General features: G+C 38.7%; 7 protein-coding genes across 7 annotated transcripts; 6 read left to right on the forward strand and 1 right to left on the reverse strand.

Moving 5' to 3' along the window:
* Nucleotides 1-870: 870 nt before the first annotated feature.
* On the forward strand, nt 871-2430 carry LOC110053602 (microfibril-associated glycoprotein 4-like). The gene is made up of 3 exons (XM_020759854.2): nt 871-1200; nt 1498-1875; nt 2069-2430. Exons 1-3 carry the CDS (start codon nt 942-944, stop codon nt 2326-2328), a joined length of 897 nt encoding a protein of 298 aa, XP_020615513.2. The 5' UTR covers nt 871-941; the 3' UTR covers nt 2329-2430.
* Nucleotides 2431-6353: 3923 nt separating this feature from the next.
* On the forward strand, nt 6354-21061 carry LOC110053592 (uncharacterized). The gene is made up of 16 exons (XM_020759843.2): nt 6354-6533; nt 8213-8325; nt 9018-9149; nt 10068-10307; nt 11103-11215; nt 11899-12129; nt 12352-12464; nt 12827-13434; nt 13856-14530; nt 15225-15582; nt 16004-16144; nt 16691-16807; nt 17120-17236; nt 17970-18086; nt 19338-19630; nt 20642-21061. Exons 1-15 carry the CDS (start codon nt 6449-6451, stop codon nt 19628-19630), a joined length of 3453 nt encoding a protein of 1150 aa, XP_020615502.1. The 5' UTR covers nt 6354-6448; the 3' UTR covers nt 20642-21061.
* A 3255-nt stretch (nt 21062-24316) lies between these two features.
* Nucleotides 24317-34975, forward strand: LOC110053564 (rhamnose-binding lectin-like). Its single transcript, XM_089271999.1, has 5 exons — nt 24317-24575; nt 24944-24983; nt 31018-31304; nt 31999-32277; nt 34856-34975. The coding sequence occupies exons 1-4, from the start codon at nt 24525-24527 to the stop codon at nt 32275-32277; spliced, it is 657 nt and encodes a 218-aa protein (XP_089128125.1). The 5' UTR covers nt 24317-24524; the 3' UTR covers nt 34856-34975.
* Nucleotides 34976-40003: 5028 nt separating this feature from the next.
* Nucleotides 40004-44342, forward strand: LOC149118736 (ryncolin-1-like). The gene is made up of 3 exons (XM_089272088.1): nt 40004-42764; nt 43110-43484; nt 43969-44342. The coding sequence occupies exons 1-3, from the start codon at nt 42506-42508 to the stop codon at nt 44232-44234; spliced, it is 900 nt and encodes a 299-aa protein (XP_089128214.1). The 5' UTR covers nt 40004-42505; the 3' UTR covers nt 44235-44342.
* A 4174-nt stretch (nt 44343-48516) lies between these two features.
* LOC110053549 (fibrinogen C domain-containing protein 1-like) lies at nt 48517-50224 on the forward strand. The gene is made up of 3 exons (XM_020759796.2): nt 48517-48871; nt 49217-49594; nt 49853-50224. The coding sequence occupies exons 1-3, from the start codon at nt 48607-48609 to the stop codon at nt 50116-50118; spliced, it is 909 nt and encodes a 302-aa protein (XP_020615455.2). The 5' UTR covers nt 48517-48606; the 3' UTR covers nt 50119-50224.
* Nucleotides 50225-56194: 5970 nt separating this feature from the next.
* LOC110053562 (uncharacterized) lies at nt 56195-57634 on the reverse strand. Its single transcript, XM_020759807.2, has one exon. It carries the CDS (start codon nt 57632-57634, stop codon nt 57281-57283), a length of 354 nt encoding a protein of 117 aa, XP_020615466.1. The 3' UTR covers nt 56195-57280.
* A 119-nt stretch (nt 57635-57753) lies between these two features.
* On the forward strand, nt 57754-67161 carry LOC110053548 (TBC1 domain family member 15-like). Its single transcript, XM_020759793.2, has 11 exons — nt 57754-57891; nt 58602-58854; nt 59877-59952; nt 60433-60703; nt 61054-61157; nt 62436-62503; nt 62932-63078; nt 63633-63723; nt 64254-64402; nt 65109-65250; nt 66142-67161. Exons 2-11 carry the CDS (start codon nt 58638-58640, stop codon nt 66260-66262), a joined length of 1386 nt encoding a protein of 461 aa, XP_020615452.2. The 5' UTR covers nt 57754-57891; nt 58602-58637; the 3' UTR covers nt 66263-67161.
* Nucleotides 67162-70075: the final 2914 nt, after the last annotated feature.

The following is a 70075-nucleotide window of genomic DNA, read 5'->3' on the forward strand; positions in this document are numbered from 1 at the left end:
TATGGCACTAGAATGAATTGCAAATTTGTTTTCTTACTTTATCCGGTTGCGTTATCAAATTTAAATGTTTAAGAACACAATGTCTTGGCTTCGGATACTAACAAGGGCGTGGCATCTCAACATAATTTTTAGTTATTTTAAAAAGTTTTTTTTTTTTTTTTTGCTGTGACACCCTGGTAGTTTGAAAAGAGCTTTTGAGCAAGAACTGCTGCTAAATCTTGCTGGTGCGTTGAAAAAACTTTTCACCGTTTTTTAGTATAGTTTAAGTCTAGAAACTTTATTGTTCAAAATGGGATGATGAATTTGATTTCGTGTACTTCAGTAATTTCCTTGCGATTTGGCGTAAATACATAAATAATAATAATGAAAAAATATTGCAAGTTATTAGCCGGAAAAGGGACTAGACGCAATTACGTTGAAGCGATATCAATTTAAACAGACTTAAGGTTTTTTCGTCAGACAGCAGAGTTGCCGACAAACAGATTGGTAGAAACCATGAGTGATGACTGACCAACTCACCTTTTATGTTTGAGAACTTGCTAGGGTGAGTCTTCTAACCTGAATAACTTTATATATAGAAAAAGGATACGAAAACAATAGGTTAAAATTTTACATAGGGCAAAAGTAATCAAGTATTTTTCGTCAAAATATCTAAGAAACAATTTTGATGTGTAAAAATGCTAAGCATTTAGATAGACGTATACGGGTCGTTTTTTCTTCGGTTTTTGGCAAACAGCGTGTTGTAATATTGACATTAAGAATGTCAACGCCCAAACAAAATATATTAAAAATAATCACTTTGACACGTTAAAAACTGTCTTAATTGTATGTCATCTCTGGGAAGCAGCTCATAAAAACCCCAAATCGGAACAAATCTTTCACAGGCAGCAGTTACGTTTCCAGATTGTGACAAGCAAAAGGCTGAACATTAGCCTTTTACTATGAATCGTGGTGCGTTAGGTTTCTGCTTGGGATCGTTGTTCCTGGTGTTGTTTTTGGCGTGCAAAACCTCAGCTAAGCACGGAGCGAGCACCAATGGAACTGGCTCGGGTCTCGTAGAGACAAAGAAATGTAACAACGTGTACTTCTATGAAGCCCCCAACAAGAAGATTGAAAATCTCCTGCAAGAAATAATTGGACGCCTCGTTAAACTACAAGATGATATGAACATGCTGAAAGGGAATAAGTCTGTTCAAAACCGTAAGTCGTGGACTGTATCATTCGTTGGCAATTTGAGTTTTCATTTTGTTTGGTTTTTTGAAGAGTTCAGGTTACGAATTAGTCAGTCTGTAAACTAGCCATGTAATTAGAGTTTTTTCAATCTCGTCTCAAAAAATACAATTGCACTCTTTTCAGCACATTCGATATTTTATACGGTAGCTTAAAAATTTCAAACAAAGTAAGGGAGGATGAGGGGAGCTCTTTTGTACGGTAAAAAGAAATCACTATGACGACAAATCGTTGAAGTGACAAGAAATGCTGTATTTTATTTCACAGCAAAGAAGAACTGTGCTGAGCTGTACAAATCTGGTGAAAAACTCAGTGGTGTTTATACAATCGACCCTGATGGTTCAGGTACCTTTGATGTGTTCTGTGACCAAACAACAGCCGGTGGGGGGTGGACAGTGTTCCAGAAGAGATTGGACGGCTCCGTTAATTTCTACCGCGGCTGGGCCGACTACAAGAATGGCTTCGGTAACCTGAATGGCGAGTTTTGGCTGGGACTGGACAAGATAAACCGCTTGACGAGAACAAAGAACGGACTTCGAGTAGATCTGGAAGACACGACAGGCAAAACTGCTTACGCCGAGTACGACATGTTTGCAGTTACGAGCGAGAGGGCTAAGTACCAGCTCAGCATCGGAACTTACTCAGGTCCAAATTTTAATACCTTTTTTATCAGTGTCTATATGATTATTTCTTCCTAAGAAAATTTTTTCTTTGATTATTTGCTTTTTCTCTTGTTTTTAATAACTTGGACTGCGGTCAAAAGTAATGACGTGAAAAAGCTTTTCCATTGTCCTCGATCTCATATGAAACATAATCCTATTCTCGCGTTCTGGTACAGGGACAGCAGGGGATTCACTTTCTGGTCATGGTGGTCAACCCTTCACCACCAAAGATCAGGATAATGACAGCTGGAGCAGTAACTGTGCTGTGGCCAACAAAGGAGCCTGGTGGTACGGTGCCTGTCATGCTTCCAACCTAAACGGTCTGTATCATCATGGCGCGCACTCATCAAGTGCTGATGGCGTCAACTGGTATCACTGGAAAGGACATAACTACTCCGCCAAGAGGGCTGAGATGAAAATCAGACCAGTGAATTAGTATCGGAGCTTTCTTTATCGTTTCCCCCCTTTGAACGATAATCAATATTTTGGAGACAGAAAAAAAGATGACTGGATGATTAAAAATAACAGAGAAAAAGCACATTCTGTCGTTATTTTTGTTAATTCAATTCTGATGCATCAAATCTGCGATTTTGACCACCAAAGTCTTCTCCCAACCCCACCCTAACGTATGAGCCGGCATTTTTCGACTTTCTTTAGGTAGGAGAAAGGCAACGGAATCAGCAAAGTCCTACAAGCTCTCCAGCGGTTATTTAACCGGTAGCATCTTCTGATTGGCTCATTACGGGTTCACTTCCGCACAAACAGCCCGATGTAAGTCATAACAGGTGTGGGCCGGTTTGAAGAATTTCTGTCAAGTTCACATACTGAAACGAACAGGGGAAAAGGTGAAGGGAAAGTTTGAGGGGAGCGGTAGCAGGATGGAAATCTTGGGGCAGAATATGGTAAAATACTTCAAAAACGCTCTGTCCAACGTTTCTATAGGGAAACAATTGTAACCATCTGAGTATAATTTTCATTTCGAGGACGCCTATGCGAGTTTTAAATCGTCCCCTTTTCTCAACAAATGTTGCGAATTGAACGCAATCAATCTCGTGGCTTGTGCTTGGAAGAATTCACAAGGGAAACGTATAGTATCGATCAGAAAACTAAATAACCCTGGATAGGAAGAAACGGCTAATACAAAATATAACCGGAAGACAAACTATATTGGATGATTTCTCTCAGTTATGAAAATTTCAGTCAAATTTGGTCAGTTGGAGAAACTCCAACATAAGGTTGTTAAGGAATTTGGCAATTCTAAAAATAGACAGTTTCGTCGAGATTTATTTCTTTGCGGTCACTCCGTAAATGTACTGTAACTTTTATATGCCATCGAAGAAAGGAAGACACCAAAATGATTCATTTAAGCGTTTGTTTCCTGATCTCGAAAAACAAATTTCCCGAAACATAAAAATCGCGTTGAGTTGCAAGTTAAAAAAAAAGAATTTTTACCCTCCAGTTTAGACTTCATTTTCCGGAAAACCTAATGAAATTTTGAATAGCCAGATCTATAAGCTTTAATTTGATGAACGGTTTATCTGTGATGTAATCGCGAGGCGCTACATCCGTTGGAATATCGGAGACACCCCATAAGGTACACGGTAATCTTAAAAAGTACTGCTTTATGAGTCTAGAGGATGTTTGGTCTAAACAAAAAGAAATTCACTACAAGCTGCTACATTTTACAGCTAAACCAATAATGAAATCAATTAGTCAATCAGTCAATCAGATAGTAAGTCAATCAATCAGACAATCAGTCAGACAGACACTCAGTCAGTCATTCGGACAGTCAGACAGTCAAGGCAGACTGTTGTAGTTAGTTAGGCGTGGAGTAGCCCATTTTGTAATGCAGGGCCGCATATTTGAGATGATTTCTCAAAAATGCGTAGCACATCCTTACTGCGCAAGATTTTCGGGTCGTTAGCGCGCACTCACGAGCGCGTGCACATACACAACATCAAGAGATTTCCTTCAAGCTAAACTTCAAGCTGAACGCAAGGGGATGAGCATCGCTCTGGCCCGCGTTCTAAGAAAAATAACTCTTCTGCAAAAAATAAACGTCTGCAAAAAATAAACGTCTATGGCAAGCTGGGCCTACGTGGATGAGAGAAAAAACATATGATTGGTGAGTCATTGCGGAGATTTTCTTGGGGGAGGGGAGGCATCTTTCTGGAATAGTGAAAATTACACCGGCCAAGTGAATTTTGAGAGTCACCCGATTGAATGGCGAGTATTGTCAGAATTTAGTTTCCAACACTGCATGTAGTCACGAAAGCTTTTGATTTATTATTCCAAATAAATATGTTCAATATTACGTTCAAACGAGAAAGCAGACTACACTGCACACTTGTCTGAATCACTACCATTCTATGTTAATGTATGAATGTCATTTTCGCAAAGGATACCAGAGGCCCGTTTGTCGAAAGCCCCGGAAGCCTTTCGGGCCCGCCAAGCCTTTATTTAATTAATCTGTATCTAAAAACAGAGTGGTGTAAACGCCTGAAAGTTTTTGTATGGAGAGAACCTCTCTCACTGTTAAGAATGTGTGAATGAAAAAGCTCTGTAATCATAAGGTCTGAGATTTTTCCACGGCTTTCGAGTGCGAAAACTTTTCGGAACCTTCGAGCAGTGGGCCTCGGGGACGCTTACTGAAAAAAAAGCGCTAAATCAAATTTAGAAAGCCCAAACTTTGACATTTCACCAGCGGTAATATATAGTTACATTAATTAATACATATTTTCAAGTATCATCTACCTTATCTTGATTTTATGTAGAATTAGGGAAGGCCATATTGTAAACTACTGGGCAACCAGTAAATTATGTTACCCTCGTTAAATAAAGTCTTTTTGTTTTTTGGTTTTGTTTGCTCAGAGAATGATATGACTGGCGGCACTATAGTACTAGGCCTTGATTCTCAAAGTAATTCTTTCGTTTCATATTAATGCAAATAAATAAAGCCGGGAAAAATATGTAAAGTTTCGAAGTTCTGTCCACGTGTTTCTCCCTTTATTAGTGGAGGAAGTCGGTCGAAAATGAAACCCACTTTAGGTGAAATTACACGTAAAGTCATGTTCCATTTATATAAGCTCGTCTTCAGTATACTGGAATGCATGCATACGTTTGATGTCACTATAAATATTGTTTATCTAGTCGGAAATATAAAGTAAAACAACGGAATACAGTTGAATGTAGCCTTTCGACCACCCGTTAATACGATCACCTCGAGCTCAAAATAAGGCTACATTTTTGACCCGAAGACAAAATTATGACTCCCTTCATCTTCTTCGATCAGACAAACCCCTCAACTTCAGTAGGCCCACCTTTTTAAAATCAAAAAGGGTCCTAAATGCACTAAAGGCTAAAAAAACATCCTAATTGTGCATTTTTCCATGAGACTTGAAAATCAGTCAATCGTGGACAAAAGTCCTAGCTTTGGGACACTCACATGAAGTAACGAATTATCTGTGTTTTACTACTGAAGTTTGACAATTGCGCTGCTTTAATTACTTTTAAAAACGCGTAACTGTTCCCCCTCCCCACCCAATACAGTGTTGAAATCAGAAGAAATTGCAGGTACTAGTTTTCAACATTGTATCTAGGGTGGGGAGAGAGGTAAGGCAAGTAATTTTGTACGCGTCTGGTGTGTGTGCAAATTACAAACTTTTCATGGAAAACGACAGTTGTTTCATTTAGAGAATTTTAATGAATTTACTGTTCCGCATTCTCAGACAAGGCGTGTCGTAGAACTAATATCCGAAGACCCCAAGAGCGCACAAGCTTTTGATGTATAGAGCCATTCATTTAATCCTAAACGTTTCCCAGGGCTACCTGAGTTCAAAGGCGGCGCATAGGAAAGACTGAAAGACGACATGGTTCGTGCTCGAGCCCAGGGCTAAAAAAAATTTATCAAAATCAGCCTCCTATTATGTTTGCACCTGACTAAGTCATGATAGTCAGAGTCGCGCATTGAGGCGTGGCCAGTTGTTCTATATGTTTGATAAAACACGACTGTAGTCTTTCATATTTTTGCGTTTGTTGTGAACGAATATTTCACGCCAGCGTGCCAAAAACAATAAAAAGAAAAAGTTAGAGACATAACACGCGAAGTAATCGAAAGCTTAAACGAAGACAAGGAATTAGGGACCCCAGTTTGACGCCGTTAAGCACCAAAATCAAATTACCCTAGAGCAGTAGGGAGCCTTATTTTGTAAAAATACGGGGTGTTTCATCGAGCTCGCCTTTCCGCACAAAAATGAATCACCCTTGAGAGCTTTATTTTGTAAAATCAAACTGAACTGGTCACAGAACCCTGGTTGCATACGTGCGTGCTTTGTCTTTACTGTCCGAGAACCTTTAAGCCCATTTTGGAAGTTGATTTAAGGCTTAAAGAATTGTTTACCTTTTCTTTAACCCGACCAAGACATTATGATGGAAATTATACGGTTCCTTTAAATAGATCGTGATCCTACTGTTTGGTGAGTAATTCTACACCGCAAACTTAAAGCACGCCCTGGTGTTTCGCCGAACATAATCGCGTCAGCAGCGAAACTGACAAGATGAAATACACCCTTCTCGCCCTGCTGACTGTCTTTGCTGTGGATTGTGCGGTGGTCAAGATCCCTTCCAAGCGCAATGAGCAAAGTAAGTAGCTTTGATTAGCGATACAATGATATGGAACGAACTCTTGAACTTCAGTCGAAACTAAATCTTAATTAGCACGCGAAATCTTTTTCCTAGTGAATGCTTCAACAGCCTGATCAAAATTGTACTGATGATCTTAGTAAGTCATGATGTTAATTCCCCCTTACTGATAGCTAGAAACTTTTAACGAACGCCTCCAGGTTAGATTTTTTTCCATCTGTTAAATTGCCAATCGATATCAGTACAACATTAGAATTAAATCTTCGATACTGAAACACTGTGCAACAGAGTGCATGGGAGTGTTCTCTTCTCCTTGACTTAAAATCCCTATGTTATTGGCTCTCCTCATATCAGAAAAGAATGACACAAACATCTGCCTTCATCTCCTAAATATACCGCAAGTGTCCACTCAACCAAAAGAACCACAAAAATTTTGATATTCTCTTTCCCAAGCGTGAAGACTACCCGAAACTTTTCACTTTCCTTCGAAAGCTAGCGACGACAGAATTCATGGGTGTTTCCCTAACGTAGTGACATCAGAAAGAAGTACAAATTTTCGAAACTACAGTAGTGATTCAGTGCGCTGGACTGTAAGTTAAAGAAACAAAGAATGATGAAAAAGCAATTTAACGATTTGCAAGAATTCACTCAATTTTTACATCTGAGACAAGTACATAGCCACTAATAAGAGAGTTTGAGACTATGCCCGTTAGTTCAGAATAACATTGCAATAAACAAAGAAAAATTCCCAGAATTTTTACTCAAAACAAAAGCGAAAAATGTCGCGACACCTAGGCTTTTTAAAGAAAGCCGTGCGCATGTTGTCCTATTTGTCAACTTGTCAACTTGTCAATTTAGATCTGCCAATATGCATCCTAAGTTGTCGTGACAAAAAAGTAGAAATCCACCGGAAAAAAAAAAGAAAAACAGGAAAATTCTGCTAAATGCAAAAGTGACGAGGTTCGAGGTTTTAATATTTACGGTGTTATATTCATGTTTTCACAATTAACAATAATTACAAACTTTTCATGGAAAACGACAGTTGTTTCATTTAGAGAATTTTAATGAATTTACTGTTCCGCATTCTCAGACAAGGCGTGTCGTAGAACTAATATCCGAAGACCCCAAGAGCGCACAAGCTTTTGATGTATAGAGCCATTCATTTAATCCTAAACGTTTCCCAGGGCTACCTGAGTTCAAAGGCGGCGCATAGGAAAGACTGAAAGACGACATGGTTCGTGCTCGAGCCCAGGGCTAAAAAAAATTTATCAAAATCTTCAAGATAGTTATGTTACCTGATTCGATGTATAATAGCAATATGTTCAGACGAGTTGCTGGATCTGGGTTACCCGTCATATTACCCGTAATTGGTAAAGATAAAAAAAAATAACTGGAAAAAGAAAAAATTCTTTCGTGACCTAGGTTACATTCGTGTGGTGCTCGTATGTAATCGTATGTAATCGATTCTTTTACTTGTATGCTACCCGTTATACATAATTAGTCACTCGCATGTAACCTGCGATCATACCTTTCCTCCATTATATTCAGACGTGGGGAAGTTATTCTTTTCTCCTTCTCCCTTTTCCCTTCTCCCTTGACAATCGCAGGTTAACTCGCATGTATCTGTATGTACCTGTGTGTTATTGGTATGATACAGAAATTGAATTTTATAATTATAGGTCAAAACACCGATAAAAGTCCGCAGAAGTTGGAAAGTTACGATTCTTTGGAAAACGAAAGGCGATCGCTAAATGAAGAGAAGATTGGTAGTGGGTCATCTATACTGCAACAGGTACATGGAACCTTTTTTGGGAGTTGGAATTTTGAACGAAATCGACCAGAATTGAATTTTAGTCTTAAAGTCTAAATCAAAAGAACGCATGACACTATGGTAATGAATAAAGGAACAAAAAGTTATGGTGATTGGGGTGGGGAGCGATAATAATTCAATCAGTATCTTCTCAATTCTTAGTCTCATATACAGTACATAATGATCTTAACTTAATTGTCATTTCAACCGTAGATAAATATTAAAGCAACCACAACACGATCGAGTAGGAGGGAACACGTTACTTTGTTGCAACCCAAGTAGTAGCAAAGGAAATTTCGATAGCTAGGACAACAAGTAGAAATATATATAATGTGGGATTCCAATTTGTTTAATTCAGAATTTGAACTCGATTTTCGTTCGTTACTGTTGTAGAACATTATCGAATTTAAGTTCAGCATAGTTCGATGCAATTCAAAAATGGAACTTTTAAGGGCAAATGCTGGTATTCTTTAGACCTTAACGTCGTTTCTTTCATTGCTTGCAATATCAGGAGAGTGGCTCTATGAGGCGAATGGATCACTACCTACATTAAAAAAAATTAAACTGCGAGACGAATGATTGGATGTTTCATTGGCATGGTTTCATGGTCAGACATTTGTCAAATACACATTGAATTTACACTAAAACAAGGATTATATGTTATCATACATTAGAAAAGAGAAGATGCCGTACCTCCTGTGGATCCAGCAAGCATGGCGCTGGAAATAGGAGAACAGGCTGTTAATAAACAGTTAGAGATCATGCAGGAACAACAGAAAAAGGCGGCAGAATTTGTCGACAAGAAGGTATTTTAGTGTTTGTGTATATTTGTTCCAGTTATATTCTCGGGGGTACATAGTAGGGGAGGAGAGAGGGGGAGTGGAGGCCACTCCTCTTGAGGTACATTTTCATAATATTGCACATTTCTCAGTGCTACTGACGATAACATGATTATCATTATCATTGAAAATCCATTGGTTAACTTTGCATTTCGTTTAGTATTTTTGCCTGTGCTTGGAAACACCTTCGTTCTACTTTCTTTAGTATTATTATTCACTATGCACCACTAGCTTTATTGCTTTCTCTTTGCCCCTGCATTCATAAATCAAGTTATAATTTAGCAACAGGTACGCAAAAAAAAAAAAAGAAATAGTATAAAAAGGGTAAAATGCCGATTTATTCAACATCTTTGATACTGGTATGAGTGATAGAGGAAAATTCTGCCATGTCGACTACTTTCATGGACAAATGAGTATGCTGCGACAACAGAATCCTGTCAACCTGGCTCAAATTCTATCAACGCTACCTTCGGTAGACTCTTCCCTTCTGCAGTTTAAAGCTATTCCCTTTAGCTAAATAGATATTTTTTCGTCAGACTTTTGCTAAAGAGTTCAAATCAAGGTCACGTTAAAATCCAACTGAACGAGTGAAATATATGTCCCGCTTGTGTTTTCGTTATCGAACCTGTGTCTGTTTGTTTTTTTTTCCCTTAGAACTGCTCTTTAACGTCCCCTAGGAGCTTCAAGAAAGAAACAAAAAGCTTGGTCGAATAATTTGTTGCTTTCTCAAGATCATTACATTCTGCTGAATAACAACAATATATACAGAAATTAACAACAGAATTGAAAACCCACTTCCACCCTCTCAAAACATTCCCAACGCTACCGTCTAGAGCTCAGCGAGACACGTCTAGCTCAATGTATTCTAATTTCCGGTATTTTTAGATGAAAGTCAACATTATGCCTGACAAAGGGTGGAAAACAGAGGATTTGTTTGTTCCTCCTGGTTTTCACATTGACGCAGAAATAACAGGAGATGATAAAAAACCTCACGGGGAAATTGGTGTCCAGCCATTTGCCTATCCAATGGGAGTTGGTGGACTCATGATGAATGGGTGTTTTGGTAGAGACTATCAGCCAGGTGATCCGTGTTATGCAGCTAAAAGGAAAACCACTATTTGTCTGGTAAGCATGCTGTGAGACATGTTTAATATCTATTCACTTTTCCTCTGAAGCTTAGACAAGTTTAAGATCGAATATGATCAGCCTGAGTGATATAAGAAAACTCTCATGAATTATGAATCTATACCCAATCCCGCCATGATCCGTGCTGGCATCAAAGTAAACGTTAGTTAGAGATTTGAAGAAAACTGGCGGCGCGGTTTTTCATTGTGCAGTGCTTTCGGTTAATTATCTTACCGTCCACGGTTCACATTTATACTGCAGTATTTACATAGATATGCCTCAGTATTTTATATAAATATGCTCCAGTCTACAATTTTTATTGGTACTCATTTTCGCAATAAAGGTGATGCCAAAGTCAATATCATTATATCGAACACTGAGCTAAAACACTCTTGAAACACGTTGTCGACAGAAAAGCCATGATAGTTAATGTTGTTTAGGATTCAGATAATGCAGAAAAGCCATAATCTTCAACTTGAAATTGCTCAGGCATCAAAATAAGTGAAGTTATTGTTATTTTCACCCACGGTATAATTTTTTATATATATATTCTGTTCCATTTTTCTTACGAGTCTCAAATCCAACCACACATGAAATAAATAGAGTGGCAACTTAAAGTACACTGCCAACCAGGGTATAGTTATCATCAGATGCTAAAGTATAAATGATTTTGCCATAAAAAATCAAAAGTTTTTGTTTATTTTACTGTCCGCCAAGGCGGCTACTAAACTCTAAGAATGGAATGCATTTGATAAATTGCATTGAGTCACATCTGTCCCTGATTGTATCTGTAAGAATCTTATTGATGGAGCTGCGTTTATCGGAGTGGGATTTGATGGCCGTGGTGACTTCAGTCCAGAATCAAGGAAGATGAGTATTGTACAAAGAGACTGCAAGGGTAAAGCAACGTAAGTACACTTTTAATTTTTCTCTGGATTTCTCTTGAATACCGTCAGTTTTTCTTTTTTCCTTTATTCCAATTGTAAATGGTTGCTTAGTTACCAAACGATTATTTAACATTTGTGGTCTGTACTTCGCTTTTATTGTCCGCCTGGAGATGTTACGCGGAATTTTTAATTTTTATTATTATTATTATTTTTATTTCTATTTTTTATTTATTTTATTTTATTTTTATTTTTTGGTTTTTGTTTTTGAAAACTGTAACCAAATCGATGAATTTGGGCCCATGTAGGACAGCGTAATTGGGAAATGTAATTGCATTGGACGTGTGCACTTCAAACGTGTAAAAAGTGACAGAGTAATTATTTTATTTTTATACCGCTTAATAGGAACTTTGCATGTCAGCCTCAGTTATCATATCTTAGAACTAGTGACGTCATAGTTTATTCTGGCGCACTGATTACGATAAGTGCGCACTGTTTGTATCTGTGTGGACCTGAGTGGTGCGTGGTAGATCTTAGGGATAAACGAATACTTCACTCTACTGAGTATATGTTAAAATTGCATTTAATATAGAGAAGGTGGGATCCCATGTTCATTTCCAAGTGCCAGGCCAAAATGCGGAGTGCAATTACGCCTTTTTCCGTCTCTGTCTGACTTCACAAATGACAGTTTTGTTTGTGGTTTTAAGGTATGATGATTTTGATGTCCCTGACACCATGAACGTACACGGAGTTTATGACACCAGCGCTACAATGCAGACGTTTTATGCTCGACGAGAGTACCAAACGTTTCTTCAACGAGAAGCGGGAATGGCGGGCTCTGCCTTTGGTTTCTACGCTGGTGTGAAAAAGGCCTGGGGAAGCTCACTCACCAGTGGATCACAGCAATACATGGCGCTCTTTGCCATTGACATCGACAGGTGAGTGGAATGTCCATCTTAGCTTCTGTTCCGCGAGCATTTTGTTCAAAGCTTGCTGTCCTCAATTCCACCCTTTAGCAAACTGGATGTATACAGTACGTGAAATTAAGCTTTGCTTTTCTTCTTCTTCTTTTTTTTTGACGACAATTATCTCAGAAAATGTCGTCCTTTTTCGTCATCAAACTAACACGTCGGTGACTTTTTGATTTTGATGTTTTTCAGGTACGAAATCTTTTTGGACGAAGTCAAACCAAGTGACCTCAGTGTGAATTTTCTTCAGGAGTTCATGGCTCTTCCTTTATCCTATTTAGCTCCTGGAGCAGCCGTCCAATTTCGTAAGTGTACTTCTGGATTAGATGCCGTTATTGATTGTGTACAATGTCCACACATCCAACGTTTATCTGTTTGGACAGGTCAAAGGGCAGATATCCGGCAGATATGGGTTTTCTAGTACCAGATAGACTTGTTGCTCAGTAGTCCCTAATTGTTCCAATTCAGCTACTTGGTGACGCTATCGATAAATACCCAAATGGTATGATTGCCTCTGTTTACCTCTTAGTGTCCATACATCCAGGCAAGAGACCAGCAAAGCTTGTTGGTCCGACTCTAATATCTAGGCAAAATCATGCAACAAAGTCCTCGATATGAAAGCACGCTAAACATCGAGCTGCTTAATACCCATTCTTTGAATCCGCAGAGGATTTCATTCTTCGTTGGGGGACGCACTACATAAAGTCAGGAAAATTTGGTGGCAGGCTTGACATTTTCAAGACAATGGAAGCTAACCAAGTCTCAAGCAAAGCGGAGTTTAGCCAAGTCATGGAAGCCGAGTTTAGAAGCTTTTTTGCAAGTCTTCATGCAAAGGACGAGCAAAATGGAGGAAGTAGTCATAAACAACAATCAAAGACATCTTCTACCTCCATATCTGTAGAAGGAGGAGACCAGCAAATTGCTTCTCTTATCTCAGATGTAAACTCGCCAACGATAAAAAATGAAATCAAACAATGGCTGGAGTCAATTCGTACTTTCCCAAAACCATTCAAATTTATGGTTGCACCGATCACAGATCTGCTAAAGTTTAATCCTTCATCCCTGTTTACTGACGAAGAAAGAGATTGGGGATGTGAAAGACATTCAGCCGACATGAAGAAAGATCCAGACACTGGGGAAAGCTATTATGAAATCAAAATCAATGGAACGCTAACAAGGAAGAAGTGTCCATACAAGGACCGTGACTATCTGGTTCATGTGATAAACCGTAGAAGGACTAGTCTAGAAAGAGCTGTTGCAGTCTACATGGAAGAGGTAAAATTATATTTTATATGCCCCGAGTATAATCTTATTAAATTTGCGTTCTACTCTCTTAGGGGAACCGATATATTTTCAAATACAGATCGGTATTTCTTTAAACTACACAACATAGATTTTCTCTCTGGCCTTTATTGCACAAAATAAGTGAATTAAATTGGAAAATGTTCAAAATTCGCCTCAAGCCAAAGCAATGCATACAGTAGCACAATCTGCCAATCAGGAACAAGTAATTTAGTGCCATTTGTGTTGTAAAAATAACGCACATTTTAACAAAATGCCCGTGAAAGATCTTGTTAAGTAGAACTAAGCTTTTCAGTGTTTGATTATATCCATAACTCAATTACAAGTTTTAAATACATATCGGAACGCATGTTGCTCCAGTATATTTCTAAAGACGTGTCTTTCTCAACTTTAGGGTCCCATTTCGGTGTCAGATATAACTCTTCCTGCTGGACGGCCTGGTTGTCAGACTGAAAACTATAAGTTTCAAGAAAAATCCGGCAAGCCAACCTGGGAAGCAATAACTAAAGACGAAGCCGCGTTCCTGATTATCTTCAACACGAGAAGGGAACTGTCTGGAACATTTCGAGGCCCAGTTAAGATAACTCCACACATGGAAAAGTACGTGAAATTCTTTGACAATCAATGGTTTGTCGGTGATAGTCATGACCAGATGGACATGACAACGGCCTGTAATCGCGGCAGCCGAAAAAATTTCAAAGTTTGCATTCTCGGCTTGGTTTTGACGTATTCTCCACAAAATGGATATCTCACGCTAAAGCGAGAAGACTTCGAGACTTCAAATGCAACATTTCCGGGTTTGACGCCAGATATGATTGGCTCGTTAATAGCACATGCTGAATGGCCAGCCGACCACATTTTTCAGATGGATACAGTCATTGGCTATCTTCCGTGCAACGTGAAATGGTCCAATGCCTTACGGTTTGACCCTAGTAACAAAGAAGGGAAATGTCTTCACTTCACCGCATCTTCGAAAGGAACTGTTTTTGTTATATTCGCTGCTGTTCCGAATAACAAAGATACATGGTACTATGTACAGATTTCTACGTATGGCGTTGGAATATTTAAGGTGAGTTCCAATTTATTTTAACTAATTTAGAATAAAAGCTACGCATACAACTAAGACGCTGGCGTTATCTGGTCCGGAAAGTGAACAGTTTTTGAAGAATATCCCCAAAGAAAAACTAGCAAGCTCGCGTGAAAAACAGTAAGCTTCGCGTGAGCAATGGATTACAATAAATTAAGAAAAAAAACGTAGTTTACGCTAATTAACAAAGAATTTCCGTATAGAAAAAGTCAGTGCTAGATTGCTTAATTCTGAGCAGTGGAAATAATGTGCAGTTAAAATTCTGACTTTTGAAGTATGAAAACTGCTCAATGCCAAGAGGTCGTTTAAAACTACACGTATAGACGGTGTTTCGCAAGCAACGCAATGATTGCGGTAAATATCACAATGCATAAGTTAGTATCCTGCGTAGCAGGCGTATAAAGGGGAGGGGGGTGGGGGGGGGGGGGAGGAAGAGAATTCGGGGAAAAAAATGGAGGAGTCGGGGGGGGGGAGGGAGGGGGAAAAGGTTCCCTTTCCCCGAAATCTCCTCGAAATCTCTTCTCCTCCTCCACCCCATCCCCTTTATACGCCCGCTACGCAGGCTATAAGTTAGTCGCCAGGGCTTTGTTGTTACAACTCGCAATTATTATTTATTAATTATATCATAATATTCAAGTCCTTAAAAAAATAAATATCCTTTAAATTCCATTCACAGTCCCAAAGACTCATGGTTTCCTCTGTTGATGTTAACGCGGTTGGCTTGGGCGCGGAGATTCTCTATCAGTCCTACTTTGTTTGCGTGAAAGAGACATCTAAAAGCACCGTAATAGAGTATGGGAAAAGTCAAGGGACAACAGAATTCGGTGACGTCTACCTGACGATGATAGACAGAGATAATCCTCTGTTTGTCCGGTTCTATTCATTTGGGAATGGCGAGGACCCCATGGAGGTAGTTGATGCACACATTCTTTCTCGTCACCTGACCAAGGCCCACTGTAAAGGAGATACGGTTCATGATAAACAAACGAACATGTGCGTGCAAGATTGCCACGTGTTATGCGACCCAAACCAAGGTATCAAAACACACTTTTCAAACTCATTAACACTAAGTTTAAACAAGGAAGTCATATCCGTCATGGTGATCTAAATTAGCAAAGATTTTGACGATTTTATTTCTTCGCCTTCTCCGTAGTTTTAGTTTTGATAGAGAAGACATAGTTGACGAGACCGTGTCCTGCCACATTTTCAAACAACTCTGTATTATTCACCAAAAATACTCCGCAGCGCACCGTATTTTCAACTCTCTTCCCGCGGTGTTTCAAAATGTGGTACATTGTTAAACTAATCTCTCGTATTGGACATGCTACTTAATGTACTGATGATTATAATCCAATCATATTACATTAATTTGATTTTGTTAAACTGGCACGATTTTAGAGTAAAGTGTGAGCAATTGTTTTTTCGTAGTTATCATGTGTTATTTTTTTCTTAAAGGATGCCGAAGCACTTCAAGTGGGAAACCTCTGGCCACTGACTGTAATGCATGCCGATATGTGAAGAATGCTGTTACTGGAGAATGCCTTGAGAAATGTCCGGAGGGCTGGGACAAAAAGAATAACAACACTTGTGTCAAAAGTAAGTGTCCACTAACACCATGATGAAATTATGAAATTAAAAAAATAATACCAAACTACTTTAATATGGTGATAATTCGACAACAGTGTGTTCTCTTGCTTCCAAGTGTAGACTCTCTTTCTTGTTTGTTCTTTTCTTTTCTTTTTTTTTTGGTTTGTTTTTTTGTTAGCGTATATTTAAGATACTGAAATTCATAAATACAAGCAAAAAGCGACTTAATTTCTGACTGTTGAAGATCCTACAAGAATAGATCTTCAACTCGCAGGATACGACACCACAGAAAAAACAGCTACTACACCCCGCAATCCTGACTTAGCAAGAACGTGCAAGTTTAACATTTCTAGCTGTTATTATGTTTTTCACGTCGCAAAAAGAACGGCTTAACAGCATTATTACTTTTAGTCCCAGACCTTGGTGACGTCACATACAAACAACAATTCAACGCTGCAAATTCCAGTGATGCTGACATCAAAATTTCGTAATGACATCATTTTACACGGCATGTGCGAATGTTCTAACATGTTTATTTGTTTTGTCGATCAAAAGGAGCGGACCCCTGCGAGGATGTTCAGTGTTTGAATGGAGGAACTTGTCAAAGCGTTGACGAAAAAACGTTTAAATGCACTTGTCTGGGAGATTTTACAGGGGAATACTGTGAGACTCGTAAGTAGACAAAAAGAATTTTTCTCTCAGAGTCAGTATGGATTTATAAAACTTACTGCACCACCATTAGGTTGTGGGGCACAATTTTTCAAGGGTTTAGCCTTGATGCCATTGTAGAGAAGAATGAGAAACTAAGGAAAAATTATTGATAGATGATAAAGACATGAGAGTAACTGTACATCTCTAGGTCCTATGGGAAAATATACGGTTGCCATTGGGAAGGTTTATATTCTAGAAAATAGCATATAAACGAGTAAGAGAGAAGTTAATATAATTTTGTAATTTGCCATTTTGTGGTGCGCACTCAAACAGGTATCAGCAAATGCAAGGCGTCCTCATGCTACAATGGAGGAACATGTGAAGATGTCAATGATGGAACGATCAAGTGCAATTGCAGGACTTGGTACAAAGGAACTTACTGCCAAACAGGTAAAATTGAAAGTACAAAACTACAGCTGCTGTAGGAGGCGTAACGGAAGATTTTCTTGGGAAATATCTGCTAACGCCGTACTCCAGCTCCAACGGCGAACCACTCAAGGGTGTTAAATTTAACAATAGACCATTTTACAGTTGTCTGCTCGTGACCTGGCCTTTGAATGGCAGCGAGGCTGGAAGTGACCTTGCTTTGATACAGACCTCTCTGCTTTTGCCATGTAAATGCACCTAATTAACATTAGATCACCCTCGTTTTAAACAACAAAAGCAGGGAGGTCTGTATCAAAACAAGCTCACCTCTAGCCTCGCTGCCATTCAAAGGCCAGGTAACTGTGCAGACAACTATAAAATGATCTATTCAACTGACAGCTCCAAAATGGTGAAGAGTTTATAGTTCATGAGACCGAGTAATCTAATCTAAATTTACTTTAACAGTGATTTCCAATCATTTTTCTACAGATTATAAGTAGTGTTAAACTTCAAACCTCAGTGAAATCGCGCATGGTACGGAGTCAACTGGCACTTGAAAGTTGCAACTGTTTTGTATGCATGTGTGCCTAAGCGCGCTCAACAGTACAAGAAACCCCGTTTGGTATACAGATCTATATTTTATACAATAACGGATAACAAGAAGCCTAACTCAGTTATAGCAAAAGTTCTTATTAATTATACACTGAGAGTTGTCGCATTTCCTTACTGTCGTTCCTGATGTCGCTCATCCATACAGCTGTAGACGCTTGTAAGACATATTCGTGTCACAATGGGGGAACATGTAGAAATCTCGGTGATGGAAGGTTTAGCTGCAGTTGCAGATCTGGTTACAGAGGAACATACTGCCAAACAGGTAAAATTTATGCATGCTCGGCCTATGCTCCACACCTTCTCTCTTTTCTCCATTCTTTTAAAGTGATGTTGTATCCTTCTTGTAGTATGGCGGGAACTATTGTTATTCAGAATTATAGTAAAAAGTACGATTCCTTGCTTCAAAAGGTGTTTTCGCCACATTTACCTCTAGCAAAAATCCAACGTTCAATAGACCACTAAATGGTTAATTTCCATTGACAGTTTTTGAACCATTGGCAGTGATTTTTTTTTTCACTTCATGTGAAAGTTGTTCGCACTGTAACGGAAGAATTTCTTGGAACAACAGCAATAATTGTATTCATATACACAGTAAGCTAAAAAGCTACTTCACGATTGTCCAATACTAAAAAGTTTGGCTTAAATTTTTCAAGTTGATCGTTTGTAATCCGTGTTACATGTAATCTCTTCCATCCTTAACCATCCTTGTTCCGTTACGGTTTATTATTATCGTCTCTCTGGTGGTTTGCTATCTTAGTAAACTACATCTTACAGGTCAGTCCTTCAATTCAAAGATAATTTTGTACGTGGCCAATATAACTCAAAATACCGTCCGTGACTGAACTCCTTTAACAATGCAAAGAATACAAATAATAAACTAGAGAAAAGATTCACACAACCTGCAGTTCCTTAAATAGTCGAGGCGGGGGCATGACTGTGAATATCTTCGCTTTGAACTATATTATAAGAAATTGGCATGTCATCAGGCCTGGTTGCTTGGCACGGAATACTTTTTTCAAATTAATCATGTTATTGTTTTCTCCCCTTTTGATTTACTGTTACAGTCAGTGCTAAATCACGCAATAAATGTTATTTAAGACAGCGTGCACTAAAATACTACCGGACTACGTAGGATCTGTAAAAGATCTGATCAGCCAAAAATAGAAACAACAAGGAAGCAAGGCTGATAAATTGACACGCGTTTTGCATGTGGCACTGGCCAATCCGCAAACATTTGGATTTGAGTTTCACCTGAGGTCATTATCATATGCATTTAGTAGACGATCCGTCAACCAGCGGGTTGCTTTACTTCTTGCTTGCAGCCACACCGCGCTGACGAGACACAACCAAGTCGATACAGCTGTCCACGGTTGCAATTCTTGGCTTTCAGTTTGGATTCTATCATGTCATTGTCCCGTTAAGCTTTCTACGTTGTTATCAGCCTTGCTTCATTGTTATACTAAGAAAAAAAAGCACAAAGTTTAATTAATACTTTAATTCTTAATTTTCCCAGCTGAGCCAAGGCCAACATCCTTTACCATTTGTGAAGGGAACAGAAACACCATCAACTGCCATGGAAAGCGAATCAGCGTGTTAAACGCTTCCTATGGCAGACATGACCGCAGTACCTGCTCTCATTCGGAAATTTACACAACCAGTTGTCATGCTGGCAATTCTCTTAGCATTGTGCGCAGCAAATGCAACTATCGGAGCAGCTGTACCTTGCATGCAAGCAACTCAGTATTTGGTGATCCTTGTCGTGGAACACACAAATATCTGAAGGTCACGTACAAGTGCATTGATTAGGTAGGTAAAGGTAAAGGTAAAGGTAAAGTCTGCATACGTGCCAAGTGGCCCATCAGGCAGGAGCTTATGCCGGTTTCTGTAGCATGAAGCGATGCCTGGATGGGATGCTAGTCCATCGCAGGGTTGCCCCCAGCATTAAGTTCGCCGGTACCCATTTGTACACGTGGATGGAGAGAGGCACTGTGAGAGTAAAGTGTCTTGCGCAAGAACACAACCCAATGTCCCGGGCCAGGGGCTCGTTTCTCGAAAGCCCCAGAATCTTTTCGGGCCCGAAAAGCCATTTTCAGTTAATTGGTATTTAAAGACAGAGGGGTGTATACGCCTGAAACTTCTGGTATGAACAGAACCTCTGTTTGTATTAAGAACATATCAATAATACTGCAGCTCTGTAATCAAAAGGTTTGAGATTTTGCTACGGCTTTTCGGGTAAAAAAGCTCTTCGGGACCTTCGAGAAACGGGTCCCAGGGCTCGAACACGGACCACTCGATCCGGAGACGAACGCACTAACCATGAGGCCACCGCGCCTCCATATTAATTAGGTACAGGCCAGAGAAAGCGATCGATTCCTCGATGTATGGAGATATGTCCAGAAATGCATGCAGTAACGGAAAAAACGGACTGGAATTTTGCTGACTGAATTTTGTTGACGATATTGACGGATTTGGCGAAATTTGTATGACTGTGGAAATTTTGTCAAGGTGCAAATGTTATGACAGACTCATTTCACTGACTAACCTAATCAATGTTACGGATAAACGCAAGTGTATCCCCAGTTGACAGGGCACGTGACACTGAAAATAGATGATAATTTAGAAATATGAAACTAACAAAGTTAAAAAAGGGAAAAATTTTTATTTCGAAAACGACACAATTATCCTTTTTGTCCTTTTTCCCTTTTTTCCCTTTTAAGGTTTTTCGTTTTCGAAATTTAAATAATCAATGTTACTCCTATGATCACCACAGAAATATATTCAACGAAAACAAAAACTTTTCATATTTGCTTTTAACAGGCAGTTCCGCAGCAAGTCAGCATCTGACCCTGACAGGCAGAGTCGCCTGCTCTTACTGAGGAAACTCTTCCATATTTTAAGCAGCATGCTGGGGATTGATAGATCATAAATAGACTTAAGCTTTATTTTACAAATTGTAAGCGATACTATAGCTTAACACTAAACTAGCGAGGTGATTTATTCGTTTAAAGGTGTAGGGAGGCGTCCAGCTAAGAGATTCTTCGATATTTTACGCAGCACGTGGGAGATTGATAGCCAACAAATAGACTTAGCTCTATTTTATACGCTGTTGGCAATAGTGTAACTTAAAAACTACACTAGCTAAATGGATAACTTTTTGGAAGGGGTAAGAACTAATGTAATTGGAGGATGTAGCCAAAGCGACATAAATAAAGTATGTCATTTCAATTGCTGAATGTACATTACGTGTGTTTATTTCAATTGTTTCACAAGGGATAAACAAGTTACATTTGAGCGATCTTCTAGAGTTGCCGTAGTTAAACTGAAATTCAAAAACAACTTGGTAGTAAGGTGGAACGATCGCTCTGTTGTTAACAGCTAGAGAAATTGAGAACCGTTAAATCTGCTTATGCCTTTCTAGGTTTACAAACTGAAAGTAGCATTCATTTTTGTCTGTAAACCTAAGAATTCTCTACAATTATGCTTTGGCTGTAGAAAATTGCTTGAGATTGCCTGTTCCATCAAAAGAAGCAAGAAAACGCCAAAAGCCACCAAAAGGTTCTTGATGACAAGAAAGCGCGCGCGCTAGAAGCTGTATTTTTATTTAACGAGATAGAAACACAGAACTAGCACGACCTGATGACGTAATGATGGTGTAAGCAATGAAAATTTACATCTTGATGATCAAAACTATCGCTCCTTGAAAACGAAGGTGAGTAGTATTTAATTGTGTTAATACAATAGATCACAGACGACGTCAAAATGTGGTAACTGACCATCAGTGGCACACTCACTTAAAGGGTCGTATGCCATTGTTATTGTTTTTACCCCGTTTTAAATTCATCTTTGATCTATTAGTGAACAGACGCAAGGCAACAAGAATGGAATGTATTTGTTAAATAGAAAACGACCAGAGAGCCAACCGAATTCACAGATATCGTATTGTTCGTAAGTGGTTACGACGATCTCTTCCCCAAAACAAGCAAGGTTAAAGCACCTCTAAAAGATAAATGATTAGGCACTCGTCAAAAAATTATTCAAGCTCGTTTTTCTCCTGGTTCTCTGGTTTTCCTCCCTCCAACATCTCTAAAGTCCAGCTCGACCAGGATGATGATCGATGCTTCCTTTCAAATATTGTAATGGATGATATTATAAAAAGGATGGAGACTAGTACTATGGTTTGAACTGTTGATGGTTTTAAAAGCTTTTTCATTGTTATTATTACTTTGGCTGGTGGATGCCTTGATTTTTTCATTTGTTGTCCATGAATAATGATTAATTAATTGTGTGTTGACCATTCCAGAAGGGTGAACTAGTGATAATCAAGATAAAGTGTGTAAATAATGAAGAACTGCAATATAATTAAGCTAATGTGTTTTTGTTTTGCAGCCATTTAGTGACTGACTTGGGGAAAGGACGAGGTGCTGCCTAATTTTCGAATACAATTTGAAAAACTCCACTAGTACCACTAAATAAATTGCCGTCCTCATATATTAAAGACATCGTGGCAAATGATACGGTTTACTTTGTTTTATGTACTTTCTATTCACAATGTGCAAAATCAAAATTCTAAGTATGATACATTAAAATTGCCAAGTAGCGAGATCATAAATTATAGTAGATTACGTCACCTCTCATTCGCTAGCTCTTGGAATGGCTATAAATCAACTTGGTGACGAAATACGGGTGGTTTAAGGAAAATCCAGAATCATTTCCGAAGTCGAACGCACTAACTATGATCGAAGACACCGCACCTCCACCCCCGCGTCCAACGTACAGCAACAAAAATCCTCAGTAACAGTTTAGAAATCAAGCTCGATTGCTGGCAGAGATTATTAAAGCCCGTTTAGCTGGAGGACGGGTTAAGAGATGTAAGTCGCTGATTGTAATTACATGAGTGAATAAAACCTATCGTCGGCGTGTGTTATCCGTTGTAACTACACAGTTCAGTGATGCTAACATAAACGTAATATTGATAGAGAGCTCAAGCAAACCACGACAACAACAGCAACAAGAACGTCACCAAACAAAAGTTTTAATAACTAGAACAATGGCTCAGTGCACGTGCGTTATAAATCTTTGTACATTTCTTTGCCTTCCTCTGCACAACAGCAACGTGCGAAATGACTACGTTCTGTGTATTGTGGAGAACGCAAACGACAGCGGCTAATGTTTCGTATTTTCATTTGGATTAGACTCTTGGCGTTACATATTTAGCTTGAGTAACTTCTGATACCGATAGAGGTACTAAACAGATCTAGACAATTGCCTAACTCGAAAGTTCCGAATTTAACATCGTATTAGCGTGTAACGTTTCGAAACTTATTATATGAAAAACTCTTTAGAAAACAGTCCTAAGAAAATACGCGCCCTGATTGGTCAAAAATCGTGTTTCCACAACTCGATAGAAACAAGAACTAGCACGAGCTGTTGACGTAATGATGGCGCGAACAAAGAGAATTTACCCTTTGATAATCAAAGTTAACAAGTTGTTTTCCTTTTTTCGGCGCGGTGTTTTCTAAAAGAATTAGAAAACATGTTCTCCGTGTTTCTATCGAGTTATAGAAACACTCGTGAAAGTTTGGGAGAACTCGAACAAGTTGTGGAAACACTCGCCTGCAGCTCGTGTTCCCACAGCATTTCTCGTTCTCCCAAACTTCCACTCGTGTTTCTATAACTCAATAGAAACACGGTACATGTTTTCTATTTCTTAAATATCATACACGGAGGATCCATCGTTTGGAAACTTTTAGAACCATCCGCTGTCAGCGCCAGAGATTATGCTAAAAGGGCAAAAAGTCTCCCGCCCTCAGAAACTTGAACTTTAGTGAAGAGTCTCCGTAAATGAGTCCCCAGATTGACAGTGATTTCGTCTTTTATTGATTTTATTCACATCTTTTTGCATTTTTCAACTTTTTAATATGCTATTAACTACATTTTTTTCGCACGGCCCCATAAGCTATATTAGATTTAAAACCCACCTTGTTTAAATAAAAGATGTATTGTATTGCTAAAAGATAAATTCACTTTTTAATAGGTGTTGTCCTCGGGGTCGCGATCGTCATTGCTTATATAAGTGTTTAACGTCTAAACACTCACTTCATTAAAACGTGCTGTTATGAACACGCTATCAGAGCAATCCAAAAAATTTGCATGACTTGGATGTAACAGGTGTCGTAAACAAATGCATGCCTTTCTTCAACACCTGATGCCTCAGAAACAGATTCATACGGAGAGGAAAGCTAGGATCTGTTTGCTTACGATCCGTTTTTTTAAAAATATTTTTACAGCATTGAAAATTGAAGTTATCGAAAGCGAGCTATTTTCTCATCATGTATGGCAAATTATGAAAATCCACTTTACTTGCAATAATTAGATTGGCAGGTGTCAAAAAATTTCACCATTTTTATTCACTTAACACACATTAGATTGGCAGTTTTTAAAGCTGAACTCTCTCATTTTAATTTGTTTACAGTTGAGCAATCACACTGCTTTGACAAGTGACGAACAAACCAATTGTAGGGACTGATTATTCAATCTAAACTGCGTTTAATTTACTTTATATCCTAAAAAACTGAGCATTTCAGCCTTCTCACTGGCGACGCTGCTACACCATAGTTTCTTTGAAACTAGCTGCCTTGATCCGCTTGCAACAATACGAATTCCCATTTTACACTGAGATAACGCGTTGACGTCGTACATCATGAATGGAAAACTGTTGTTGGTTTTACAGCTGTGCTTCATGCTAAGCAATGTAAGTACCCCAAAATACTTAGATACAAAATTCATTTTGTTTAAGGGGCCACGTCGCACGCCCTACTTCATTTGTTGTTCGTTGTCCAAAATAACCTTCAAACAAAAAGAAGCCTTGAATAATAGTTTGCTAAAGTGAAAAAAGAAACAACAGGATTGCTCTTGGAAAATTGAGATTAAAAACGATTAACATGCAATATTGCTTTTCACTGTTTCAGCCAAGATGGCAAGAGACACTCTCTGAAATTGAATATTATTGGCATATTTTGATTAAAACCCTATAAACGGGAAAAGGAAGATACGATTTTATTATTTTCATAACATTTCATTAAGTCCGACCAGGTTTTTTTCTCATTTCTCCTGCTGCAGGATGAAGCAACGGGCTCCGCCCTCAAGAAGAAAAGATACGGTAAATATTAAAATGACTTTAAATTTGTTCTTGCAGGTGAATTGGGATATTTTGCAATACGGTCGCGATCTTAGCACAGGTTTTATTATGAAAAAAACTTGCCAACTGGACGAAAAGATTTGAGTTAATTCCAACACTTGTTAAAAGCGGTCACAGTTGCAACCTTTTGGCCCCGACTACACTAATGCGTTTTCGTATGACAAAGCATACTTTTTGATGCGTTTTCGCATAGTAAAACGTCCCAAGCAGACGCTGATGAAAACGGAAGCTTTCGAAAACGGTTTCAAAATTGCAGCCTTTTAAAAAAGATACGTTTTTAGGGTGGACAGGTGAAAGTGTAGGCTTTTGAAAACGGTGACGAAAAAAGCGTCATATACCTGACTATTGTTTCCATCAGCTTTAAGGAAGTTACAGTTTGGACGATAGACGAAACCGTATAGCGTCGTTTTCGGTGAGACGAAAACGGATACTTCTAAAAACGCTTTTTTCTTTTTACAATAACTGTCTAATTTCTCGCGCGCGCGCGCGCGCTGATTGAAGGATAAAATTTTAATTTATGCGAGCTTTCAACTTCCAGCTTTCAAACTGTCAACTTTTTAACCAATGAGACTTTATTGACTTTTTTAAGTAGCTAATCAAAAAGGAAGAAAAGCTATTGACAATTTTCGCGTCATTTTGAATAAAATTCACTATCTTTGTTTACGGCAAGTTTACGGCGTCTTTCCCCCTCATTTATTCCCGGCGTTTGACCATTTTGGAGTCTTGTAAAAAGCAAATTGACGTCAGTTTTTTATGCGTCTGTCCTCTTATTGATGATAAATTGCGTCTGACATTGTCCAAGTTTACTGCGGAACCACTCGCCCGCGGCTTGTGGTTCCTCAGCCACTTTGAAAATGTTATGATGCAATTTCTCATATATAAGAGAACAGACGCATAAAACACTGATATAAATTTGTTAAAGTGTGGCCGTGGACCCGCGGCCTTATAAAAGCTGATGTGTGGTCAGGTATGTCAACTGGTATCTAGCTATTTTTTGTGAATGTGCCAAACTATTTCCAAATTGAAAGTTGCTCAACTCAAATTCATGCAATTACTGAGGTTAAAAAACGCTGATTTGATTCAAACTCTTTTCCAAGTCTTCCTCTTGACTCCATTAGGATTTGTAAACGCGGTCAATTTTTCTTCGCTTTCGCATTTTTAGTCGGTTTAGTTTTCTTTATTAAATCCATTTTGAAATCACTGGTTATCCTTGCAATCTGATTGGCTCTCAGTGGTGCGATTTATTCACGAATCGCACTATTTTTTGCCCTAAATCGCATCTTTTTCTCAGCCAATGAGAATGGGACAGTAAAACAAAACAAACAATCAGATTTCAAGATTAGTTTAAAGTAATCAATAAAATTTCAGGGAAATGGAAAGCAAAAAGCCATTGTGTGGAGAATTTTGCAACTACTATTGCCAAAACTTTGGTGTTATTGTAGTTTTTTTTTCCAAAAAAAATTGACAAATTCAAGTAATTACAGTTTCCGAATGTCTATTATGAGCTCCTGCAGGCTGAAAGCCTACTTCAATGGAAGTTTCCAACTTTCAGTGTCCATTTTGACGAATATTTTGGCGATTTTTCTTCAACATCAGCTCAAGATCCGTATGATATCGAGTCCAGTAAAACATAAACAAACGGAAACCACACAACAACAAATTCAGAGCCATCTCAAGAAGGTAGATGTTTCCAGGTTTCTGGTAGTTTCAAACGAGGCAACAAAAGAGCTCAACTCTGTCGCTGTGAATAAACATAGTCAAAATACGCCACACTGCACAAAATAGTGAATGAACGAAGGTCTTACGAAGGCGGTGCCAGTCCCGCCATCTTGGAAATATCTTAAAACAAATGGCGCCGCAAGAACTTGACAAGGTCCTGAGTATTGAGTCCTATGCCGAGGTCACAAAAAGAAACGGAGATGATAACGAGCTGGACTCCCTTAAAATCATGCCATTGAACGGTATTTAAAAGAAAAAAAAAACGTACTATCCACTGGGCATCGTGCACTCGAGGGAGTTTCACAACTCAAAAGAAATCGATCGCAGAATTACGCGGGATATGCACCTTCAAATTCCCTCTCCAAAGACAATGAAAAGTCTCAGCCTCAACCACAGAAGAAAGGAAGGCCTTCCATACTTGATTCAGACGACGAGAACTGAATTTTTATACCTGAAGTAGACTATTTTCGTTCTGACTTCAGAACTGCTTGTTTCCTTGTCATGCTCGAATGAGTTTTCGACACATGACACGTTTTGCATACTAAATGAGACGCAAAGGCGTTTCTGGTTCCTCTTTTTTTAACAAACCGGCTACTGGAACAATACACCAAATATCTAAAATTTAAGGCGATAAAACTGTACGATTTTAAAAGGGATGTAATAAAGTGGAAATTGAACTTCGTGTCGCGCAAGTTTGGTCTGGAATCATACTTGTGATTTCAAATCGAACTCGCGCTGTGCGCTCGTTCGATTTTGAAATCACGCGTATGATTTCAGACCAAATTGCACTCCACTCAGTTCAATTACCATTACATATTGTGGGAGCGTTTTTAATAAAACAATTATTCCACTCGCGCTTGTTGGATATGAGATGGTAGATAGCTAACTCGACGCTACGCGCCTCGTTGGCTGTCTAGCATCTCATATCCAACGCGCACTCGTGAAATACATTGTTAATTATTATAAGCACGATGAAAAACTGAATTCTGATTCTTAAACCCTCCATTAACTTTCACGAAAGCAACCTGGAAAAGGAAAATAACTTCTTTACTTTGGCGCGCTCGTTTACTGGTAATGGATAGGGAAGACGCATAAACTATATTTATCAGCAGAGTTTTAAATGAATTTATTTGCCTGCAAATAGAAGTTTTTATGTCGCCTCCTCGTTTATGCATTTAATTTGTATCAGGTATTGACATGACATGTCCGGGTCATTTAAGGGTAAAGGTGGGTAGATTGCTGTATTCGTATTACCGTCATTTGCTACCTCATACAATAGCTTGGAATTGTGCAAAGAATCACTTGACAGTCAGACAATTTCGATACAATAGAAAGTAGGATTGTGTAATTATCATCTGATACTCAGTAAAAGTACATAGCCTCATCCTACTTGATCACAAGAGGGAAAAAGAGCAATGCTAGCTATGACTCGCCCTCTTGGGCTGTGGGCTCATGGTTAGTGTGCTCGACTCCGGAGCGAGCGGTGCGGGTTCGATCCCTGGCCGGGAACATTGTGTTGTGTTCCTGGACAAGACACTTTACTCTCACAGTGCCTCTCTCCACTGCGTTTACGATTCTAAAAAGCTTTGAATACGAATTCTTAAAGATTTTTGGTCCAAGGGCGACAGCAGTCATTTTGAAAATTCTCCATCCTTTCAAATATCCTGGACTTCGAATGATGTCTTTCGAATAAATGAAGACTTCATTCAGCAACTGTCCGCCATGTTTACTTGCCGAGATGGCAAAGATGGCGAGCTTAGTAACCAAGCTCTAGCTGGGTGAATATAGCGTCATGCGATGAGCTTTTCGACCAATCAGAATGTCAAATTCTTATATTCACCTCTGGAAACTATGCTAATCACAACTATAGTAAACAGTGTGATGCCTTGCTTCAAAAGGTGTTTTCGCCATAGTTACCTATAGCAAAAAACCACCGTTCACTAGACCAGTAAACGGTTAATTTCCATTGATAGGTTTTGAACCATTGGCAGTGATTTTTTTTTATTTTTTTATCTTCATGTGAAAGTTTTTCGCACTGTAACGGAGGAATTTCTTGAAACAACAACAATAATTGTATTCATGCACACAATACGCTAAACTTGAAGAAGCTACGTCACAGTTTGCCCGTACTGAAAAGTTTAGCCTAAATTTTTCAAGTTCATCGTTTGTCATCCGTGTTACATGTAATCTTCTCCATCCTTAACCATCCTTGTTCCTTTATGGTTTATTATTGTCCATCTGGTGGTTTAGTATCTCAGTATAAGCTACACCTTTCAGTATAGTCCTTCAATTTAAAGGTAATTTTGTACGTGGCCAAAATACCGGTCGTGACTGAGTTCCTTCAACATTGTAAAAGAAAAAAAAAACAACAACTGACCTGGAGAAAATATTCACACAACCTGCAGTTCCGTAAATAGTCGAGGCGGGGGCATGAACTGCGAATATCTTCGCTTTGGACTGAATTATCAGCAATTGGCATGTGATCAGGCCCGGTTGCTCGGCACAGAATACTTTTTTTTCAAATTGATCATGTTTTTTAGTTTCTTCCCGTTTGATGTCCTGTTACAGTTAGTGCTAAACCGCGCAATAAACGTTGTTTAAGAGACCGCAAACGAAAATGCTGATGGTGTACGTAGTATCTGTAAAAGATCTGATCAGCCAAAAATAGAAACATAACAATGAAGCAAGGCTGATAACTTGTCACGCGTTTTGTATGTGACATTGGCCAATCAGCAAACATTTAGATTTGAGTTTGATCTGAGGTCATTACCTGTGCATTAAGTAGACGATCAGTCAACCAGCCGGTTGCTTTACTTCTTGCTTCCAGCCACACCGCGCTGACGAGACACAACCAGGTCGAAACAGTTGTCCATGGTTGCAATTCTTGGCTTTCAGTTTGGACTCTGTCATGTCGTTGTCCGGTTAAGCTTACTACGTATGCAGTTATCAGCCTTGCTTCATTGTCATCATAAGAAAAGCACAAAGTTTAATTATTATTTTAAGGTGGCTCGATCGGATTTTTGAGTAACGATACCGTTCAGCTTTGAGCAGTTAAAACACCTCCATTATCAGCCGAACGGAAAATTGAACGTCACTAGTATTCTAGAGAAAGGTGAAAGTTTCAAATAGGGTACATTTTACAAGGATCTGAATAACCATAGCAACGAAATGACGGCATACCCCATTTTACATAAGACCGAATAACTTGCCACCAGGGATAATTTTGGAAATACGACGTCGGGATCTCGGACTTGACATAGCTGTCTTAACGATGGCAAAATTTTAAAAAAATCTATGAGAGCGTTTTCGAGAAAATTACGAGTGAAGTTTCAAGGCGTCAAAATACAACAAAAACAAAGCTGCTTTAAACGTTATTGCAAACTATGTCCACAAGACTTGACTAAATGGTATTCTGGTCTTGAATGAATCTTATAAAATCTAATTACCTGGAGTGAAAATCTCGGAGAACTCGCTCCGTTTGACTTTCAGAAACATTGGCTTGAATATCAACTGGTATGTATGGGTTATTGACCAAGTGTGAGGTCAAGATGGCTGGATATTGGCCAGGTTCTTTTTTTGCGAGTTTATGGACCTCAACTCCGTCTCGGTCCATAAACTCGCAAAAAAAGAACGAGGCCAATATCCAGCCATCTTGGCCGAACAAGCTTGGTCAATAAAGGATTTATTATATTGCTTTCGGGGAAATTTTTCTCGCGGGACACGGTGGGTAGTCCCGAGCGGGCAAGATAGCTCCATCTTGCCCGCTCGGGTAGCCAATCACAGCACAAGATTTGATTCATCTTGCCCGCTCGCGGAACTAGCTATATAATAAAGGCTCTTATTTTGCTTTTTTATCAAAAATTGCCCCTAAATTCTTAAATTAGGCGGGAATTAAAAACCACTCGATGAATTTTTTTTAGACTTGGCCCTCGATGAGATTAATCCATATTCAACGTAATACAGGAGTTTCAGATAAATTGAAACATTTTAAGGCTGCTAACTTTCAGCGTCAACTCAGCAAAATATTGCGCTGATTTTCACTCATGTTGTTTGTTGTCCTCATTATAATTTTCTTTTGTCTCGGATCACCATGCTTTTGTACATTTCTGTATATCATGAACTCATAAAACGCGCGATTGCTTTCCGGCAACTTTCCCGAGGCCTGCTAAAATTTGTCAAGCTAGTATTGATAATGGAGGTGCTCTAGTCGCTCAAAGTTGAACGCTACCGTTACTCAAAAATCCGATCGAGCCACGTTAATTCTTAATTTTCCCAGCTGAACCAAGGCAAACAACCATTTGTGAAGGGAACAGAAACACCATCAATTGCCATGAAAAGCAAATCAGCGTGGTAGAGGCTTCCTATGGCAGACATGACCGCAGTACCTGCTCTCATTCGGCAATTTACACAACCAGTTGTCATGCCGGCAATTCCCTTAGTATTGTGCGCAGCAAATGCAACTACAGGAGTAGCTGTACCTTGGAAGCAAGCAACTCAGTATTTGGTGATCCCTGTCATGGAACATACAAATATCTGAGGGTCACGTACAAGTGCACTGATCAGGTAGGTAAAGGTAAAGGTAAAGGTAAAGTCTGCGTACGAGCCAAGTGGTCCATCAGGCCGTAGCTTATCCTGCTTTCTGTAGCATAAGGCGACTACGAGTATTTCTTCCGCCCCCTGGATGGGATGCTAGTAGTTCTTGCTAGTCTATCGCCCATCGTCTATGGTGAAACGACCCAAAAAAACTGCTGATGAAAACGGAGGCTTTGGAAAACGGTTTTAAAGGTGGAGCCTTTTAAGAACGATAGATTTTTAGGGTGGACAGGTGAAAGTGGAGGCTTTTGAAAACGGTGACGAAAAAAGCGTCATATACCTGACTATTGTTTCCATCTGAACGTTTAAGGGAGTTATAGTGAGGACGATAGGCGAAAACGTATTGCGTCGTTTTCGTTTAGACGAAAACGGATACTTGTGGAAACGCATTAATGTGGCCGAGGCCTCATAAAGGCTGATGTATGATCATGTATGTCAACTGGTATTTAGTCATTTTTTGTGACTACAACAAATTATTTCCAAATTGAAAGTTGCTCAACTCAAATTTATATTTTACTGAGGTTAAAAACACTGATTTGCCAAAGGCAAGGTAACACCACTAGAAAACGAGAATAAAATAAATATACCTTAAAAGTTTACAATAATTTAACTCCAAGAAAAAACCTTCGAAGTTTTTTTCCAAATTTCCTCTTGACTTCATTAGGATTCTTTAACCATTTGTGAAGGGGACAGAAACACCATCAATTGCCATGGAAAGCGAATCAGTGTGGTAGACGCTTCCTATGGCAGACATGACCGCAGCACCTGCTCTCATTCGGAAATTTACACAACCAGTTGTCATGCTGGCAATTCTCTTAGTATTGTGCACAGCAAATGCAACTATCGGAGCAGCTGTACCTTGGAAGCAAGCAACTCAGTATTTGGTGATCCCTGTCATGGAACATACAAATATCTGAAGGTCACGTACAACTGCATTGATTAGGTAGGTAAAGTCTGCGTACGAGCCAAGTGGCCCATCAGGCCGGAGTTTATCCTGGTTTCCGTAACATGAAGAGACTAGGAGTATTTCGTCTACCCCCTGGATGGGAAGCTAGTCCATTGCAAGGTTACCCCCACAGGCACTCACTGGGGGTAACACTGCGAGACACTTTGCAGGGTTACCCCCAGCGCAAGACACTTTGCTGTCACAGTGCCTCTCTCCACCCACCATTTATACACTTGGATGGGGAGAGGCACTGTGAGAGTAAAGTGTCCTGCCAGGAGCCATAATCGGGGACGGAGACCGTAAGTCTTGGGATCCGCGCGCACCTATGATATGGGACAATTTTTCTATTTTTAGAACAAATTGCGCCATTTTGACGTCATATATCCGCGCGTATTCACGCACATGTCAGGGGCTCTCGCGTGGATTTTGTCACGTTGCGTGATCAAATGGTGAGAGTTAGAGATTCTCTTGCGTATTTTTCACAGCGATGGCAGGGAATAAGGCAGGGAATACGAACCAGGGCGCTTATATGTAGTTTAATGCTCTGAGCTAACGGAAAAGGTGGGTTTTTCAGGGTCGAAAACAAGACTTCAATCTCGCGCTGGGAATGAATAATAAGATCTGCTCACGCTAGTTGTAAGCTCACGCGTATGCTTAAGAATGTAGCAAGAAAACTCTCTACTCTGGTATCGAGTTAATTTGTGAGTTTCTCAGACAATGTTTAATCATAACCAAAACCTGTTTTGATCGTTTCTTATTGTCTCTGCTTGTTTGGTGAGTTTGCAAAGGTTTTTGAAAAAAAAATCGGACGCGTACAATTAGCTCATTTGCATAGTGCAGCTCGTTGCACTTTCAAGTCCGAGTCGGTGTTTTCAACTGTCAACAAATCTTGACAAAGATTTCTTTCGTTATCTTTTGTGTTGAGATGCTGCAACAAATTTCACGAATGCAAAAAAGGCTACTAACATCATGTGTGTTTCTTCAACATAAGTATAGTGAAGTTTTACACTGAGAAAATGAAAATAGACAAGGAGTTTTTATAACTCGATCGACTAAATCGAAATCGTTATTCCAAGTTGATTAAAGAAAGCGTCATCGTAACTTTGCTGATTGTTTCTGCTTTATTCACATATTTTCAGCTTAGCTTTTAATATCTTCTCAAACATTTATCAATCTTAAACATATTTAAAAACTATAGAGCTATTGTTTGAGTTCGATGTACGCTTTCACACGAAAGTGCGGCGGAAGTACAACTTGTCATGTTTACTTACTGTACAAAACACGCATCGGCGGGCGCTCTCATTCATCGACAACAGAGAATTTACTGGATTTTTACACGAATAAAACTGAGCAGTATCAACGGACGTAAAGTTATTAAGCCTCGATGAAACATCAAGCGTTGCTTACAATTCAAGCGAAACTCAAACTAGCAATTATTTTCTTTTACTTTTCGGTCGCGATAGACTGAGAAATTCCTCGCAAGCGTGTGGCAAGAGGAGCTATGAAACTGTGAAGTCCTGAAGCTCTGCTATGTCTAAATATATCCAGCTAGTCTTTTGCTGTGTAATGGAAAAGCTGTTAATCTTCAACATATGTGAAATTTAAAGTGGAGTAATGTACAGCTCATGTAAAAGAAGCATCAGTCGGAACACAACTTGGTCAGCGATATATATAAGCTTACAGCGGAACATACCTAAATTCGACACTGTCTTACTTCACTCAAACTGGAGCAGCTTACGACTAAAATACTTAAGCAAAACTCCAACAGACGTAACCGCGCTGAGTTGTGCCGGGCAAAAACATGAAACATTTCGGGAATTTCGGACGCCATTTCCCCCGCGCGACATCCGCAATAATCCTCGCAGCATGCACGCGCGTGTGCCGCAGGTGATGGCGCAATTTGTTCTAAAAATATAATTATTGTCCCATATCATGGGGACAACCCCAATACTTGAAATGGCGCGCGCTTACGGTCTCCGTCCCCGATTATGGCTCCTGGTCCTGCACAATAACACAACGCAATGTCCCCGGGACATTTCAGGGCTCGAACACGGACCGCTCGATCCGGAGATGAGTGCACTAATCATGAGGCCACCACGCCTCCACAATAATTAGGTACCGGCCAGAGTAAACGATCCATTTCTCGATATATGGAGATATCTCCAGAAATTCATGCGGTAACGAAAAAAGCAGATTGGACAGAAATTTTTGTTGACGATATTGACGGATTTCACAAATTTGCATGACTGTGGAAATTTTGTCAAGGTGCAAATGTTATGACGGACTCGTTTCACTTACTCACCTAACAGATGTTACGGATAAACGTAAGTTTGCATCCCCAGTTGAACAAGGCACGTGACACTGAAAATAGATGATATTTTCGAAAAATGAAACTACCAAAGTTAAAAAAGGGGGAAATATTTATTTCGAAAATGACACAATTATCCTTTTTGTCCTTTTCCCCTTTTCTCCCTTTTAAGTTTTTTCGTTTTCGAAATTTGAATAATCAATGTTACTCCTATCACCACAGGTATATATTCAACGAAAAACAACCTTTTATATTTGCTTTTAACAGGCAGCTCTCCAGCAAGTTAGCATCTGATCCTGACAGGCAAAGTTACCTGCTCTTACTGAGGAAACTCTTCCATATTTTAAGCAGCATGCAGGGAATTGATAGATCATAAATAGACTTAAGGTTACAGTATACCTTCGGGTCGGCAATTTTCTTCAAATTTGGATTCTTGGGTCAAAATGGTGGTCGAAGAATAATCTCTAATTTCTGAAAAAAAAATTTGAAAAAGGCTAAATATTGGCGGAGAAATGGCGGTTTTACGTTTTCACCGGAAGTAAAAGTTTACCTCTTGATTAACAGCCCTATAGCGCGTATGCAATCAACCGAGACGATTTTCGCGGGAATTACCTATATGGATATCACGAATTGACTACTCAGTTGATCAGCATTGTTGTTCTGACTACCCAGCATTTTTGATATTAGGCGTGTCTCTATTAAGTTAAAAGTAAACATAGACCACGTTTAAACCATGGACCAGTTCGAAAAAGCGAAAACAGCGAAGAACGAATGAAAATACATCAATGAGTAAAGAAGCGATAGTTCGCCACGCGGATGAAGCTATAGTTATCATATAAGGCGGGCAAATATTCGTGGTAAGAGAAAAGAAAGGTTCTGTAAAAATTTCGGAACTTGACAGCAATAACAGGGATGCTGAGTTCGATATCGACGAATCGTCGGACTCATTGAGACCATTTGAAATATTATCCATGCACAGTTGCCCACACACAGTTGCTCTCTGCGCTTTCTTTTGTTTGTTTCCTTCGCTCAGCCACTCTAGCGTTCGTATCCTTTTTAGTCTTCCCCATTTTGCCAGACCAGCTTCAAGAAAAACCGAGCTACAGAAAAATTATCTCTGTGCCTTCGGTTCCTTGAGCGCATTGCTAAACACAAGAGTTTTTTAGAGATTCGCGCGTAAATTTCACCAGGAGGTTAACGGTAGTAAAGTTTCCCTGCACTGATTGGCTTAGTTATCTGAGAACCCAGTTGAAGGCGTTTGTGGGCGGAGTTTGTTTGCGAAGCATAAAATTTTTCTTAGCGCTGTTTTCTCGATTAAATTTTTTCACTTGAAGCAGACACTTTAAAGAGTTATAACTCAAAGGGATTTTGTTCAATTGCTCTTAAATTTGGACAGTGGCTAGTTTAACATATAAACTACAAAAGCGTGTCTGGGAATTGTTAATTTCGAGATACTTTTTCTTCGAGAGCGATTTTTGTACGATCACTCCACATTTCTTTAATCCTATTTCGAAAATGTTCTGTAACTTTTTACTGCAATTGAATATGCCAAAACGCAGACACGTTTTTTAAGCGCTTTGGGCCCTGAAACCGAGGAAAAAATTAAATTGGCGAAAAACGAAATTCGCTTTGACTTGTAGCTTTCGAAAGGTTATTCGGGCGCTCGCATTTAGTGGTCGTGAAAAATTCGACAATTCATTTTCTTTCAAAATTCTTGGTATAGTTTGATAGCCAGCTCCATAAGCTTTAATTTGATATAGGGGTTTAGGTATCTACAGCTTAAACTGCACGCGCTACATCGCTTGCGCGCGAGACACCCCTGAAGGTATACTGTAACCTTAAGCTTTAATTTACATATTGTAAACCATACTTTAGCTTAACACTAAACTAGCGAGGTGATTTATTCGTTTAAAGGTGTAGGGAGGCGCCCAGCTAAGAGATTCTTCGATATTTTACTCAGCACGTGGGAGATTGACAGCTCTATTTTATATATTGTTGGCAATAGTGTAACTTAAAAACTACACTAGCTAAATGGATAACTTTTTTGAAGGGGTAAGAACTAATGTAACTCGAGGATGTAGCCAAAGCTACATAAATAAAGTATGTCATTTCAATTGCTGAATATACATTACGTGTGTTTATTTCAATTGTTTCACAAGGGATAAACAAGTTGAATGTGAGCGATCTTCTAGAGTTTCCATAGTTCAACTGAAATTCAAAAAAAACTTGGTAGTAAGGTGGAACGATCGCTCTGTTTTTTAACAGCTGGAGAAATTGAGAACCCTTCGTATAAATGAGAGATACACGTTGGTTCAATTTATGCCTTTCTAGGTTTACAAACTGAAAGTAGCATTCATTTTTGTCTGTAAACCTGAAAATTTTCTACAATTATGCTTTGGCTGTAGGAAATTGCTTGAGGTTGCTTGTTCCATCAAAAGTAGCAACAAAACGCCAGAAACTAATTAAAGGTTCTTGAGGACAAGAAAGCGCTCCCTAAAAGCTGAATTCAGTCTATTTAACTTACTAACGAAATAGAAACACAGAACGATAGTGCGAGCAATGACAATTTACATTTTGATGATCAAAACTATGGTTCCTTGAAAACTAAGGCGAGTGGTATCTAATTGTTTCAAGGTAATAGATCACAGACGACGTCAAAATGTGGTAACTGACCATCAGTGGCACACTCACCTAAAGGGTCGTATGCCATTGTTTTGTTTTTACTACATTTTAAGGTTACCGTATACCTTCAGATCGGCAATTTTCTTCAAATTTGGATTTTTGGGTCAAAGTAATGGTCGAAGAGTAATCACTAATCTCTGAAAAAAAAAATTGAAAAAAAACTAAATATTGGCGGAGAAATGAAGGTTTTACGTTATGGCCGGAAGTAAAAGTTCCCTCTTGATCGACAGCTCTATAACGCGTATGCAATCAACCGAGACGACTTTCGCGGGAATATTACCTATATGGATACCACCCTGAGATACCACGAATTGGCTGGCTACTCACCTCTACTCAGTTGATCAGCATTGTTAATCCAAGCATTTTTCGTTTTAGGTGTAATTCTATTAAGTTATTAGTAAACATGGACCACGGAAAACTCCGTGGACCAGTTCGAAAAAGCGAAAACAGCAAAGAATTCGGCAAACTGATTTTCATGTTTAATACACTTTGATTATATTTTATCGCTTTTAGCTCGGTTTTTTTTTTTGTTTTTTTTTGTTTTTTTGTAGTGATCTTTAAATTAGCTTGATGTAAATACCTTTTTTTAAGCTCGTATAATGTTGTACATTACTTAATTTAAATCGTGGAACACCTGGAAACTAGCGAACAGCTAAGTGTGTACTTGTCCACGTTAAATAAATAAAGTATGTCTATGTCTATGTCCAAAGCAAGTTTTTAGGAAATGAACGCCCACCATAAGTTTTACTGAAGATTATAAGTTGGATTCCTATGAATCAATGAAAATACATCTCGCAGTGAAGAAGCGAAAATTGGCCTCGCGGATGAAGCTATGGCTATCGTATCAAGCGGGCAAAAAGACCGAGTCAAGAGAAGAGAAACGGGTTCTGTAAAAATTTGGGAACTTGACAGCGATAACAGCGATCTTTACAGTGACTCTTCTGTTGAGTCCGATACCGATGAATCGTCGGACTCATGAAGATCCATTGGAATATTATCCATGCACATTTGCTCCGCCGCGCTTTCTTTTGTTTTTTGTTGTTGTTGTTGTTGTTCGCCTAGCCACTCTAGCGTTCGTATTCTTTTTCGTCTTCCCCATTTTGCCAGATCAGCTTCAAGAAAAACCGAGCCACAAAAGATTTATCTCTCCGCCTTGAGCGCAAACACAAGGGTGTTTTGGAGATTTGCGCGTAAATTTCACTGCGAGAAAAAAAACTTTCCAAACGCTGATTGGCTCAGTGATCTGAGAACCCAGTTGAAGGCGTTTGTGGGTGGAGTTTGTTTGCGAAGCAAGAGATTTTTCTTAGCGCTGTGTTCTCCAATAATTTTTTTCGCTTGAAGCAGACACTTTAAATAGTTACAACTCAAAGGGAACTTCTTCGATTGCCCTCAAATTTGGAGAGTAGCTAGATTAACATATAATAAACAAAAAAGTGTCTGCGAATTATTCATTTCGAAATGTTTTTTCTCCGAGAGCGATTTTTGTACGATCACTTCACATTTTTTAAATCCTATTTCGAAAATGTTCTGTAACTTTTTGCTGCAGTTGAATATGGCAAAACGCACACACGCTTTTTTTAGCGCTTTTTGTCCTTAGACTGGGGAAAAAAATAAATTGGCGGAAAACAAAATTCGCTTTGACTTGTAGCTTCCAAAAGGTGATTAGGGCGCTCGCATTTAGTGGTCCTGAAAAAACTCGGCAATTTATTTCATTTCAAAATTCTTGGTATAGTTTGATAGCCAGCTCTATAAGCTTTAATTTGATATAGGGGTTTAGGTATCTACCGCTTAAGAGGCCCTGCGCCTAAGAAACGACCGATGATTTCCGGCTAAAAAATATAATCGGCCGATTTTTATCTCCCAAGCAGAGGTTACCGAATACTATTTAAAAATGAATTTCTTTTGTTTCAGTTTCGCTTTAAACCAAAAATATCGAGCCACAAACTTTTTCCGTCTGATAGCAGCAAAATCAGGCCGAAAATAAGCCTCCGCAAAAAACTGTTCAGAAATTACTATCGCAACGCAAAATAATGAGAAAACTACACAGTGTTGAAGAAAAAGGCCTTTTAATGCAATATCATTCGATAAACATCAAAAAACTGCCGAAGCGATTAAAAAAATAAAGTTTCAAATAATGCATACTAAATTAGATGGAGCGTTGGAGCTGATTTTAAAATAATTATTCCTCAAAAGTTCAACGCTTTTGAAAGCAATCACGCCACGATATTTTCCAGATTCAACTTTCGTTAGCAGATGGTAATTTCGAGTTTTTATTTTCTTTTTCTGCGTATTTTTCATCTTCCTTTCTCTTTTAATTCTACGTCCTTCTACTTAGGATGGTCTTTGAATCCCTAGGAAGGTTTAAAGTGGCGTTTACCACGCTATCCACAGCCGTATTGGCAAATAGAAGTGTTTCGCCGAAGTAGCAGGATAACGGTAAACACGGTAACTGTGAACGCTTTGTACAAAGTCAATATACTTTGGCCGAAAAATGTTTTTCCAGAAACGTGATGTATATCCCTCCAATGTCTGATTCATCACTGTGATTGCTTTCAAAAGCGTTGAACTTTTGAGAAATAATTATTTTAAAATCAGTTCCAACGCTCCATCTAATTTAGTATGCAATATTTGAAACTTTATTTGTTAATCGCTTCGGCAGTTTTTTGATGTTTATCGAATGATATTGCATTAAAAGGCCTTTTACTTCAACACTGTGTAGTTTTCTCATTATCTTGTGTTGCGATAGTAATTTCTGAACAGTTTTTTGCGGGGGCTTATTTTCGGCCTGATTTTGCTGCTATCAGACGGAAAAAGTTTGCGGCTCAATATTTTTGGTTTAAAGCGAAACTGAAACAAAAGAAATTCATTTTTAAATAGTATTCGGTAACCTCTGCTTGGGAGATAAAAATCGGCCGATTTTATTTTTTAGCCGGAAATCATCGGTCGTTTCTTAGGCGCAGGGCCTCTTAAACCGGATGCGCTGCATCGCTCAGACGCGAGACTCCCTTGAAGGTACACGGTAACCTTAACGTCATCTGTGATCTATTACTGAACAGACGCAAGGCAACATGGAATCTAAATGATCTAATCTAATCAACATGAAAACGACGAGAGAGCCAGTCGAATTCACAGATATCCGATGGACACAGCTGAAGGGCTATGAACGGCTCGATAAAAACAAGGCGAGTTTCGATGAATCTTCGAAAGCTTTAATGGTAATCGTAAGCGGTTACGAAGATCTCTTCCCCTAACACATGTATCTGAACACGCAGGCTTTTCGCGCGTCACGCCACTAAATCGATGATAATCTTGTTTTTCCGATGGGTATGACATTTAAATGCTATATGGCTTGACGCTGTTGAAATACAGGCTTGTCTCTCTTCATTTTCTCAGCAGTAGACAAGGATAATTTTAGCCCGTGAAGTTTCAAACAGTCTCAGGCTGCTGAAATTATGCCTGTGTCTTCATTAGAGGTCAGCTCTGTACTGATGAACAAGAAAGTGTGACGTCGATGGGGCAAAGTCATGAGTTGAACTGTATGCACAGTCATTAGTAGATTTCTTCTGTATGACGGAGAGTTAAATGTGGAGACATCAAGAGCCTAAGCTAACGACATCATCACTGTTCAATGGTTAAATGTAAGTTTTTGCATGGAACTTTTTGCTATTTTATGCCTAGAAAAGGCAGTGAATCAGTATGATCAAATATTGTCTATCTTTTGTTTATTTACTATCCTGACATGGGAAAACTGCTGCAAATATGTGATATTTAGTTAAATGGCTGTTTATCAGCACTGTTTTTGTTCGCTGCCTATTCTACTGATTTTTTAAGCGAAACTTATAAGTAAAAGATCTGTAAAAAAAAAAAAAAAACCGGAAATATATATACGTTATTCGTGAAAAACTGATGTCGTCATTTGCTCTCAATAACTCAAACATGAATTAAATCTACAATTAATATGCTCAGTCGACAGTCAGCGTTCAGAAAATCTACTGCATTTCCTTTCACAGCGGAAAAAATCGACTTTATTCTATACCCCTACAATAAAATACATCGTAAACTAAGGCAGATTAGGCAGCCAGTACCTGTAGTGTACAAGATCAATAGTGTTGAAAAGCGTGAAACTCGATTTCCATGCCTAACTGCTAAAGACAAAACTTGTCTAATAATAACTTTGATTATGTATTCGAAACACGAAAAGGGGACGAGTTCAGGGTGACGTGTCTGCTTGTTTTGCATAGTTTCTCGAGACACTATCCTCTTTTTAGTTTCTAGAATGATAATTTAAGGCCGGGAATTGATCATGAATGTGGTGGTTGAAATCCAGATACACACTTTACAAGTTTAGGTGAATCATCTATATTAAATATTCAACCAGAATTATTCTAACGGAAAATCAGTTTGTTGTAAAAGAATGAAAGAAAATAATGAATAAGCAATCCTCGCTTTAATGATATCTACAGTATTCAATTAAAATGGAAATCTTTCTCACTAGCGATCGTTTCACGGACCTAGGGTCGTACGAAAAATTTATTCTACGATAATTACTGTATAAGTTATAATTTTTGCCATGTTGTCGTTGTCGTCGATTCCCATAGCGCTAGCGGCTTACAGACGTACCGCGCGCTTGATTACTTTTGAGGTCCCTTATTTGTTCTAGTGTATGTCAATACTTGTCAAACTAGGAAACTGCACAATGTTCAGTGCCACTTTCGACCGACTGTTTTTTAAAGCGCTTTTGCACCTTTTAGCCAAGGATATATTTAATTTAGAGCAATCGATGTTTGTGGAACAGAGGGCGATGCATAAGGTGAAAATGAAAAGCTTTTCAATCGGTGTCTTTTCTGAAAAAGATATTTAAATTTGACCAAACCAAATAGGTTCTGAATAATAACTAGTAATTTGTTAATTTTTAAGTAATTATTGGAACTTTTTAAGACGTGATTTTGTTCGCTCTGTTCTATGAACTACTTTTAAAAAAAAGTTAAACAAGATTCATGTTTTGTCCATTTGTTTGTGGAGAGTTGCTTTATCGTTATCTCTTGCTCAACTGTCGACACTGCACAAAGATTCGAGAACATGAAAAAGCGTCTTGCACCGGCGAACTAAGGTCAACGGCGTGACGTAAACATCTTGTTCCATAAAAACAGAGAAGTCACTATAGAGGAACGGTTTAATTCACCTGTTCGTGAAACTATTGCAACAGTAAGCTGACAGATCGTTCAAATCCGCACAATGAATTGCTTTTCGTTGGGTTTTCTCGACAGTTTTCTGTTCCTGACGTTGTTTGTTACTAGTCAAACTTCAGCTAAGCCAGCAACGAGAACCAATGCGAACCAGTCTGGTCTCGTGAACACAAAGAAATGTAACAACGTGTACTTCTACGAAGCCCCGAACAAGAAGATTGAAAGTATGCTGCAAGAAGTGAAGAAACAACTCGCTCACATGCAAAATGACATCGATATTATCAAAGACAAAAAGAACGCTACGAAAGGTAAAACGTAAGGTTTTCTGTGCGCTTTGAAGAATTCTTTAAACTGAGTGTAAAAATCCTCTTACTTAGCAGGAGAGTGCTCGGCCAACGAGAAAACGCAGAGTTTTGTCTTGGGTGGCAAAATTTTGGCTTATAGCGCTTGTTTTTGGTTTTTAGGTTTCTTTCCTCAGAGAGAGATTCAGCAGTAACAGTCACTTTCAAGTCGAGTAATTTTGAAAATTCGTCATCGCGTCTTCCTCTGCATCCAGAATTGTCACCGACAATTTTGGATTCAGAGCATAAGATGATCTTTTCCCGCTTGGGGTGAGGTTTTAAAATAATATTTTTGTTGTTGTTGTTTAACAGCTAAGAACTGTGCGGAGCTGTTCAAATCGGTTGAGAGACTCAGCGGTGTTTATACAATCGACCCTGATGGTTCAGGTGCCTTTGATGTGTTCTGTGACCAAGCAACAGACGGTGGTGGGTGGACAGTGTTCCAGAGGAGAATATACGGCTCCGTTAATTTCTACCGCGGCTGGGCCGACTACAAGAATGGCTTCGGTAACCTGAATGGCGAGTTTTGGCTGGGGCTGGACAAGATACATCGCTTGACGAACACAAAGAACAGACTTCGAGTAGATCTGGAAGACACGACAGGCAAAACTGCTTACGCCGAGTACGACATGTTTGCAGTTACGAGCGAGAGGGCTAAGTACCAGCTCAGCATCGGAACTTACTCAGGTCCAAATTTTAACGCTTTTTTTTATTAGAGACTATATGATGAATTTTACCTGAGAAATTTTTTTTTTGATTATTTGATTTTTCTTCTTGTTTTTAATAACTTGGACTGTGGTCAAAAGTAATGACTTGAGAAAGCTCTTCCATTGTCCTCGATCCCATTTGAAACATAATCCTATCCTCGCGAGAGGACTATGGCAGGTTAATTTACATTTTTGTGGAACTTTTCGTCTTTGGTCTGTTTTTTTTTTTTTTTTCCCTGCTTCTTTCTTAATGTACATAATAAATTCTAGTCCAGTTTTACCCATTTTCCCATTTTGAAAACTACCTTGCGAAATAAAAACTTCTGTCTCGCAGGATATTTGAAAACTCATTAAAATGATCATGGTTATGAAACAGCTTAAATAATGTTTATAATGAACACCCTATGGAAATCTGATATATCAGATTTTGATCACATAATCATATACTCATGTTTTGTTTTCAGGGACAGCAGGAGATTCACTTTCTGATCATCGTGGTTACCCCTTTACCACCAGAGATCACGATAATGACAGCAGCTCGGGCAGTAACTGTGCTGTGAGCTTCAAAGGAGCCTGGTGGTACACCAGCTGTCACGCTTCCAACCTGAATGGTGTCTATCATCATGGCGCGCACTCATCTTATGCTGATGGTGTCAACTGGTATGCCTGGAAAGGGCATCACTACTCCGCCAAGAGAGCTGAGATGAAGATCAAACCAGTGAAATTTTAGAACATTCTGTACCACTGTTCTACTTTGTTGGCTGACATATAGAAATGCGAACTTGGTTAGCAAATATGTTGCAGTGACTGAGTGATTAAATGACTAATAACGCGAAAATTATGAGAAGCGTTGTCATTGATCTGTAAAATATCTTGACCAGTAGACACTCCTACACTGATCCCCTCTCCCCTCATCCCCCACCTTTTCATTACAGTGATCCATCTCTGTGTCTCTAGAGAAAAGAACCTAACTATTCAGAAAGATTACAATCAACTGTTCCTAAGAGCACAGACTTAAATATAACTATCAGTTTCTGGAGTTTCCTTCGCGGTAGTGGAGTTCATACAGTATCTTATTAGCCAAGGTTGAGGACCCTACCGAAAGAATATTGGCCCAAGATCTTGACAATGCGGACCCAGCGCAGCAAGGCCCGTACGAAAAGACCGAGGGTCGATTATCAATCAGTCAGTTCACGTTCTCTCGAATACTCAGACGGTGGCCTTTTCATGTCGTTGCTTTGTAAAGCACGGCAAAGAAATGAATAAATAATTATGACGCACGCGTACACAGCCACGGTGCTCGTTGCCGTTGCCGTTGTGGTTTGCTTAATTTAAACTCCCAAAAACCAATGCAAATTAAATGAACAGCAAAAGCATGAATAGCAAAATAAACACAAAGCAAACGAAAGCCCAGCCAAACAAAAAGAGGACTGAGAGTGCAGAAAACATCTGCGCTATGAAACATCTTTTGAAAATCAAAACATTTAAAATGACTTTTCGCCACATTTCCCGCCATTTCTTCCAGGCTAGTTGCGAGAACGTCGCTTGGGTTGTACACGCGTCGCGCGATTAACATCCTCGGAAGGGCTGGATACCATGTCTAAGGGACTACCTTTGGTATAAGGCCTATATGGGAATTCACTATCTTACCTTGGTAATCTCTTGGTTATAGATATAATAGATTTGTTATTCGACTGAAAACGTTTAGGAAAGATGCCATGATCACGGACTGGAAAAAAACTACCAAAAAATCTTCAAGAATGATAGTGCAGAATCATTCGGGACAGTGCCCTTCCAATATTTAGAGAATATTGGACCAGCAATGGAGTAATTTGATTGGCTGATTTTAGATATTGACCCTCTGAACTAACTTAGTCTTGTAATAATAGATTTTGTACCCCAAACTGTATAAGATCAAGAGCCTCTCATTTAAATCCTAGTTTGAGTTACTCTTGCATCTTGTTGTTCTCTCGCAGCAGAATGAAAAGATTGAAATGCAAGATAAAACTTAGTCAGAGTGTAGACCACGAGCGGTATATAACTGAAAAAGCCATTGACAAATAATTAAAGTTTTAATCGTTCGGTCTTAAGGTGGCTCACAACGGTTTTCAGCATTTTCAGCACTTCTGTTCTGATGAATAAATAACGGCCGCTCTGTTACATTTGATGGTATAATATTTCAATCAAACAAATTCATAATCAAAGGTTAAAAATATATAGAGAGATGCAACATTACAGTGATTTATCTTAGTCCTCTCCCTTTAGGTCAGGGAAGGGCATTGGACTAAAGTAAATGATTCCTGATCCTGAGTGCAATTTTTAACTTGCAACAAATGGATATATTTCTGATTATTTTCATTCAGGATAATAACCCTCTAGCTTTCCCAGATGTCCTCCTCTTACTGCGGTAAAATGAGAAGATCAGGGTACAAACTAGTAACATGTATCATGCATCACAAAAGAGCAGACAATTTATGTCTCACAATAGCCTGCATGGCTACCTCTATGAGATGCGCCGGATAGTCGTGCACGTTTGAATACAACTGTCATGTTTCCCTGCTATGAAACAGGCTTCCACAGATTGAGCTCAAAGGTTAAAGGAAGACCTTTTGAGTATCTTGAGTTTGGGATGAATTTGTTTTATTCGCCGCACATGAATTGAAGGCAAAAGATACAGACATACAAAAAGAAAGGGGAGAAACTGATGACAGGGCCTAGGAGGAAACTATGAGACAAATAACACACATGTCAGACATGTGCAAAACTCCCGTGTTACAGCATTTCCATAGCACATGCGAATGGGAGAGGCAATTTTAGCCCATGGAATTAAAAAAAAGTCCGCTGAAATGATGCTTGTGTCCTCCTTAGAGACCAGCTCTGTACCAATGGACAAGCAAAGTTTTACGCGCAGTCTTTTTGGTATTCGTTAGACTGAATAAACTGAAAGCAAATGTGGAGACATCAAGAAGAGCCCAAGCTAACCACATCTTCACTGTTCAGTGGTTAAATAAAAGGATATGCATGGAGCTTTTTGCCTCTTTACAGCTAGAAAAGGACGCGAAAGGAAATGATAATAAACGTTTAAATATTTGAAGAACTTTTATATATTATAGTCTATACATACCACCAGATCAAATTTTGTCTATCTCTTAATTATTTTCCTAACATTGGAAAACTGGCTGAAAGTGCTGCTTGAAGCAAATTGACACGTGATATGTGGTTAAATGGCTGTTTACTAGCACTGTTCTTTTTCGCTGCCTATTCTATTTTTGGAGCCAAGCTTGTCAGTAGAAGATCTGTGAATAAACGAATATAATTTTTTTTTCACAAAGAGTTGTTGTCGTCATCGGCTCTAAATAAATCAAATACAATTAATTAAATATACAAACTATATGCCGCCCTCGATCGAGCCGTTTATATTAAAATTCGAAAGAAAAGTCTTCGCATTGGCTATTTCTCAGCATCGCTGAGTTCGATGAAGGATTAATTTTCTCTGATTAAACATCCAGCACTCTTTGCACCAGGCTGATGTTCCGTTGCATTAGCATTAAAACCACAAAGAAATGTTAACATCACTTTTCCACTGACATGGCGTCTGCATCCCAAATGATGTACATTGGGCCAGTGCTTTTTTAGCATGGGCCTCAGGCAGTGACGCGTAAAAATGATGTCCTGGTTAGCTAAAGGTAAGTTCATTTTCCAGGCTTTAATAAGATGTTAGCGATTGATGGATGTGAATAGATCAAGTCAGTAGATAACTGACAAGAAAACTGAGTTCACCAAGTCATTCGCGCTCACGAGACTGACCAACCGAACGGACTAACAGACACGGAGTCTTTCCAAAGTCTAATCTGTGTTGTGATGCATAATCTGTACCACTCAACAGACGCAAGGCAAAAAAGACTCTATAATCTAAAGCTACCTAACACAGCCTAATCAAATCAATTTGATAATTGTCGCTTTGATTGCTACACATGTATTTTCTAAGCAATTTGCAAAATGTTTGTAGAGCCATGCGCGTTCTTCGAATCATTGCACCGAGTTGGAAAAGCTTCCATTAGTTCTTTCATAATATACGCCTGAAACAAGGTAAACTAGGACAGATTAGGTAATCAGTGACTATACAAGTTCAATTTAGAGTTAAAATGTCTGACATTCGATTTCCGATTAATAACTTGGGATTCGATGACTTGTCACTTGGTTGTGTACAGTTTTTGAAAACTATGCCTCTTTACAGTTTCTAGTTTGGTACAGAATGATAATTTAAGGCCGGAAATGTTTAGTGGTGACCATGAATGTGGTGGTTTGAATACACATAAACACTATTACAAGTTTCGGTGAACTGACCCATATTCTCGCTATTAAAAATTACTTTGCTATATTTAGAAGAATAACTGAAACCTTTGATGCTGTTTACATTACTCAAACTCCAATGAATTGAAAATCTTTATCGCGATCTTGAGCTTCAAAGATCTAAAGCCGTCAAAACATTTTCGGCTTCTACTGCATGGGTATATTATTTTATCATGTTTTAGCTACCACAGAACTGATTCTAATACTATACTAGTTTACTTGTACCAAATACTGCATGCAGTGCCGTAACTGCCGAAGTGCGCCACTAAAAAGGCGGCTTTCCTATTCTGAGTCAACAATGTAGTTGCCATAATAAGATGTAAAATTTTCAAGGTCTTCGACAGACTCTCATCGGTTGAATCTTCCACCCTAGAGAATATTTTATTTAGGCTAAACACTGTTGGTTGAATAGAACAGCGATACATAAGGTGAAACCAAAAGCCTATTAATCTGGGTGTCATTTCTTAAAATCATATGTTCGCCCTGAATGAAATGTCGGTGTCAATAAAAAACAAGGTTAAAAAAAGTTACGCTCAATGTCCTTTTGTTTACAGAACTGCTTTCAGAGCCTTAATCACTTTTTCAACTGTCATGATTGCACAAAGAATCGGGAACAAGAAAAAGCATCTTGTACCGAGCTAAGGTCAACCCAGGCTGCGTAACGTAAACATCTTGCTCCATAAAACCAGATAAGTCACTGTCGAGAAACGGGTTTACCTGTCCGTGACAATATTTCTAAAACTTGCGCCATGACTTGTGTTTCGTTGGGTTTCCTCGGCAGATTTCTGCTCTTGACGTTGTTCGCAAGTCAAGCATTAGCCAAACCAGCAACGAGTCAGATGGGTACTAGTGTGAACCAGTCCGGTCTCGCGGAGACAAAGAAATGTAACAACGTGTACTTCTACGAAGCCCCCAACGAGAAGATTGAAAATATGTTGCAAGCAGTGACGAAACAACTCGCTCACATGCAGAAGGACATCGATATTATCAAAGAAAAAAAGAACGCTACGAAAGGTAAATTATACGTTTTTTTGTGTGCTCTCTCTTGGTTTATAAATCCTTTCACATACAGAGGAGCAGAACGACCAACGAGAAAGCGCGGAGTTCGGTCTCAATTAGCTGTTAACATTTCCAGACCCGAAGATTCCTCCATTTTTGTTTTATTAAGTTCACTTAACGTTTGGTATGTGCACCAGTTCTCAGGCACGAAATTCGAGTCAACAGTCAAGTCGAGCAAATTTTTCAGATACTCATTGCGTCGCGCACTGTCTCCAATTTTTTTTTTTTTTTTTTTTTTTACCGTCGTTATACGTTCCAGGTTGATGTTTTAACTGTAATTTTCTTGTTGTTGTTAACCAGCTTCGAAGAACTGTGCTGAGTTGTACAAATCCGGCCAAAGAATCAGCGGTGTTTATACAATCGACCCTGATGGTTCAGGTGCCTTTGATGTTTTCTGTGACCAAGCAACAGACGGTGGTGGGTGGACAGTGTTCCAGAAGAGAATAGACGGCTCCGTTAATTTCTACCGTGGCTGGGCTGACTACAAGAATGGCTTCGGTAATCTGAATGGCGAGTTTTGGCTGGGACTGGACAAGATAAACCGTTTGACGAGAACAAAGAACAGACTTCGAGTAGATCTGGAAGACACGACAGGCAAAACTGCTTACGCCGAGTACGACATGTTTGCAGTTACGAGCGAGAGGACTAAGTACCAGCTCAGCATCGGTACTTACACAGGTAAATAACTTTACATTTTAGTACAAATTGACCTCCGTTTGTTTGTTTTTTGAATGCTAATATTTAATTTTAACCCGCTTTTCCTTTATCTTTCTCCTTGAAAACTATCCTGCGAGAAAAGGGAAGCTCTGTGCCGGAGGGTATTGAAAATAGCAAACGGCTTAACTGTTTTAAATTATCGCCTATGAGAATCTGACATATCTGTATGATCTTTTGGCATTTTGATCATATTCTCATATTCTCATATTTTGTTTCCAGGGACAGCGGGAGATTCGCTTTCTGGTCATCGTGGCTACTCCTTTACCACCAAAGATCAGGATAATGACAGCAGCTCGGGCAGTAACTGCGCTGTGAGCTTCAAAGGAGCCTGGTGGTACACCAGCTGTCATGCTTCCAACCTGAACGGTGTCTATCATCATGGCGCGCACTCATCATATGCTGATGGTGTCAACTGGTATCACTGGAAAGGACATAAGTACTCCGCCAAGAGAGCTGAGATGAAGATCAAACCAGTGAAGTTTTAGAACATTCTGTACCACTTTTCTACTTTGTTTGCTGAAGATAACACATTAGAGCTTGGTTAAGAAATGTTTTAGCGACTCGGTGATTAAAAAATAACAAGAATAATAAGGAAGCGTTGTCATTGATCTGTGAAACATTCGGCTAAACCGTGACTAGACTCCCTTAGGCCACTCTCACCCGGCCCTACCATAACCGTGACTCAACGCCTTCCCTTTAGACTTGAGAAAAGAAAGCAATGAAATATTCAGAACATGTCATAATCACTTAATAATAATAATAATAATCACTTTATTTAAGTGCCGATGTATTTAGCACTAATGTGCTAATCGGGGACACTGTCAATAAATAAACAAATATTTCAAATATAGCATAAACTATTAAGAATCCCAACTGGTTGGAGGCTGACCAGTTGGCTATTTACACAACGCGGTCGAGGAGTTGAACTCGGGACTACCGAGACCAAATCCAGATAGCGGTAGGGCGGAGGATTTGAACCAGGGACCTCCAGATTTCAAATCCAGCGCCCTAAACCACTCGGCCACGCCGCCTTGACTGGAAAAAAACATTTGTTTCCTTCGAACTGATGGACTAGGATATTATTATCACAATTCCCATTAGATCTTTTCAACTGAATCCTAACTTGAGCAAATCTTGCACCCTGATGGTCTCTCGCAGCAGAATGAATAGATTGGGATACAAGAAACTTGCGTGAAGCTTGGTGGTACTGCCAAAGGCGAATCCTTTTGAGCTACATACAACAACGAATCTCAAACACTCCAAACTTTAATTTAACAACGGCACTCGACAAATGAAGTTTCATGAACGAGATAGGCACACCTGATAAAACGGTAAACTGACGTAAAGATGAGACTAGACGAGAAGAGGTTTGAACTGCGAAACAACAAAAAAATGTTAACTTACAAAAGGTACAAATATACTGCTGAAAAGCGACTATAAGCGAAACGCAATGAACATAATAATTCCAAACTTCAATGGCGTTGTCGGCCGCGAAAGGGCAGCTCTGAGTGTTTTCTACACTCTAGATGTGTTCTTGTTGAGACCAACGGTGAAAAGTAAAAAACTGCAGCGTGCATTCGAAAATTTAAAAACTAGAATATTAAACAAAGTATACAGCACACAGAACAGATTCCCAAAGGAACGCCAATGAACCTAGAACAAGAGCTAGGTTCTACACTAAGGTAAACGTTTTGCAAAACCTTTCATTTTGTTGCAGTATGGAAGTTCGGATGAAAACCTTCCCATGCTCTTAAAAAAAGAAATTCGGGATCAAAATATTGTCATCTTCGGGTGAATCTTCCAGAAAACTGTTCACTGTGTGACAAATAGAACGCTTGGGGTATCCCGCATTTAGAAAGCCTCGAAGAGGCCGTTCGTCACTATCAAAATTGGAAGAGATCCACAGCTCTGCGAAGAGAGCCAGTGGGTTCTTTTCCATTTTTTATTTCTAATTTATTTTTTATAGACTCTGTAAGTGGACTTGTCATCATAAATAAAAGCAGTGTCGAAATTAATTGGGGCTTTCCTCGACAGTGAGAAGACCCGAATTGATGAACATTCAAACCCCTCTAACTCTGAACCTTCCCGTAACTTTCACGTGAACCCGTCCGATTCTTTCAGTTGGTTGAAAGCTGTTGTACGGCCCAATATTTTTACAAGAGCAGCATCATTGAAGGACTGATAATCCAAAAATTGAGCCCCAGTTTGAACAAACAAGTTCATTCTTACGTAGCGAAATTGTTCCCATCATGCAGGAAACATAAAATAATTAAACACGTAGCGGACAGCCAGTCACCCTGAACTCGGAAGATCACTTATAACTAGTCAAAAACACATGCATTCTGTTTTTATTTTAAACTTTTAACTTTTTAGCCTTGTAAAAAGCGTTTTTAAATCTTAAGCCAATATTACGAAAAGACGTTATTTATATTTAGATTTTCATTACTTGCTAATATTTCCATTCCTTTTGATGAACGTAAACGTGACGGTCCAACCAGGTTATCCAAATTAATTTTATATTGTGCCCCTCAAAAACGGCGACGATCGAAACCTAGACTTATCCGTATCGAGACTAGTGAGCAAGACTTCGAGAAGTTCAAACTTAGAAAACTTCTTTTCATATAGTTTAGTCTTGACTAAACAACAGAAGCGAGAAATAATTATAAAAGTGCGCTGAAGCTGTAAAAGTAGTCTTCTCCGCAGCCGTTTTTTGGGATGTCACGCAACGCTTCCCCTGACATCCCAAAAAACGGCTGCGGAGGAGACTACTGTAAAAGGGGATTGGTAAGGGCTTATGTATTTAGATTAGGATGTCAAATTGAAACTGAAACGTCCGGTCTCTACGTAGAGACCCTTTTTTTAACGATTCGCCTTATATCTTTGTCTTAATGTTTTAAAAACATTGGGTTAGTCGTTGCTTTACTTAGCCCTGTTATCAACAAAAATGTAGCAAAATCCCCGCGATAGCGTCCCTTTGTTTTGTCATCACGCGTTTTCCATTTACCAGGCTCACACTACTGGTGCGATTGCTGACAAGTTAAAATCGTAAAAGTGAAAACAGACGGGGAGAAAAAAGATCCAATTATAATCTTTATTCAGTAGTTTTCTTGCTTTTGATTGTCAGTCTTTCACGGATGCGGTAGTCTTTGTACGTGTATATATCTAAAAGTTGCCAAGTGCTAAAATGTTCATCACACTATGATCAGCTGTGAAAAACAAGTGCTGAATGTGAATGTTAAGGCAGGTGTTCTGGATTGTAGTACTCTCACGATTGTTTTCATGTCTAAAAGCTATTTAGATTTTTGAGAAAAAATAAGTAAAATAAGCTTCTGAGAATTTTAGCGCATTTCTTGCAAATTGTCAGTCTCCCATGATCATCTTAATTACTGCTAAAACTCTCCAATTAAAACGTCATGATAACACCCGAGTTAGTTCGAATTCACGGTCTCTGAAAATTGTTTTCAGATCTAGTAAATTACTTAATTAGTCAATTGTTAAAACGTGTATGCAAACATTCTCTACTCTGGAAACTAGACACGGCATCCCTGAAAAACAGAACGTTTTGTTTTTATTTATTTCCATATTTGAATCAGTGGTAGTTAGTTAAGATTAAGCCTTAATCAGTTTTAGAAATTTTAACTTTGTTCTGAGAAAATATTTTGCGTGTTCCTGAGAGGAACTACGTTGTTTAAACAAACCCATTCATCTATCGTCTATAGGGCCTGCAGTGCAAATGCTGAGACGGTTGTTTCGGATGATCGGTCTCTCACGATATTGTGCATATCTAAAAGCTGAAAAGTTATATGTAAAAACTTGAAAACGAGACAATTGTGGAAATTGTCACGGAAAGTGCCTTCTGAGCAAACATGATCAGCAACGTAATTTAGAGTTAACGAGTGATCAATTAGATTTTCTTTAGACAAGGTGTCGGTTATTCGATCTGTTGTATGAGCCATTGTATGAAGACATAAAACTAAGGCCGGAAGAGTTCAATTCCTGTCCGCGACTCAATTGCCACGATTGATTTGGTCGACTTCAAAGTTACTCAATGAGTTGTGTCTAGTTGGGTTTTCTCGGAAGTTTCCTCTACTTGGCGTTGTTTGTGACTCGTCAAACTTTAGCTATAAAGCCAACTTTGGTTTGAGTACTAGTGGGAGCTCCGGTCTCGTGAACGGAAAAAATGCAACAACGTGTACTTCTACGAAGCCCCGATCAAGAAGACTGAAAGTATGCTGCAAGAAGTGAAGAAACAACTCGCTCACATGCAAAACGACATCGATTTCCTCGTAGGCAAAAATAATGCTACGAAAGGTAACACGGCCATTTGTGTGCTATCCATTTTTTCTTTCCAATTTTAATTTTTTTTCACTAAGTTAATGACTTCTCAGCTCTGACTTACAAGGGCGTGCCTGGCCAGAGAGAGCTTGCTATCTACATTTATTAATACAGTCGAACCTCCCGTAAGCGACCACCCAAAATGTTAAACCTAGGTGGTCGCTTACCGGAGGTGGTCGCTTACGAGAGCTTAGACCATATTGAGTAAAAAATCTCAGTAGCATGTGAAAACTGTAGAGACTTACCGACCTTGCCCCATGCGCCAATGCCCAACTAAACTCATGTGGCAACTTTTAGAAACCACAAAAATATTTAAGCTTTCCAAAGGTATTTATTCAGAGTATCATGGTTCGCTTCTGATAAACTATACCTACTAATATAAAGCGAACGGAAAAATCTCATGATAGTTCTAACTTGAATCTTTAATGGCAATTGGTCACTTACGGAAGGTTAAAATTAAAAGAAAATTTCAAACTTTTAGCTCTAAAAGTGGTCGAGATCGCTTATGAGAGGTGGTCGCTTACAAGAGGTTCCAAATATAGTGATTTGACTTGGAAACTTTTGGTATTTTGGAAAACTGGTCGCTGAGGAGAGGTGGTCACAACTAGAGGCTCGATTGTATAATTAATGTGATTCTATCGAAAAATACGGAGAGGTAAAAAATTATTTTAAACTTTTTCCTCCTTGATATAACAACAAAAAAACGATAGCATACGAGGCTCAACAAGCTCTTTTGCTCAATAGGAACGGCCGTTATAGCAACTTTACGACCCACGAGGTTTTTTAGTGGGAACCCGAAAAAACTCAGAAAGAGGAACTATGATTTGTGAAAAAAGTCATTGCTTAAGTCAAAATATGGGAGCTGTTCAAATAAAAAGACTGATCTTAACTGGGAATATTTTAATTGAAAGAGTTGAGATTATGAAACTTGCTGTGTGCCCAAATACATAGCATTTTCCAAAGAATTCAAATAAAAATATCCCAAAGTAAAACGTGACGTATTGTATTCAACCATTATACCATTAAAATTTGAAGCCGTTCTCGTTTAGGGAAATAAAAGACCATTTGTTTCCGTATCAAGTTGCGTATGAAGGAAATCTCACTTTGATGTGCACGGATCTGTTCACGTGCTAGCCTGCGGGCAGGCTCACCTTTGAGTCACACGCGCGAGTGGCGAAGAGGGAAGGAGTCTGGTGAAGAGGCCCAAGAAAGTTCTCGTCTCGCGGCTTCACCGCTCGATTTCGCGCTCGCGGCTACGCCGTGCGCGCTTGTGCTCCAACGTGAGCCTGCTCGCAGGCTATTCACGTGCCAATGAAGCGAGAAATCAAGCCTGGTTCTCGCTAGCGACGCAAGCGCAAGCACAAATGCAAGCAATAGGGATGACCTAAGTGAAAAGGAAATTTGACGCGAACACAAGCACAAGCAAAATCATCCGAACCTTCCAAACTGTTTATATAGGCGCGAGGTAATCTGAGTCCAGTCTTTTCATTGGCCAAACACAACCAGGTGTGGTAAATATCCTTGTGCTTGTGATGCCTGACTGGGTATCTCATTTTCACTTGTTACAGCGCAAACGCAAGCATAAGCGCAAGCACAAGAAAATGGAAAATTTTTATCCTTTCCTTTCCTTTCTTGTTTGCTGGGTGATCAAAAAAGAGAGGGAAAAAGAAAATGTTGTTGTTGTTGTTGCTGCTGTTGCTGTTGCTGTTGCTGTTGTTGTTGTTGCGTCAAACATCTAACTACTTCTTTTCCAACCGCAAGCTTCATAATATTATAGTGATTCATCTTATTTCACACCCTATACGTCAGGGAAGTACACTGGACTAAACTAAACCATTCTAATCAACTGTTTCTGAGCGCACTCGCAAAAAATGGATTTACAGGGGCACCGGCCCAACGACGTTTTTTTCTCAAATGGTTAGGTTATCTGGAGTGCTTGATACAATATGCTCTGTAGGTTAATTTCAGGCTGCGCTATAATTTTTTTTTTTCTGTTCGGTCATTCTAGGGGAACTTGGGTCTTCTCCTGAATCTATTAGGTCTTATTTGTCCACTTCTCGAAAACATTGGGTCTCATTGCCTTTCCGAAAATCATAGCTGACCTTTTCTCAGTCACACAAACAACAGTTTTATCAATCCGAAAACAACAGGCATTAAATTTGTCACATCAGCGTGAAAAATGTTAGAGAAATGAAACACGGGACTTATATAACCATTACTTCACCCTTTTTATAGCTTTAGCGCACTTAAATGGTGATTTCTTTTTCTTTTTCGATTTTTACAAAACTGCACCATTATATCTAGCTTTCCATCACTGAAAATATGTCTTTGGGTTTTGACTTTTAAAAGTCATGCTCAGGATTGTGCCCCTTAAAATTATACTGTCAGCACCTGACTCAGCTTGTTACTGAGTTTCAAAATAAGTCAGTACACATTTTGTTTCCAGCTCTTCCAGTATAAACATTCACTATAATAATGCATCATTTCAAAAAACCTCAGCTACATGTGAAGTTATCTTAATGGCACAGGATATCAGCATTCTACAGCCAGACCATTGTGACATACTGCAGTTTATGGGCAATCATTGCTGTCACATCACTGTTCATATTTTGCCTCATAAACATCAACTCTTCAAGACAAGGCTTTATGCCAGATAAAGTTGACTCCAGCCATTTTAAGAGATTATTACACGTAGCAATTGATTCAAGTTTTGGATCTTTGAATATGATATTGAAGGGATATTGGCTTTGAACACTATAAAATACTGATACTAAGATCCATACATTTTTTGGAAAATTTTCAGTGTTTTAAGCCTAACTCAAACCAGAAGTGATTATTTCATCACACTCATGTTCCTTGGTGCACAATTAAACATGCCATGACCTTTCAATATAGAGAGCTGATACTTTTGTAGTTTTATCACAAAGTAAATCACTTATGCTAATGAGGCAAATATTGTGAACAAAGAATCTCATATAAATGTCTAAATTGAAGGTCAATGAAAAATAGTGTCTTCTCTAAATATTTAATCTAGCCTCACTCTTAGACTGATGTATTGTATTCAAAATTCCATGCCAGGACCTCATAACTGGGGATGAAGCAAACGAAATAACTGAATAAAGCTTTCTATTTTACGGCAAAATATCATACTACTTTAACTTTCTTTACACGTGTACTAATACATGTACAAAAGGATATTCAAGTTTTACATTATTTCACTTCCAGTGGTTCCAAGAACGTTTCATTTCACATACACTATGGTATGGATTTTTATGAACATTTTAACTCTATTTCTGTTCGAATTGTTGGATTTTACATTACATGGCATTGTTTATCCTCGCCTTCACCTTTAACATTCGTGTCGTTGTCACTATCACTTCGTTCAATCGTCTTTCCTCTATTGCCAGTTCGAAGGTTCTTGTTTTGACCCTCTTTTAGCCCGTACTTAGCCCTTATTTCGTCACGCTTCTTCTCTCTCTCAGCGTTTCGTTTGTCATGTTCCTTTTGTCGCTTAGCTCTTGCTGCTGCGTTCTCCTCCTCGATTTTTCGGAGCTCTTTCGCCGAAGCGCCTTCTACTTCCTGCGTATCATCTTTGTCATCCAGTCCCAAGCTCTTACCGACAGACGAAAACTTGTTTGTAACCACAGCTTTGGTTATTGAGTTCATATTTTAAAATCCAGTTCTTCACAAAATAAATGATGGTATTCTCTGTGAGGCACCAAGTTTCAAGTTTCGGGAAACGCTTTCTATCGAATGATCGCCATGTTTAGCCTTAGTAACCATACCTTCTGAGCCGTGTATTAGGCACAGGAAGTGAGGAAGTGTTTAAACTCTGAAACTTTCAGGAATTTAGTGTTCATTCCTTTACGAAACTCTGCTCTGTTTTCGAGCCAAAAGTTACAGAAACTATGGCCTGAGCTGTGGTGAGTTGCTTTTGTTAATGTTACCATATTTTCACGAAGTATTTTACCAAAGACACCGAGTAGTATTTTGCTAGGCGTACATGAACATGGAGGCAAGCAGGCCTCGCTTTAATAAACATTTTCAATAAGCTTATATCATAAAACTTAAACTTAAGCTTGCTTTACAGTTTTGTGAAGCTAATCTATATGCTTACTGAGGTTAGGATTTGTCACCGTTTTGATTTTACTTGGTGATCTAACTTAAATTTACTGTGTAACGGAGAATGTACATGCATGCATATTTACCCTGATCTAATGCGACACTTTCGATTTGACAGTGATTACATTGTACGTATTCAATTTACATGTATTTCGTCGGGGATCTGGGGTTGTAGCTGGACGCTTGGTACAGTACACATTACTGTATGCAGGACTGAAATTCCAGAAATACATATGTGGTTTCTCTATCAGTATATTGTTCTGTATGGCTTCATCGTTTCCAAGCCATCTAATACCAATTTTTGTATCTGCCATTTCGATTGATCATGGAGAAGGTGCACTATGGTGCAATATCCGGGTACAATATCCGTAAATTTTCATTTCAGAAATTAATTTTCCTTCAGAAAAAAACATTCAGTTATTATTGAAATAAGTAATCCATTTTGAGTGATGGAAATTTATTTCATGTTGTTTTAAAACTGTTCGGTTGTAATCTTTTTTTTTTTTGTAAGATCTAGTGCTTATTGTATGGTTGGTACTGTGTTGCAATGTGTGAAAACTATGAAGAGCCTTCTGAAATCAGAATAACGCAAGCTGATGGGCATAGGACCACTGCAGAATTAGACAGCTCTTTATTCAATGGAGAAAGCCCTGTTCAAATCAGTGAACGTACACGAGCTCTACATTGTGATGCTTGGGAGAAATTTTTTGATAAAGATGGTAGAGTGGTGAATGAGTCAGCTCTTAGGAAAGCAGTGTTCAAAGGTAATTTCTGTCAAATAACTAGTCCATGTGTGTACGTGTATATAACATTTATCACCAGTTAATACAAAGTATCTTTAGAACATCTTTATTGTATTTTTATTTTGTATATTTCTAAATATGAGTTTAAAGCCTGATCCAAGGCCGCCAGATCACAAACCAGAGTCTTAAAATTAGATGACTGTATATATACATGTATGCAAGTGTTGTGGTTCAATATTTTACCCTCGATATAATTTGGTATTTCCTTTGTTCTGGTAAACACCTGATACATTCTAATGTACTGGTGCAGTACATGAAACAAAGGAAGATACCAAATAGTTTGTTTGTTGCTTTATTTATTAATATTTAATTTTTATATTACCGGTAATTAATTAATTGACTGATTAATTGATCGATCGATCGATTGATTGATTGATTGATTGATTGATTGATTGATTAATTGGCTGATTGGCAAATGATTGATTGATTTAGTAATTTATTCATCTTTGGAATTCATCTATGGAATTACATGTACCTACAATAAGAATCTCTCCTAGTTAATCCACATGTAGTTGGTGCCTATGACAAACAGTCTTAATAAAAGAATCTTCACATGATAAATGGAACACATTAGCACATTAGGTAATTACCTAAGGAATGTTTCAAGGCTATCTCCGATTTTTTTTCTTAGGTTATTTTTTAGAACATTTTCAATTCGATATCCAATTTTTATGAGAACGCTATTACATTTTTAAGCTTTTTAATTTTTTAAACATTTCAGCATATCTTTTAAAGTAGTTAGTTTTTTATAGATATATACTATTTATACATGCTCTTTTTATTTTACGTTATACAGGGCCCCTGTTGATACCAGTCCTGCGACTGAAGGGGTCACCCTGTTTAAATATCAATTATTATTATTATTATTATTATTATTATTATTATTATTATTATTATTATTATTATTAGGTAAGTCATTGAGCATTTTGTTAGAGTTTTTTATTCTCCCTGAATTAAGTATTATTTTTTTATACATAAATTAGGTGGCATTGATTGCAAGATAAGAAGGGAGGTTTGGAGCTTTATCTTTGGATTGTATCCATTCTCATCAACCAGGAGGTAAAGTGGAAATTGCTGATGTGCAATTTTCATTGTGCATAAGTCTATAGGCAATTCAAGTTACCTTCTCTGTACTTTTTAAATTACATGTATGTGCCTGTGAAGCAGTTGTCAGCATGGAGAGGCTGACTGCCATCCTTTCATCCTCTTAACACTTTCCGAGCTTCACAACTGGCTACATGTGCATGCCTGTTTGTGTTGTGCATGTGCATATCGAGACTGTCCACCACAGACAAGTTCCATGTGTACAACTAGAGGACAGTTTGGGTGACAAATATAAGATGGTAACATATAGAGAGATTGGTCAGGACCTTTTCAGTGGAGAACATCTTGTGGAATGATTATTAATTCGTAATCTCTTCAGGATTTTGTCAATTAATGCCATTGATTATTTTACCGAATTTCAAAGACTTGCTCCCCTGAGAACTGTTGAACTGTGAATGTTACAGACAGCACATTTTTTTCTCTTGATGTCTGCAGGGAAAGAGAAGCTTTAGCTGCTGAAAACATTGCTCGATATCAGGCCTTGAAAATGAAGTGGAAAGAACTTATGAGAACATACCAGCCTCCTCCTGAACCAGATGTGCCTGAATCAGTACCCTTATATCTGAGAGAGTGTCAGAATTTCCACATCAATAATGATCCAACAGCAAGTGTAGAGAACAGGCTGTGTGGTGCAGCAGTAGAAGAGGTGGATTTATCATCACACATGGGTGATGAGCAGCTGGTGTTTCTTAATATAACAGCAAAGGTTTGTTTGCATAAGAGACCTATTTGAAATGCACAAATTATATACAATCAACCACAAATCAATGGCCACTCAAAGCTTATGTTACCAGAATTCCTGTTCAGAAGGAGGTGTTATTGAGAAACAATATAATTCTTATTACTAACTGAATCAATTTATTCATTATACAACTACCTGTAGCCTCCTACGAAGACACTCTTTGGGCTCATCATGCAAAGATTGTGCGATGAGCCAAAAGATCGTCTGCATAGGAAGGCTATTTCAGTCTACAACCAACCACATGTTTACTTTGCATATATGTATACATGTTGATTTCCATGTTCATGTGTACATGTTTGTTTATGTTTGTTTAGCTTCATGCAGAAAGACAACCTGTGGACATTAAGAAATTGCATTCATCAATCCGAGTAATAGATAAAGATGTACCAAGAACAGACAGAGGTCACGTTTACTTTCAGTAGGTCTAATGCAGTTTTCATGTACTGCAGTTATTATTTAAAAGTCTTTGATCAAAGCAAGTGACTGTAGTCTCTTCACAGCCATTTCTTGGGTCAACCCAAAACCTTCCTCCCACTGGCAGCTGCTTTGGGTGGCTGGTAACAGTTTCCAGCATTCTCCAGCAGTTACACTTTGACAGGTCAATACTACCACACTCTACCCAGTAATGTTACTGACAATATTAGTATCGCATAAATGCCCAATCATCCGTGAACAATTTGTGGTCAGTTATTCATGACATAATATATCAACTACTGTAGCACTGATACAACCTGTTAATAAAAACACCTGTAAATTTCAGCTTTAAGTGCTTAAGACGGTTTCCGCTCAAAGTTCGAGCAATAAGTGCAAAAATTATTTACTAAAAATCTACTCACAGCACAGTAACGTTTTGAATACTAGTCTAGTTAAAACATCTCACTTCAATTAATTTCACTAAGTGACCCCACAATTAAATTCTGAAGCATTCTCAAAAAAGTTAATGTCAAACCTTGTAAGAATGCTTAATGTGTGTGTTAAATATTGTCTTTTCAACTAACACGAAACATCCGTTTTAACTGAAATATGAATAACTTCAAGTTCGATTTCTCTCATGGGGTCAGCTTGATAGCTTAAGTCTCAATAAGTTCTTTGTACCTTTATTCAAAAAATTACCATGCAATGAGTTTTTTTTGGTAACTTTACTTTTGCCATTATTGCTCTAAAGTTCTGCAGAAATCGTCTTAATTATTTAAAAACGGCCCAGTGAAACCCATGTTTTATCATCAGAGCAGCGGTAAATTTTTGAAAAGTTTGAAATGTCCCTGAATCCTACCTACACTGAGAATTCTTTTAAACTCATGACCGTGGTTGACCTAATTTTCAAACACCTCAAAATTAATCAAAAATACTCATGTCTTATTTTCAACTCTCTTCATGGTGTTTGGGAATGTGGTCAAACATGGATCAGTCATGTTAAATATATATTACATCAAACCACGTCACATTCGGTCACTGGGGTCCCAAGAGGCTGATCTTGATCATCTTAATCTCCCTGGGGAGATTGTGAATTTAGTCACCTTAGCTAGGTGATGCACAGTCCTTTAAGGTATTCTTAAGGTTGTCCGATAGAGAACTTCATTTTTTAGGGGGAAGGGCATTTGACAAAAGGGTGGTGTAACAAATTTCCTAGGTACATGTATACAATTTGTACAACAAAGATATGGTTACATGTTTGTATGTCTTATTCTCCTTTTAGGGGAAAGGGAAATCAAAATCTTCTTGTTTTGCGGGATATATTAATCACATACAGTGCTTATCATCAAGGTATTGTGCAAGTCACATTAATTACTGATCTTCCAAAAAGGTATTCTTTAAGGTGGCCAAATACAGTTTTATCATGCTCATGCTAACACTATTCAGCACAATGGAATTACTGAAGGTTGCATGCAAATGATGAAGAAAATGCAATGATTAGATTTTACAAGGGGAAATTAGCTAAATGAAGCACATAAAAAGTTTAAAAGATGTGGTAAGAACATCAGTGATACACTCAGCTGTCGCCTTGTGTGCCACAGTTTTGTTCTTATGTCATTTTGATACTGAACAGATGCACTGCAACATGGAATCTATTTGTTAAATACATGTAAGGCATGCCTGGTAATTTAGTGGCTTTAAAAAGTGTACACAGCATTCTGTGGACATTTTATGAATGACAATTAAACAGGGACTAACTCTTTTTTTTTTTTTCCCAGATGTAGGATACGTTCAAGGAATGAATGATCTCTTGAGTAGATTTTTAATTGTGCTTGGGTGTGAAAGCCAAGCTTATTGGTGTTTTGCTAATTACATGGAAACTGTCAAGAGTGACTTTTTAGATGATGGAATGCTCACCAAAATTAGTAAGTGACTTAGTTCAACATGCGCAGTCTCTGTTTTTGGTATATTATATTACAATAAATTCTTACTGCTGTAGATACATCATGCACCTGTACATGTAGTAGTTTTTAAACACTTTTTGTGTAAATGACCAATCAGTTGACACTGAATTTGATGTGGAGTGCTGTAGTAACTTTTAACCCCTACAATATATACCTGCAACAGGCTGTAATGGCTAATTCTGCAATTTTTTATGGAAATTTTTATGGAAATTTTTCAATCCCCTCAAAGCACTCTATTTTTTGTAGGCTTTTTTTTTGTATCTCATGAACTTGTGATAATTGCCCAAATGAGAATTCTCAATTACTCACTACACGTATCTGTAGATCTTACATGTAAATGATCTCGTTCTGATTGCACTTGTCAGCTACACCAGCAATACTGATGATTTCTCTGCAGCTGTCTTAAGTCTGCCGTGCGAATTTGCTCTTTTGTCCATCACAGTTTCCAAAAGGCATGCGGATTTTAACAAAATAATTATTATTATTTAGTAAATTCGTTTTTGTTTTGCCCTCAGAACATGTCAGGTTGTTGCTTAAGAAAATGGATGAACAGCTGTACAATCATTTTGAAGCTCATGGGATGGGAGATATGCTGTTTATTCACAGGTAAGTCTTTCAGTATTAAAGTCAGCTGCCTGGATAATACATGTAGGAAGGTTACATAAAGTGGGCAAATGGAGAAATCACATCACTTCGACTGCAAAGTAAACTTCTCAGGAGGAACAAAACTGTTTGTTGATGTAAAAGAAATAATCTCCGCAGAAGTCCGAACAGGAAAGCAAGCTTCAAGAGGAAAACGTTTTCTTTTGGGAGAAACCATGGAATGTACAGTTGAATCTGTCTTATTGCCTCCGGTTCGGGACAAAATTAACTGGTAACTGTACAAAAAATAAGAATAAATTCTGGCTGTATTTTCATCGCTCGTTCCTAGAGGAGTTTTGTCAGGGGCGTTTTGGACGAAAATCCTGGTCGTTGTACAGAGGTGGCCCCGCCCACGTTGAGTTTTTCTACTGTATAGTAATTGTACATGTAACTGGTGGAGAATTTTTCCTCAGGATCTGTTTAAAAATGGTGTAAGAGTTCTTGTTCCTCTGACTGATCGTTTTGTTTGTTATTGTTGTGTTTTTGTTTGGTAGGTGGCTTGTATTAACTTTCAAGAGAGAGTTTTCATTTGCAGACGCGTTGACAATGTTTGAAATTATCAGTAGCCAACACCTCGAATTGTCCTCGATGGAGGCCGAAAGAGAGCGAGAGCGGCAGAGGGCTAGAGAATTGGAAAGAGATGGTAAGAGAATAGATGACAGGGAAGCTCTGAATTTTGTCTTTTTAATCCCGTCTGAGAAGCCTCGAGCCGAGACTTCTTGGCATGCAGTAATTCCTCGTCAATGTCATCAAGTTATGCATAGAGGTGATTATAGTGAAGGAATTTATAGATACAGTATCTCGTCTAGTGCCGCAACTACATGTACATGTATTTTCTGAGACTACCAATATTAGGATTGAAATAAGTACATGTACCTTGCAAGCTGGTATGACCGAGCTCACAGTATTTGTGATAGGAGTTGCTGAGTGTAGCCTACACTGTACATGTATGTTAAGATTATACAGTGCGCGTAAGTACTTGGTAAATGAGAGATTCTTAACGCGCGACCTTATACAAACATGAGAGAAAGATTTGGAGCATATCAAAATTAAACTTTCGAATTCGTTAAGTACTTTCTGTTTCTCTTACGAAGCAAAACCAGCAAAATGCGGTTATGCGATGTCGTAGCCAGGTATTAAGGATAAATCACTCCTGACCTCGTTAATAGTTATCCTCGTGAAGTGTTTCTAATTGTTGTTACGTACGTAAAGAAACCTTAACTCCCCAAAAAATTCTATCAGAGATAGTACTGGGACCCTTTATGAGAATTTCCAAATGTGTCTTAAGTGAGCTACTTCTTTTCCACTCGTATTTATCGATTTAAACCCTTTTTTTTGTTTAATTACAGGAGGCGAATTTCATGTTCAAGTTGTGGATATGAACACGAACTATTCATTCGAGGTGTTTGTGTGCCTGGCTGTTTTAAAGGAATACAGAAAGAAATTATTGAATTGTTTGGAGGTTTCATCGGTGTACAATGCTATCCACAGGTGAGAATAGTACCTTAACTGACAGCAAAGGTCCAGCAGTAAAATCCTCCATCAATCAATTCAAGCGACTATATTAGTTGGTTATCTTTGGCAGCTCGACTACGAACTTGAAGTTTTCATCGGTTGATAGCTGGAAAAGGTCGAGATCTTGTGAACTCAACTGGAAGCTTGCAAGTGATAAATCTCTTGTTCCTAAAGTGAGGGGCTAATAGCCCACGTCTGATATATTATTGAAATTCTAACATGGCACCGAGATGTTCTTTCAAACGTCTTCATTTGGCTTTTCCTATGGGAATTACCAGACAGAAATTTGAGGAAATTTGCAATTTCGGGAAGAAATCCCTTGGTCATGTTTAAATTTTAATATATCGATCTTAGGCTATAGGAGTGGGAGCATACTTGAGAAGGGAGGACGGGTGAAGTTTAGACAAACGATTTACGGTACAAGAATGAATGAACTTTAATTAAGTGTCTGAGTATTTAACTTAAATAACTAATTGTAGACACTCAAATACTAAAATAAAAATAATAATGATAAAATTAATTAATTAAATGTATAAGCGATATAAATTTGTACACATATAGCCTGCCAGCAGGCTCGCATTTGGGATCAGCGAAGAGCGAATTCAAACGCGAAGCGATCCAGCGGGAAGGTGTCTGATGCTTCGCCGCTCGAGCTCAAATCCCCAAACGGGAGCCTGCTCAAAGGCTAGTACACATATGCTAAAATTGCTCTAAGGTAACAATGTAAAACGTAAAACTTATTAATGTGCTCACAATCATAATAAAAAGTATTGTACATGGTTCTTGGTAACAAGGTACTTCTGTGTATTCTCCTCTGTTCACTCTCCTTGGTTCTTACTTAAGGGTGTCATTTTTCTCTTCTTGCAGTTTGTCCATGCAAATGGACTTGAACATCATCCTGATGAGCGCAGAAGAGTTATTCTTCAAATATTGCCGAAAATCTGTTATAGACTGTTTTCAAGTGGTTGACATGGAAACGGTATCTTAATATCAACAAACAAGCTTGATAGCTATCTATGAAAAGAAATGATGGGCGTTTATCATCACCTATTGCTGACTTTCCCCCTAGAAAAAGTATCTATTTTGTTTTGAATTTCCATCAAAATGCAAGGGTTTTTTAACACATACTGGGTTAATGTAAATATAGATTTTTGTACATTCAGATGCAAAGTTTTATTTGGTGAAATAATAATATTAAGAAGTTTCTTTTTCTATATTGCCGTGCACTTAAATGAAAATACGAAATTGCAATACATACATGTAAGAGGACAATGTTTGGTACATCAATGTTGAAAATTTAATTTAAAGCGAATTACAGTTTTGGAATGAACCAAATTTCTTGTCGGATAGACATGTGTAAAACCCTGTTAAAGTAAGGCCCAGGTGAAACGTCGAACTTAATTCGAATTTAGATCGACCAACACATTCTGTTGGTCCATCTAAATTCAGTAGGACGTATTCGGTTGAGTCAAGCGTCGAACTTATCATGAGCTTAATTCGCTCAGTTTAGTTCTTCTCGTGTGAAGTTCGACGTTTGGCCCGGCCCTAATAGGTTTTAAAAATACTTGTTTACCATATTTTTTCTTCTGCGTAAGTAAGGTTTCTTAGAACTGACTACAGTGGATCAAACTTTATCGTGTAAAGTTGCCACACAGGAGTATTTTGTGCTCATATGCATTTAATATTTAAATTTTGAGTTAAAACGTGGGTTGTCCCTTGTCAACTCTACGGGAAAATAACGGAAAGGAAAATTGAGTTAGACTTGACAGTGTACAGCTCCCTGTTTTTGGTCTTAAAACTGTACCATAGCCAAATTTTTGGATCATGATATAGTTGTATAAGAAAATCTAAGTAGATGAAATAAATCCAATAAAACAAGCAATTTGATGACTTGGTACTGTTTATTGCAAAGTAGCCGCAAGACAACGAAAACTACACGCAGTGCATGTAAGCTTAAAAGGTACATCTACAGTCTTGTAGGCTATGTGCCGGAGCGTTGTTAAAAGACGCACAGAAGCAGCTCCTATTGGAGAAGATTTAGGCGTCCGCAAAAGGTTCGGTCGATTGGATTTCACATCTAGAATTCAAATTTTGTAAGACAAGGCTTGGAAGTCGTGTGGCGAGAGACAATGACATAGACTCTGCCGTAGCGAGGTATGTTGGAGTGAAGATGGCTGGATCTTCCCAAGATCCTTTTTTTCAGTTGTTACATATACATGGACGGAGACGGAGTAGAGGTACATAAATACGCAAAAAAGTGGAATATCAGCGAATCACAGCGTAGGATTTGTCTTCTCTGGACGGTTCTTGCAGCTCAGCGGTATAATAAGATGGGGTTCATAAACTATGCTGTCTTCAGAATAAGTTTTCCTATGAGAGCGTGGGAGACTTACAGGAGTGGGAAGAAAGAGAGGATTATTACTTGGAATACAGTCGAACCTTCGGTTCCGCCCACCTCTCCTCAGCTAACAGTTTTCAAAAATACGAAAAGTTTCAAGTCATATCACTATATTTGGAACTTCTTGTAAGCGACCACCTCTCCTAAACGACCGCGACTACATTAAGAGCTAAAAGTTTGAAATTTTCCTTGGTTTTTAAGCTCCCATTAGCGACCACTTGACAGATTATATGGCGTAAATTGGATAATAAGGTATTGGAACATTGCATTCGCAAGCGACTGTTTCTCGAAAGCCCCGGAAACTTGTGGGGCCTGTAAAGCCATTTTTAGTTAATCTGTATCCAAGAACAGAGACGTTTATACGCGTGAAACGTAGTCTATGAAGAGAACTTGTGGTCATATTAAGAATATGTCAACAACACAGCGCTGTAATCACAAGGTTTGAGATTTTGCTACGGCTTTCCGGGTCCTTTAAAGAACGGACCACCTGGGAAGTACAAGAGACGGAAATTTCTCAATGGGAAGTAACGGATTTTTCTCTTGAAATTGACTTTTCACATGAATAAAACACTAAAAACATGGGTTGAGTCTCTACAGTTACCATATGCCAATGAGGCAAAATCTTAGCCCGATATGGTCTAAGCGCTCGTAAGCGACCACCCCACGTAAGCGACCACCTAGGCTTAACATTCTGGGTGGTCGCGTACCGGAGGGTCCACTGTATATGGCTTGGTATAAAGCCGCTACAGCATAATGAGAATATTCATGTTGACCTTCCTCAAAGGCTTTAAGCGCTTCGAGTATTTCGCTCATGTTTAGAGCTAAACAAATAGCAACCCTTTTTAACACGGTTTTTAGAGTAATTGTCAGCAGTATGGTGAGGAGATAAGTTCACGCAGAACTCACTGTTGAAGTTGCGAAAAGGCCTGGGTTTGGCATTGAAATCGAATATCTTTTCTGAATACCAAAAATAACAATTTGAAGCTTTTGAGGAGTGCTACGAGTTAAAAATGAAATAGTGTCTAGCCCGAACCATGTGTAGTAATGCCGCTTTACCGACGTCAACACAACGATACACAGGCCGAATACATCACTATTAGTTTATTTTGCTTTTGCTGTAGCCCGAGGGAGATTTATAGTGCTTCAAAGTAGAAAGGACCCCCCCCCCCCCCCCGTCCATCCAATCCCCCAGCGATCACCTTGGCTACTTTTGGCCCTAATGGGAGCTCAATCAATCCTTTCTGAAACCCTTTGAACACGCCCACCGCTTCGTTAATGCGGCCAACAAACGTCTTTGGTTTCATCGATCAATTAATTTTTCCTGTAAAATGACTTTTCTAGGTATATATGGGCTACTATTCGAGATTAAGGTCAAGATGGCTGGATGTAGATAGATAAGATAAGTTCTTTTTATGCGTGTTTATGGAGGGAGATGGAGTCGAGGTCCATAAACACACAAAAACATGTATTGAGGCCAATATCCAGCCATCGTGACAGAACAAGCTTGGTCAATAAAGTATTTATTAAACGGGATAAGCTTCGTCGGAGGACTGATTTTTTCTTGCGTGACACCACACGCAATCCCGAGCGGACAAGATCGCAGCGGAAGAGTTGGTTCGTCTTGCAAGCTCAGTGAGCCAGCCATATAATAAACATTCTTCATGAGATAGTAACAAAGAATAGAATAAATGAAGAGCAGTAACTTCTCTCAGATCGTAGAACGAACAGGAAACGGTGAAGTCAGAATTAAACTAAGCCCCGTTGTGACATCATTAAAAGGAGATGATGTTAGTAGTATAAGTAATCGTACAAACGAGAGTGCAATTAGTGATCTACACTAAGTATGATTTCATTCCATTTTTGACGGAGTAAGGACTTTGTTGCGGACGTAAATGTAGCCTGGGAGCAATTTGTCGTGTTTTGGCTGAGGACGCGAGCGGCGAAGGAGCGAGAGAGACACGCGAGTTTCAAAGTTTTCCCACGTCGTTCGCTCCGTAACGTGCGTCGTTCGTAAACTCGCTCGGGTGCCAAAGCGAAAAGTCAGATAGTAGTGGTTGGGTGCGAAACTCAAACACTAGGGCCTGCTCGCAGGCTAGCGTAAATAGTATTCCGATTAAAAACGGAAGCCAAACACATCACTTAGTCACCCACTAACAGTTTATTAACCCACAAGCCTACTGAAATAATGTCCGTTTTCACATCTTTTGAGGGTGACACTCGTATCGGACGGCAAGCTACTTGCGGGTGAAACGACATGGGTCACCGAATTCGTTGTTGGATGGCTTCAAGCAGGCAGGGTGAGCGACCGTTACATGTCTTGCTGACCTGTCAAGAGAAATGTTACCCGTAAATATACATCCAGCCGGTTTAGTGATATACGTGACGTCAACAGCATAACAAGAG

The sequence above is a fragment of the Orbicella faveolata genome, unplaced genomic scaffold, assembly GCF_042242905.1.
Source record: "Orbicella faveolata isolate gen_17 unplaced genomic scaffold, um_ofav_v1 contig_1, whole genome shotgun sequence".
Classification (NCBI taxonomy): domain Eukaryota; kingdom Metazoa; phylum Cnidaria; class Anthozoa; order Scleractinia; family Merulinidae; genus Orbicella; species Orbicella faveolata.

Excerpts from the sequence above, each read along its gene's own strand:
- LOC149118736 (XM_089272088.1), top strand. The coding sequence starts at position 42,506 with ATGAATTGCTTTTCGTTGGGTTTTCTCGACAGTTTTCTGTTCCTGACG. Across the intron at positions 42,765-43,109 it reads CAAAAAGAACGCTACGAAAG|CTAAGAACTGTGCGGAGCTG; the intron begins GTAAAACGTAAG and ends GTTGTTTAACAG. Across the intron at positions 43,485-43,968 it reads CAGCATCGGAACTTACTCAG|GGACAGCAGGAGATTCACTT; the intron begins GTCCAAATTTTA and ends TTTTGTTTTCAG.
- LOC110053564 (XM_089271999.1), top strand. The coding sequence starts at position 24,525 with ATGAATGGAAAACTGTTGTTGGTTTTACAGCTGTGCTTCATGCTAAGC. Across the intron at positions 24,576-24,943 it reads TGTGCTTCATGCTAAGCAAT|GATGAAGCAACGGGCTCCGC; the intron begins GTAAGTACCCCA and ends CTCCTGCTGCAG. Across the intron at positions 24,984-31,017 it reads CCTCAAGAAGAAAAGATACG|CTGAACCAAGGCAAACAACC; the intron begins GTAAATATTAAA and ends TAATTTTCCCAG.
- LOC110053549 (XM_020759796.2), top strand. The coding sequence starts at position 48,607 with ATGACTTGTGTTTCGTTGGGTTTCCTCGGCAGATTTCTGCTCTTGACG. Across the intron at positions 48,872-49,216 it reads AAAAAAGAACGCTACGAAAG|CTTCGAAGAACTGTGCTGAG; the intron begins GTAAATTATACG and ends GTTGTTAACCAG. Across the intron at positions 49,595-49,852 it reads CAGCATCGGTACTTACACAG|GGACAGCGGGAGATTCGCTT; the intron begins GTAAATAACTTT and ends TTTTGTTTCCAG.
- LOC110053592 (XM_020759843.2), top strand. The coding sequence starts at position 6,449 with ATGAAATACACCCTTCTCGCCCTGCTGACTGTCTTTGCTGTGGATTGT. Across the intron at positions 14,531-15,224 it reads ATGGCGTTGGAATATTTAAG|TCCCAAAGACTCATGGTTTC; the intron begins GTGAGTTCCAAT and ends TTCCATTCACAG. Across the intron at positions 16,808-17,119 it reads AGGGGAATACTGTGAGACTC|GTATCAGCAAATGCAAGGCG; the intron begins GTAAGTAGACAA and ends GCACTCAAACAG.
- LOC110053602 (XM_020759854.2), top strand. The coding sequence starts at position 942 with ATGAATCGTGGTGCGTTAGGTTTCTGCTTGGGATCGTTGTTCCTGGTG. Across the intron at positions 1,201-1,497 it reads GAATAAGTCTGTTCAAAACC|CAAAGAAGAACTGTGCTGAG; the intron begins GTAAGTCGTGGA and ends TTTATTTCACAG. Across the intron at positions 1,876-2,068 it reads CAGCATCGGAACTTACTCAG|GGACAGCAGGGGATTCACTT; the intron begins GTCCAAATTTTA and ends GTTCTGGTACAG.
- LOC110053548 (XM_020759793.2), top strand. The coding sequence starts at position 58,638 with ATGTGTGAAAACTATGAAGAGCCTTCTGAAATCAGAATAACGCAAGCT. Across the intron at positions 58,855-59,876 it reads TAGGAAAGCAGTGTTCAAAG|GTGGCATTGATTGCAAGATA; the intron begins GTAATTTCTGTC and ends TACATAAATTAG. Across the intron at positions 64,403-65,108 it reads TAGAGAATTGGAAAGAGATG|GAGGCGAATTTCATGTTCAA; the intron begins GTAAGAGAATAG and ends GTTTAATTACAG.
- LOC110053562 (XM_020759807.2), bottom strand. The coding sequence starts at position 57,634 with ATGAACTCAATAACCAAAGCTGTGGTTACAAACAAGTTTTCGTCTGTC.